The 72089-nt window shown below is 36.0% G+C and overlaps 4 protein-coding genes across 11 annotated transcripts in view; all 4 read left to right on the top strand.

The window, feature by feature from the left end:
- Positions 1-23542: 23542 nt before the first annotated feature.
- Positions 23543-32204, top strand: LOC111894036 (uncharacterized). Of its 8 annotated transcripts, none has more exons than XM_042896852.2 (3): positions 23543-25358; positions 31909-31970; positions 32073-32204. In XM_042896852.2, exon 1 carries the CDS (start codon positions 23767-23769, stop codon positions 25228-25230), a length of 1464 nt encoding a protein of 487 aa, XP_042752786.1. In that variant the 5' UTR covers positions 23543-23766; the 3' UTR covers positions 25231-25358; positions 31909-31970; positions 32073-32204. The 8 variants fall into 8 exon arrangements, with proteins under 8 accessions (XP_042752786.1, XP_042752782.1, XP_042752785.1 ...); XM_042896848.2 differs by lacking the exons at positions 31909-31970; positions 32073-32204 and adding exons at positions 25534-30137; positions 30234-30555; XM_042896851.2 differs by lacking the exons at positions 31909-31970; positions 32073-32204 and adding exons at positions 25460-30137; positions 30234-30555.
- Positions 32205-45390: 13186 nt separating this feature from the next.
- On the top strand, positions 45391-46607 carry LOC128127350 (xyloglucan endotransglucosylase protein 1-like). Its single transcript, XM_052765818.1, has 3 exons — positions 45391-45663; positions 45790-45983; positions 46075-46607. Exons 1-3 carry the CDS (start codon positions 45391-45393, stop codon positions 46469-46471), a joined length of 864 nt encoding a protein of 287 aa, XP_052621778.1. The 3' UTR covers positions 46472-46607.
- A 7710-nt stretch (positions 46608-54317) lies between these two features.
- On the top strand, positions 54318-55545 carry LOC128127463 (xyloglucan endotransglucosylase protein 1-like). Its single transcript, XM_052765939.1, has 3 exons — positions 54318-54596; positions 54723-54916; positions 55008-55545. The coding sequence occupies exons 1-3, from the start codon at positions 54324-54326 to the stop codon at positions 55402-55404; spliced, it is 864 nt and encodes a 287-aa protein (XP_052621899.1). The 5' UTR covers positions 54318-54323; the 3' UTR covers positions 55405-55545.
- A 15252-nt stretch (positions 55546-70797) lies between these two features.
- The window catches only part of LOC128127462 (xyloglucan endotransglucosylase protein 1-like), a 1302-nt gene continuing 10 nt past the window's right edge, over positions 70798-72089 (top strand). Inside the window, exons 1-3 of the mRNA XM_052765938.1 lie at positions 70798-71076; positions 71273-71466; positions 71558-72089. The exon at positions 71558-72089 is cut by the window's right edge and continues 10 nt beyond it. Coding sequence (XP_052621898.1) covers positions 70804-71076; positions 71273-71466; positions 71558-71954 — 864 coding nt within the window. The 5' untranslated portion in view covers positions 70798-70803 and the 3' untranslated portion in view covers positions 71955-72089. The remainder of the gene's footprint in view (positions 71077-71272; positions 71467-71557) is intronic.

Genomic DNA, 72089 nt, shown 5'->3' with positions numbered 1-72089 from the left:
TAAATAGAAGCTACCGTTTCCAAGTTTCCAACTACGCAACACCCATCTGTCAGTTATGGTCTAGTTGTCTATATGTCAAACAACTCTATAGGACATATGACATTGGTATAAATTTGACCAATTTCATAAAGGAATGGGCATTGGGCAAGGAAGGGACAAGTACCACCATTCATCTCTCGTGTATGTGTCAAAACGTACGTTTAACCGTTATTTTTAAAAGTTAATTTGGATCGTTTCTGGGTTTGTTTTTTCTCGTATACTTAGTCCCTCCAGACATAAAAAAAAACTATTTTGCACTTATTTATTTATTTATTTATTTATCAGTTTTTAGATTTAAAAAAGAAAAAATTAATATCCCGCCCCTCCCCCTTCCCCAACTTCCTTCTTTGTCTCCCTCGTTCACTTTCATTGTTGGGAACCACCTAACAACACTTCTCATACTTTCTCCGATGCTCCACCTTTTTTCGGTGAGACCAAAGTCAAACCCTCTTCAAGTTGTTGAAATCAGATCCACCGACTCTAAAGTCTAAACCCTCTTCAAGACGTTAAACAAAGAAATCAATACATCTCCCTCGAAATCTCCGGCTACAATTGCTTCTCACGATCGATTCTTCCATCTCAAACCAACAAACATTTTCGATCTACTCTCCGATTGACGTCCATGGTCTTTGAAACTCGTTGACCACTCGACGTTCTCCAAACCTGAGTCCATATCCGACAAAGAGGTTGAATAACGACGACCACCACCACCACAATCAATATAATTCTGATTTCAACTTCAACTTCTTGAACCATTTTTTATTTTGATTTTTGGAACCAATTTTGCTTTCTTTTTTATATTGGTTTGGTTTGGTGCGTAACACACTTTTTCGAGGAACCTCATGTCGAGGAGGAACCTCAGATCAATTTCCTATGTTGATCTTTTTTTGGTGCAAGAGAGATGGAGAAACCATCGTTGCTGGAACTGCAATAGAAGGTTATAGATCAACACTCCTTCAAGAAACCCTAGCCATAAATCATCTTCCATCAAGGAACCTCAAATCGGTGGTGGTCACTGATAGAGAAAGGAGAAACATAGTAGATAGTCGGGGGTGAAGTAGTGACATTTGCTTAAGAGTTGAGTCGGTGGTCACTAACGGTGGTGGTGGTGATGATGTTTTATCCTTTCAACTGATTTGAAAGGAAAAAAGGGAAAGAGGGAAGATAGTATATGACTGTAATTTTTTTAATATAAAATGAATTCTAAATAAATAAAAAACAAAATAGTAAGGGTAGTATAGTCATTTTAAATCTGATAAAAGATTAAGTGTGTAAATTTAAAACAAAGATGGATAACATGTGCAAGTTTTAAACAAACAAGAAACGGCCCAAGTTAATTTTTAAAAATAAGGACTAAACGTACTTTTTGGCATATACACGACAAACAATTGATGTGATTTACCCTAATGCTTTTATGTCATTATGTGTACATGTGTTTCCCACATATATTCGTATGCTATATGAGCGTGGATGTGAGTTCATTCAAGATAACCCTTTCTTAACCATCGAAGTTGGTAATGTATTTGTGACAACTCGATTGGGTTTTGGTTTAGTTGGGTTTTTACTAATTTTAAGAAATCATCCGAAACCAGATCCTATTAAGTTGCGGGTTAGTCGGGTTAATTTGGAAATCCATCACGTAATCTCATTTTCCTATTTTTATAATCTATTAGAGATAAATAAACATTACTTTTTTATCCAACTTGGTCGAAATTCTCATTCACATTTCGAAGTAAGTTTATTTTTTGCAGCGGTTTGTTTCTTATTCACATTTTCTATATTTTACTGAATAATTCGTTGACGATAAATCATATGTGGTCCACAGAGTTGTGGGAGACAATGAGAGCAATCAATCATTATGGCAAGAACATCTTGTGTACATAGAATAATAAATCCATGCCAGGAAGAAACTAAGTGCACGTGTTTTTTAATTAAATATTTTGGTTGTTTCGTTGAGGGAATAAGACTGACTAAGGTAATTAATTTTTCAGTTTGTTCACATGTAGGTAACTATCTTTTTTTTATACATCTACGTAACAAAGTTTTTGGGACTGTGCTGTAACAGGTTACATCCGACTATAGTAGGTCATAATGGTTACATGTTAACACTTTCAACAACTTCGTTATCTAGATTTGTACAAAAAAATAGTTACCCAAATATGAACAAAACCAAAAGTAAGAGTAAATTACACAAATGGTCCATGTGGTTTGGGGAATTTGTACTTTTGGTCCCTAACTTATTTTTTTTTAATTCGGATGGTCCCTACTATTTATTTTTGTTGCGTTTGGTCCCTGTCTTACCTAAAAAGACTATCGTGTCCTTATTAATTTAATTTAATTAATTTTCTTATTTATGTATTTTTTATATGCTTAAAAAAACTAATAGACCTCACATTTCTGTATCTCCTCACCATCCCGTCTCTCATCATCCTCAACTTTTATTTCTTTTTCATCTTTAATGACATCGACGTCTTCACCATTTATTATTTTTCGGTCCTTTAACTCCAGCGAACCAACACCACAACCCACTAAAGTGAAGAGACAATGTGTTATGGTGTTTGTTCGCCAAAGTTGAAGGACCAAAAAAAGGATGTTGAAGACTTCCATATCACTAAAGATGGAAATAAAATAGAAGTTGCAGATGATGAGATATGGGATGGTGACCGATGCGACCCAGATTAAATTTCTCAAATGTGGTTTCATGTTTACGGTGATGAGATACAGATATGCGGGGTCTATTAATTTTTTTAAACATATAAAAGCAAATACATAAATAAGAAAATTAACTAAAAAAATAAATTAATAAGGCCACAATAGTCTTTTTAGGTAAGACAAAGACTAAGCGCGCAACAAAAATAAACAGTAGAGACCATCCGACTTAAAAAAATAAGTTAGGGACCAAACACACAAATTCTCCCAAACCATAGGGACCATTCGTGTAATTTACTCTTACTTTTGGTTTTGTTCATATTTGGGTAACTATTTTTTTTGTACACATCTAGGTAACGAACTTGTTGAAAGTGTTCACATATAACCATTATGACATGCTGTAGCTGGATGTAACCTGCTACAGCAGGTCATAATGGTCATATGTGAACAGTTCCAAAACGTTTGTTACCTAGATGTGTACAAAAAAAATATAGTTACCTATATGTGAACAACCCGAAAAGTTAATTACCTTCATAAGTCATATTCCCTTTCATTGATCATATATCAATTTAAATAACAATCGAACTGAAAATATAATAAAATATTGATGCGTCGAAAGCCAACACTCTTATAAGATAAATGAGTATTATAATATGGATTGATTAGATAATTTAGATAAATCAATTAATAGTTTTTTTAACGGTAAATATACTATAAACTACTTCTAAATTATTTCATATATGTCTATAGCGAGACTTGAACCCTCAATCTAATAAATTAATAATTAATGTAACGTCCCAAAAATAGTAGTAAAACTTTTATTTTTCAAACACCCGACAGATACAATTAATTGTTCCAACCCAATTATAGTATACACATATTCTCAACATCAGAGTGAATCCAAATAACATTGTAGAATAAAATCAATGGGATGTTGTGTGATCATGTCGTGCTCTTCCCTTTGGAACTGGAAGTATATGAAAATGTTTAAACCACAAATCGTAGACACAAAGCTTAGTGAGTTCCTCAAAATACCACATAACATACAAAAGGGCACAACCCAATGTTCTAAAAGGCGCGTCATGACGCGCACTAAGGCGTGTCATGACGTGAGGCGTGGCTTCGCCGTTACAAAAAGTCTCATAACGTTGCTGTTAGGCGTGACGCGTGAAAATTTCTATATAGTAAATCCATTCAATTCAATCAAAAGTCAGACTAGTTTCTACTATCTTTTAGCATTGTTAAGGGCCTGTTTGAGTGTTCTAAGCCTAGTACATTCAAGGATTGGGTGTTAGGAGTATCTACTAGAGTTCGTTGTGTAGCATTTAAGCTGGAAAACCCCATCACTTGGAGTTTACGGCCGTAAACTACAGCTTACGGTCATAAGCTCTTGTTTGGCCGTGAACCCCACATCATAAGTATAGAATTCCTTCATTTGTTCTTCATTCCTCACATCTTCAAGTCAAAAACACTCATTTCTCTCTCAAGTATCATCAAAAACACCAAGAACACCAATAACACACACTTGTTCTTGGTGGCCGTGAACTCCCAAAAGCTTCCAAATCGTAAGAATTCTTCCATATTCTTGTTATAAACTAGAAACTCTTGAAGCCTCATGAAGCAAACACCCTTTTAGCATGAATCAAGGACCCAAAAATACAAGAACATCAAGAGTTTACGGCCGTAAACCCTAGCATGGCTGTAAACCCTTGAATGATCGTGAACACATCTTCCTTTGGCCGTAAACTCCCTTTCATACAATCACATGTGATTCTAACACTTCATTTCAAGTGTTTCCTAGTTCCTAAGATCATTTCCTTGCATATTAGTTGTCTTAAACACTAATTACATGCCTATATATGCCATTATATGTCATTTAGGACTCGTTTGTGTCTCGAGAATTCATTCGTGGAACTTCTCATCCTTACACGAATCTTCAATTGAATCACCCACATAAGGTGAGTTCATACCCCTATAATCAATCTTTTAAATGTTTTAAATGCTTTTAAAAGGAGGAATACAAGTTGTACATAATGTTAATTGTGTAAATATTTATCTGTGATAACCATCACATTAAAGGATTTTCTTATGCTCTTAATAAGTGATCAAATCATTTCAAAAACTCTTTTAAAGTTATGATACTTTGTTGTTTATAAAACTCTATTTTTAAAGTACAATCATAACTCAGTAGATAATCGAGTCTTTTCTACAAATCAGAGACAATACAAAACAAACATACTAGTAAACTATAATAAGTATAGTTTAGGGGTTCAAAACATACAATAACAAGAACAGAAAGGAACATACGATAACAAAAACAGAAAGGAACATATAATAACAAGAACAAGATAACATTTATGTGAGACTACTTCACGGCTTAGCAATATACTTGTTAGGTCGCGTTTTGTAACCAGAGTCTCTTGGAGGGAGAACGGACATTGTGTGTATAGATCTATACGGGACTGACAAGCCCGCATCCCGACTGTTCACTACAGTTTGGCCGGCAGGACAAGGGGTGACAAATGTCACATCAGTTTCGACACCAGCAGATTGTCGTGTTAAACACTTGTCGATCAGTATGGTTATAACCACATCACATCTTGACCTTAATTAACAAACTGGTTTTAAGGTAGTTAGTGCTTCAGTAGTTACGTTATACAATATTACTGAATACTTTCATTTTCCCATTACATTCATATAGTGATCTTCTCACATAAAAGGTAATGCAAACTATTTTCTAGTAAAGATAGTCTTAAACTTGGGAAAACTTACATCATCACAAAAGACAAACAAAATAGTCGACTCTTAGTACATTCAGTTAAAAGGGGGGCTATAATGCTAACTTTATGATTCCTCGGTAGATACATCAGGTATATTAATCGGGTCCGGTAGACAGTAGAATGTGTGCTTCCGCTTCATTTCTTGTTCCTTGTTTGGTTGTGGGCTTAGAGCAGATTCACCCAGTCTACTAGCTATTCGATCTTAGCTATATATATATATATATATATATATATATATATATATATATATATATATATATTCCGTATACACCAAGTAATTATAAGGAGTACCAGGTATGGGTCAGGTCATAGTATCCAAATTCAATATACCATTTTCTAGTACAAAAAATACTTTTCAGATAGAACATTTAGTAGGCTAAACTAGTAACTTATCAGTAAAAGGGTTTAATTCATTTTATTAAACCAGTATAACTTTAAGGACCTTTAGTGGTTAATTATATAATACCTTAGTTTATACATCAAGGTTATATGTAATTAATATCTGATAGGCAGTTGGATGTGCGCTTTCTGCCCTACTTCCTGTCCATACACCTACTAGTAGTGAGATACGGGCCCTCGCCCTCGCCCACACCCACATCCTTCCTATCCCGGGCCTCGCCCCTACTCAGCTAATATCGAGATATGGAAGCCCATCCATACTCAGCTAGTGATGAGATACGGGACCTCACCCACCCCCACCTCCCTACCAGACACATACAAGTATCATGTAGACACAAGTATAATCTAACATACAACATAAGAATCTTCCTCGGGATTTACCCGACATCAGACTCCCGGTCCGGAAACACACTATCATCTAACATACTTTGGGCTTGCCCCGACATCAGACCCTCGGTCCGTAACCTAACATACCGACATATGCAAGAATCACAAAGACCTCTAGCATCCTAACATTCCTCGGGCCTCGCCCGACATCAAGTCGTAACCCGGAACATATAACAATAAGTGCCTAGGGCTAACCCCTGGGTCTTCCTTCTATACATAAACATAAACATAACATAATGGCTCAGAATTGTGGTTGTAGACCCATGCACACAGTGAGGAGACTCACCTTGAACTGCTAAAGACTAGCTGAACACTTCTGACTGCTAACCGGCAACTCCTGAACTGCTGACCCTTCGACTTCCCGAACTAGCAATACCCAAAATAACATTTAGACCACAATAATCCAAAAGTCCACCCAGGTCAAACTTGGTCAAAGTCAACCTCCAGTTGCCTTGACTCGCCGAGTTGGTCTACCAACTCGTCGAGTCCATACTCCTCCAACCCAATACAACCCCGACTCTACTCGTCAAGTCTAGCAAGAACTCGACGGGTTCTACTTCAATCATACAATCGGGACCATCTTTAACCGAATCGCCGAGTTCATCCTTGAACTCGTCAAGTTCATCTCCCACACATGAATGTGTCCACTCTATGACTCGCCAAGTTGTATGAACAACTCGTCGAGTCCATCTTCATAAACTAAGGAGATTGCCTTGGACTCGCTGAGTTCCTCCTTCAACTCGTCGAGTACGATGATCTTCATGTCTACTATGGACCCAGGTTGGTTGAGTCCCTAACCAACTTAACTCATACCCTTTACAGAAGGGTTTTGGGGCTAGAAACTGGCCTGACTCGCCGAGATGTCCCACAAGTGACTCGTCGAGTCCCTCAATGTCCAATTCTATTCAGACGATTTTAGTCAAGCACAAGGCATCTAGGACCCAGATCTAACTCCTAGGGTCGGAATAACACGCAAAGCTACTACCTTTGCATCCGTGCATGGCCCTTTTTTGCTAAAAAGGACATAACAACCTCTTAAACTTTGCATGGGGAGTTCTAATGGCATAAAGCTTCCACCTTTATGCCTTAACCACTCTAAATGCTCTCAGATCTTAAAGGATCTATGCTTGGGACGTCCAAATCCCATAAGTAATAATTCTTGGTCCAAAAACTTCATAAAAAGGGCTATAAAGAGACCAAAAAAACTAGAAGCCAAGATGAAGACTTGATTACCAATAAGTGCAACAAATGGGGGTATCTTCTGGATCTACTCCTTCCTTCTTGAACCCCAACCTTCTTCTTGTTCTTCCAAGCTTCAAGAATGCTCAAAATCTCACAAAATGGCTGAAAAACTCAAGGGAGGCTCTAAGGTTTTGTTCTGGTATTGAGAGAGCATTCAAGAGGCTGAGGAAATAGGAATGAGATGCTTAAATAGGGCACCATGTATCGAAATTAGGTTTTCCCAACCCATACCAGAATCACCGAGTCAGACCGCCGACTCGCAGAGTCGGCCACTTAATTCGCGACATGAAACTCGCTTCCACTCGTCAACTTCTTCCTTGGACTCGACGAGTTGACTCCTTGACTTAGGGTTTCCCTTCCTTTCTTGGTCTTCTGAATTCGGGGTGTTACAAATCTCCCCCACTTAAACTGGACTTCGTCCTTGAAGTCCGCCAAAGTCAACTACCTTACAACCCGCTTACAACCTTACCACTAGTTACGCACTTCGCCCATTCGGTCCAAACCTTGAAAATATCATATTTAGAATAACCCGATCATTACTATCCTCAAGTACAACACTCTTACTCAACCGGTAACCCTACCGGTACCTCCCGAGCACTTCCACTTGACATACAAGGGGTTCACCCTTTTTCCCTGTGCTGACACTGGCCTTCCCAAGGTGACTAGCCATAAGGAACAAACCTTTCCAAACTTCATCAAGGAAAAATCCTCTATGGAAGTTGCAATCCCGGCCACTTCTAATGCTGGTCACTTCAGTGATATCCACTGGATGCTTCCTCCTACTATATCTTAGTGCTGAGCACCCAACCCAATGACTGGACCAGATAATCCTTCGAGTAAAAGATTAATCTCTGCAATGGTTAGACTCATACGAGAGCTGCGCAACAGGGTTCAACCCTTCCCTCTGAGATTATTTAACCCTGCTGTGCGAGGCGTAACACTTCTCGGTCAACTAGCTGCCCCACACCAAACTTCCCTTATCATTACTACCCCCGACTGATGATTCTGCTGTCTCTTATCCACCTTCCGGAAAAACCGAGACCACCTTGGTCCCAACTAATCTGCCATTAACTTGGTGATCGAACTCCCACCGGCTACTGAACCCAAGCTCAATCGCTCAGTCGCTCCCAATGACTCCCAAGGAAACTTCGGCTATCTAAAACTATTCTATCTACCTTGCCACTCTAACTCTATATGCTCTGGGATCCTCGATCCCCTTACCTGACCCTAAGGTCTCTACCTGGTCCCACCTGCACTGCTATAATCACACGGCCCTCGCCCACGGGTCTCACCCAAACTATATCTTAGAGTGGCCTCTCCTACAGGTCTCACCTCTCTTGGGTAATACAGGCCTAAGTCCATCTTGAAACTCAACGAATTACTCTCTCTTGATCTCTATCATGCTAATTAGGAGGTACGGGCCTTCGCCCACACTTCTCTAACTGGCTACTAACAAATGTCGCAGCTATCCCGCAGTCTTACCACACTCTCCATGTTGTCTCTAGCGCTGACTACTACTCCGAAAGCATCCCATGCCGGACGTTCACGTAATCTTCATCCTGACTCACTCGAGTCCTGCTGACGATCCTCCAACTTGGTTTCCCAAACCAGACATGTCACAACTAGGAATTCTAATGCTTTTGTAAACATTAACAATGATAACATTTGTAACTAAAACTTGAAAGTATGCATGATGTTTATTCAATAACACCAAAGTTCCATCAAACACCCTATGCAAACACTTCAAATAGTCAACAAAAGATTGGAAACCCTAAAAAGCCCGGTTTAAGTCCATTATAGACTAGGATTTCCTTATTGGGCCTAATGGACCAATAAGTTTCCAATTTGACTAGTTTGGACTTAGAACCCTTAATTGGGCTCTAATTCAACCCACCTTCATGAGATTTGACATTTCAAACCATATTGGGCCTAAAATTGAATAAACTACTCCAATAAGCCTTATTGGGCCATAACTAGCCTAATTAACCTTGTTGGGCCATAACTAATCTAATTAGCCCTAATGGGCCACAAACCTAATCTTTTATGCTAATTGGGCCGTGAACCACCCTAAGGGCCCAATGGGCCGAAATTTTTTGCCTATAAAACTCATAATCTCGAACCAAGGATTGAAGTGGGCCAAACTAATTCATTCCTTCTTCCTTTGGCCCATTTCGGCCCAAGTTAAAAAAGGGGTTTATGGAGGATTAAGGGAAGTGACACCTCATTGTTGTTTAAGGGATAATGAGGCTTTTATACAACATGTATCCATACACTCTCATACTTCCATGCAAGGTCACTTCTCTCTTCCCCTCCCTATTTTTCTTCCTCTCGGCCGAGGATCACACACACACACACACCTCACTTGAATTTTCTCTCAAACACTCACCACAACAACCACTCATTTCCTCTAAAAAATTTCAAGATCTAGGGCATTTCAAGATCTAGGGCATTTCAAGAAGGTTTTTCCATAAAAATCATCATCCTTGGTAAGTTGTTACTTAGATCCATGGCTTAGTTTCTCTATTACATCAAAAATCTCCTCCTAACTCATGCAAAATTCGTGATCTACTCCTTAGAATCCATCTAAACCATAGTCCTCTCAAGAAGCTTACTAGGGCCGAAAATCACATCAACCTCTTCCATTTCTTCTTCAAAAACTGTGAGCAACTAAGCAAGGTGAGTCCATACCCCCATGTTTTCGGTTTTTACTTGTTTTTGGAGGGAGAATACAAGAGTTATGTGTTGATCTATGTGTGTTTGCATGTTATATGTGATTTCTTTGGTTTTGTTGCGATAATGTGTTAATACTTAAGATATTTCAAGATTTATAGCTAAAATGTGAAAGATTTATGAACAAATAACATAATAAACAACTTACTTCAAAGATCTAAGGGTCTTTAGGCTCAAGAAGTGGAAACAAAGTCAAACTCCTTATAAGTGTCATTTTTGCAAAAATAACAAAGATTTGGGTAAAATATGACATTTTCGGTTCTATAAGGATAAAATGGTATTATTCACATAAAAATCTGACTTTTATGAAAATAAAATTTTTCTAGGGGTCAAAAACTTAAATTTTAGCTTATTGGGCTTTAATTTGGGCCTCACAAGTTTTTGGGCCCAAAGTTGCGAAAAAATGAAGTTTTGAGGGACTGAAATGGAAAACTTAACAAACTGTGAGTCTAATACGTGAATAAACTATTTACGGGCTGAAAATGACTTTGATGCAAAAATTGGACTAGAAATGCAAAGTTTTTGATTTTGGGGTCAAAATTGTAAAATTTACGGAATTTGAGCCAAAAGTGTAAAATTTTTACAACTAAGGGCTGGAAATGAGAAATACAATAGTTTTGGGCTGAAATTATTATTTAAATAAATTTGGGTCGAAAATGTCAAGAAAAATGGTTTAAGGACTAAAAATGTCAATTTTCATAAAAATGGACTAAAAGTGTCATTTTTATAGATAAATGGTTGAAATGGTCAAACTAAATGTTTTTGGGCGAATAGACAAATATAAATTTTTGGGTTAAAAATATAAAGTTATAACACATGGTTTTTTTAATATATATATATATATATATATATATATATATATATATATATATATATATATATATATATATGTATGTATGTATGTATAACCAAATTTTCGTTATAAATCAAACGCCAAAGCATTTTAACACTTCGAATAAACATATAGTTGACAACAAATACCTACATTATGAACTTAAGATCGATAATTTATAATTGATTCAATGGTTGAGCTTAAATATCTTCTATTCGTGCTATTGGGCCTTTGTGGCCCAATATCATGATTATTGGGCCCAATATATTCACACATGTTTATTGGGCTTCCGGTGACCCAATTACGTAACCAATGGGCCTTTATCAGTTATAACATGCTATTGGGCCTTAATGGTCAATTCACATTGCTAATAAGACCCTAAACATCCATAATATGCTTAATGGGCTATAACGTGCTTGTAGCATACTCGAAAGCCTGTAATAACATACAAAGTTAGTGGGCCTCCGTTGCCCTCTTCTCTTCGTCTGTTAGGCTTACCTTTTATTAAAGTAAACATAAATCAGGTTGTTTAACAAGGTTATTTCAATTTTAGTGGGATTTAGTGAGAAATAACAGGTGACACCAATAAGTGTCGGTCGTAGACTGTAGTTATAAACAGAGTCTCCTGGAGGGAGAGCGAGAGTTTGTGTATAGATCTATATGGGGGTGACTCCCCCACACCTGAGTTGTTCGCTACAGTTAGACTCGACCAGTCTAGGGTAACAAAATCTTGATCAAAACCGACATCCGATAAAATGCCAAGACAGACGAATTAGTCATTATTATGCATGGTTATAACGACTCACATAGAGATCCATTACCAGCTAAGTAATCATGGGAAATCACATTCATTTGTTGAGATGATACAATAATACAAAACTATCATATTATTTATATCGGAAAACATCGGGTTTTCTGGGGGAACAACATTATTCACTCCTACATACAATAACTATAATACAAGAATCAATTTTGTAACACCTGAAATCAGAAAGGTCAAGAAAGTTAAGGAAAAACCCTAAGTTAAAGAGGGTTGACTCGTCGAGTCTAGGGAGGAACTCGGCGAGTCGGAGCGAGATCCGGGTGTAAAGTAAGTGACCGACTCGGCGTGTCGGCAAGTGGACTCGGCGAGTCTGGTCTGGGTTGGGAAACCCTATTTCCGACACTTGGTACCCTATTTAAGCATCTTATTCTCTTCCCTAGGGCTCATTTGCGGCCCCTATAGTCCAGAACCCGAAACCCTAAGCCTCCATTGTTGCTCATTCAAGATTTCTTGCCATTTTGGGTGATTTGAAGGAAGAAGGAAGAAGGCAACCATTGGGGATTCAAGGATTGGCAGTAGATCCAGGGTTTGTGGGATTTTCCAGAGCATTTGAAGGTAATGAGTCGCTACCTTCACTCTTTTGCATATAGATCAACCTTTATCATGAGATTTGGGGCTTTTAGGGCAAGTTTAAGAACCATTTCGAGTTAGAAGCCCAGATCTGAAGTTGCTACTTCAGATCTAAGTGTATCTTGGCCTAGAGAATCATAAAGCATCAGTCTATGGGTTGATTGTTAAGCCCCTTTTGTCTTAAACCCTAGTTTATAGTGTTTTGAGCCTAGATCTCCTTAGCTACACGTAAAGTTTGCCACTTTACGTAAGGAATAGACTTTAGAAGAGTGGATCTACAATTTGGAGTCCATGCATGACTCAAAAGCCTCTGAATATATGAAGGATTGAATAGACCCGATGAGTCCTTCGAGTGGACTCGACGAGTTGGATGAACAACTCGGCGAGTCTGTTGAAGATTTCCTTGGACTCGGCGAGTCAAGTCGCGAAACCCCAAACCCTTCGAGTTAAGACTCGGATCAGTGAGTTGAGTGGGGACTCAATGAGTTGGTCAGGTCAGGACTCGAAAATCGATAGACTCGGCGAGTCAAGGGGCTGACTCGGCGAGTCGAGTCGTGAATGAAAGGATTCTAAGCGTATGAACTCGGCAAGTCAGTAGGCAGACTCGACGAGTAGGGTTGACCTGGAAGGTTGACTTTGACCAGGACTTTGACTTTGAGCAGAGTGGACTTAGTTAACTTTCGGAGGACAGTTAGACTAAGTGTTATATTTGGTATTAGTAGATCGGGGAGTTTTTGGAGCAGCAGTTCGAGAGTGTCTGATAGCAGTCAGAAGGGTATCAGCAAAAACTCCAGCAGTGCAGGTGAGTTTCCTTCCAGTAGGAACGGGTCTAAGGCCACAATGTCGGCCCGTTTAGTAGTAGTAGTTTTCGGACTTCGATCCGATGTAGTATTTAGTATGTTTGATGCCTTTGTGGCTCCGACATGATTTATGTGTTATGTGTTTCGGGCTACGACCCGATGCAGTATGCAGTATATGTGTTCATGCTAGTTGATGTGTTTATGCCATGCTATGTTCAATCAGTTCCGGACTTCGGTCCGATGCAGTTAGTTCCAGACTTCGGTCCGATGCAGGGGACAAGGTCCTAGACAAATCCAGACTTCGGTCCGATGCAGTAGTTCCGGAATTTGGTCCGATGCACGGGACAAGGTCCTAGTCAGTTCCGGACTTCGGTCCGATGTAGAGGGCAAGGCCCTGGTCAGTTCCGGACTCCGGTCCGATGCAGTGGGCAAGGCCCAGTATGTGCTTTATATGTTTGCATGGTATGTGGTAGTTTGGGGGAGATCACTAAGCTTCGTGCTTACGGTTTCAGTTTTTGGTTTCAAGTACTCAATTTTCAAAGGAGGAGCTCGGAGAGGTTGCAGTGCACATACCATAGTCAGTTAGCCTGGGATGTTTTACTCTGATAATAAGTTATGTTCGAAATTAATACTATGAAATTATGTTATGACTTATGATACAGTTTTTATAAATGTGGTTTAGTAATGTTTTAAAAGAAAATTTTTTAGTCTTGAAAATTGGGTCGTTACAAATTTTGAACAACAATCACTTTTACATGTTTCGAAATCACATACATTTGCACTTATGGGATCATCACATCTTTTTTCGCAAAGAGTTTTTGTACAGAAAATATCGGATTTTTTTGGGTTTTACAATCAATACAAACTAGTTTATATCAAACATGCTTATGAACTCACCAACATTATATATGTTGACGTTTTCAAAATAACTTGTATTCTCAGGAAATCGTTAGACTGAAGAACCTCCAAGTGTGTTTCAGGAAATTTCTTTTGTGTAATGTTAAACATCAGACGATTCATGTTTTGGAACTATGTCATGTAAACAATGTACTTGATGTGAACAAGGTCAGTTGTAATGTATTAATGCATGGTGATGTTTATGTTATGTTTCATGAATATTCATTGTGATGATATTTCAATTTAAGTCACACAAACCCTCAGACGTTTCCGCCGTCTGGTTCGGGGGTGTGACAAGACATCTTCAATTGCGAAAACGCGAATTCAACGTTGCGAAGTTTCCTAAACTCCCAACTTACGCACTCCTTAACTCACACATCCACTTGGGCTGTCTTTCTTCCTGATGAGAATGCAACTCATCCTAAATCCACGCACCCTTCTGCTCCTGAATTCTGGGAAACTCTCTCCCCCACTTTGGTTCAACTAACACTTTACAGTTCACTTGCTTGGAAAGGAGTCCCAATCGTTCCTATCATCCCATGACCAATCTGCTAGTAATCCAATGCTTACTACTACTAGTGATCCAAAACTCACTGGTATTAAATCCGAACCGCTCTTGAAGATTATAGAACACTTCCTGAGTTCTAATCATCCTTGCTACAACAACTGCGTCCTGAGAACCCGCTCTAATAGAAACATCTTCGAACTAATACTCTATCATCCAAGGTATGCAGATGACATATGACTTAATCGAAAGTAGGTAATACAATACTCCAATGTATACTTACTAACATTGATGCAATACCATAACAATATAATCATGAATAAAAGTTGACAGGAAAGAAAAAGATATGCACCTACAACATACGGTGCTGCTCGCGGCTCCACTATAGATAACTGAAAAGCCCTGCTCCTCACCGCAGGCGCCTCCGCTCGGCCCTGACGGCCATCAGTGATCCTCAAGGTCGTAGGGGCCGGTGCCATCACCCGTCCTACTAGAAGCAAACTCGGACACTGGGCCTTCTTGTGGCCCCTCTGACTGCAATGGAAACATATCAGGTCTGATCCCTGGGTGGTGGTATCAGTACAATCCCTGCTGAAATGACCAGTCCGGCCGCACTTGAAGCAGCCAGAATCACCACCAGTACCACTCCTGCACGCACCCTCGTGCGTCCTGCCACACTTGCCATAACGACTGCATCCCTGATAATCCCTCGATCTCAAATCTGACCCCTTGGGCCTCTTGCCCGAAACCCCCCATCGTCTGCTCAGTCTCAGCCTTCCTCTTCCCAATATGCTCCAAGTCGATCTCCCTCTCCCTGGCTCGAGCAATGATATCCTACAGCGTCTTGCAGCTGGACCTGCTCACAAACTGCCTTATTTCATTCCTCAGCATCTCGTGATATCGGGCCTTCTTCATTTCCTCGTCCGCCACATACTGCAGAACAAGAAGAGCCCTCTCCCTGAACTTGGCGATGATCTCCGCCACAGTCTCGGTCGTCTGGCGTAAATCCTGAAACTCTCGTGCTAGTTGATGCACCTCAATCACTGGTGCAAACTCGGCCCTGAAACTGGTTGAGAAATCACTCCATGTCATCACGTCCAACGTGGCATCATCCCCAATGGCATGGCCAACCTCCTCCCACCAATTCCGTGATCTGTCCTTCAGAAGGCAGGAGGCCAATCGGACCTTGTCCCCCTTAGGACATCGGCTCAAACGGAAAGCGTTGACAACATCGGCCAACCACATGCTGCTAGCGATGGGGTCCCGAGCCCCATGGTAATCGGGAGCCCCACAAGCCCTGAACTCTCGGAATGTCAAGGTACGCACTCCCACCAAATCCATCACCTCAGCGCGGAAGACTCCTAGCCTCTCATCCAAAATCTCCTGTATCCCCTCCTTGACCGTACCGAAGATCACAGGATTCTGGTCTAGACATTGCGCGCAATCTCAGCTGATATAAACTCCCTCATCCGCTCCTCGAGCTGGTCGACTCCCGAACCCGAGCCTGATCCCTCTCTGTCGCCTGATCCGCCCACTGGTCTCTCACACAACGTCACCATGCTGAAAATATATCATAACCACCATCCGAATACTCATCACCAACGAGGGGTCACACACGCACTACAAGTTCCATGGTTTTATCTTAGCCCCTCTTGAATCGAGTACGGATCCTCTGCTTCTAGTAGTACATGCCCATACTACCTTCCACATCTATCCGTACTTTCCTCAAGAGCTGCCTCGACTCCACCAAGTCCCTTCTACTGCTACTGCTCTCTGCTACTCTCATCCTAGGCTTACCCTAGGGTAATCACCATCCCACTCTCCGCCATCAGCTGCATAAGAAGTACCTGCTTTCTTCCCCTAACTAGCTCGTGAATACTATTACATATTACTCAGACCAGATAATTCTTCGAATGAGAGATCCTGCCCTACAACAGTTGGACTCAGATGAGAGCTGTGAAAACAGAGCTAGACCTAACCTTCTGAAATTATTTAGTCCTTGCAATATGTAACTTAACATATTCGTTTACTAGTTAGTGAAAGAAAACTAGAACTCCTAAAAGCACCAAGCAAGCAACATTCGCATGTCGAGTACACATAATCAAGCATATACTACGCAGGCTATCATCCTGACTAATCTGTACTAGCATGCAGTTCTCATAAAGCTGAAACACATATAGCAGGCACATAAGGCATCCTCCCTAGATCCTTAATCTTAATCTAGCATGCAAATATCATAAGCATATCATAACATATCATATCAAACTTGTATGGGTACTTTGGGGTACTTACTTGAGCTCGGCTAATTACATGTACCACACCCTTTTCTCTTTCTGAAAGTTCTTTTGTCTTTTCAAATTCTTTTCTCTTTTCCAAGTCATTTTCTCTTTTTCAAAATTCTTTTCCCTTTTTCAAAGTTCTTTTATAAAAATGATTTCCTTTTGAAAACTTTCATACCACGTCCTCAGTTTGAGTTCAGACACACCCGAGAGTGTATCTGAATCCCTCAAACCAAGGATCTGATACCAACTTGTAACATCCCAAAAATCATGACCAAAAATTTCTTTTTAAAACATTAATAAAATCCATAATTATAAAACATTTCATTTATAAGCAAAACTGTTATATCCAATCAAAGTATAATCACAAAACATATTCTTTTTATACCAGAGTAAAACATCCCAGGCTAAACAAATAATGGTGTGTGCCATGTGATCACCTTGAGCTCCTCCCTCCGCTACCGAAAGTACCTGAAACTAAAACTGAAAACTGTAAGCACGAAGCTTAGTGATTTCCCCAACCTACCACATACCACATACACATAACTACATACATATAACCACGTACTAGGCCCCGCCCAGCATCAAGCCCCGCCTGACATCAAGTCCCACCTGGCATCGAGCCCCGCTCGGTATACAGATCTGTCTCCTTTAGGCCCCTCTTGTCTCCGGGCCTCGCCCGCTACATGCATACATACAATCAAATAACATACATAGACATACTTTAACTGTACTCTGATCTAAGGCCTTGCCTAACTTTTCATGGGGAGTTATAATGGCATAAAGCTTCCACCTTTATGCCTTAACCACTCTAAATGCTCTCAGATCTGAAAGGATCTATGCTTGGGACGTCCAAATCCCACAAGTAATCATTCTTGGTCCAAAAACTTCATAAAAAGGGCTATAAAGAGATCAAACAAACTAGAAGTCAAGATGAAGACTTGATTACCATTAAGTGCAGCAAATGGGGTGTATCTTCTGGATCTACTCCTTCCTTCTTGAACCTCCAACCTTCTTCTTGTTCTTCCAAGCTTCAAGAATGCTCAAAATCTCACAAAATGACTCACAAACTCAAGGGAGGCTCTAGGGTTTCGTTCTGGTCTTGAGAGAGCATTCAGGAGGCTGAGGAAATGGGAATGAGATGCTTAAATAGGGCACCAAGTCCCGAAATTAGGGTTTCCCAACCAGACTAGACTCGCCGAGTCAGTCCCCCGACTCGTCGAGTTGGCCACTTAATTCGCGACACGGAACTCGCTCCCACTCGTCGACTTCTTCCTTGGACTCGATGAGTAGACTACTTGACTTAGGGTTTTCCCTTCCTTTCTTGGTTTTCTGAATTCGGGGTGTTACAAAGAACCAAAAATTTCGTGCCTCTAATGGTTCACACCCAAACCCTAGCGACCAAGGAGCTTGAAGAGAGAGAGGAGAGAGGTAGAATTTTGGCCCTAGCTTCTCTAAGAATTCTTGGACGAAAATATGAGGCTTAAGGGTCTTTATATAATTTACCGAAAAACCCTAGATAACTCCCAAAACAATAAAATAACATTATCTTACTTTTGGTATTTATCTGGTTTCGTAATTATCCTCTAAGGATAATTTTGGATATTCTAGATCCTCTAGAACCATAGAAATCCATCCAAGGCTACCCACTCATTATATATGCATCATAGGTAGCGATGTTTAGACTGCTGAAGACTTAAATAGGATACTGCATGATTGAATAAAGGACCTGCAATATTGTTCAGGACCATTGGGTCTTTACGCTGTAACATATGTAATGTATCGATTTATGACATCCTTAGGATTTTATTTGAGACAATAATTGTACTGAAAAAAGTTTTTAAAATACTGAGATTTCCCATAAATAAATTATTATGATTTTTAAAGCGTAAAAAGAGTTCTTTTTGGTTCTGAAAATTAGAGGATGTAACATTATGTTTTTATAAAAAAACAAACATTTAATATTAAATAAAAAGGTTACAATAGAATAAAAATTAAAAGATGACTTCATAAATTAAAACACAATTTAATACCTAAAAACACGACTTAATACCTAAAAACATGACTTAATATCTAAAAAGCATGACTTAATACCTAAAAATTAAAACACGACTCAATACTAAAACATAATTTAAATTTAGATTAAAGACATAAATCATACTACTTATCCCAATTATATTATTTTGCAATCTCCGCCTTTACATTTGCAACAATCCAATGATCCTTTTCAGACAATTTTTCTTCATTTTTGAAAAAAAGCTTTAGCACACAGTGGCTTTCTCTTTTCTTTCCCAGTTCAAAATATTTTTCGAGCTTACTGTGTAACACCCAAAATTCAAACTAATTTAAACTTTTAAAAACATTTCAAACCATTAAAAATCATTACAACTTTGTTTTCAAAATGTATAATATCAGAGTTTTTCCCAGAAACATAGACAAAACATGAGGAGCTGTACGATCATGCCTTCGCCTTACCGCGATCCCCTGATGTACCTGAAACAATAAACTTGAAACTGTAATCCCGAGAGCTTAGTGAGTCCTCCCAAAATACCCATACCCACATCCATACACATATAATCATAAACAATATACTATGGGTCCGGTCAACCATCAGGTTGGAATAACCTAGGCCCTCAACCATCCGATTGGAATGCCAACGCACTATGGGTCCAATCATCCTCGGGATGGAATACCACAAGCCCATAACCAACAGGTTGGAATACGCACACACTATGAGTCCAATCATCCTCGGGATGGAATGCTCACGGCCCACGACCTACAGGTTGGAATGCCCAGGTCTATTGGCCTTCGCACAGAGCAGATAAGCCTCAACCGCTAAACACACACGTGCACATATAACAGGTAATCACATACAGTCTATAGACAATACTTGATCTAACAGATCATACCACACATCATACAATATTATCCTACCCTCTAGGATACCAATCTAACAAATCATACTAGCATAACATAACCATATAACAATCAAAGGGTCGGCCTTGGTACCTTAGACCCTTGAGTATAGTGAGGAAAACTCACCTCGCTAATGACGTCTGAAACTAGAAAGCTCAACTTCCAGATTGCCAACACGAACTCCACCACCTATAGTTACCATAAAACCCTTTTTCATAAATCTCCAAATTACCAGAATACCCTCATAAGTCAACTGGTCAACTCTTGGTCAAAGTCAAAGTCCACAGTTAAAGTCAACAGTCCATGTTGACTCGACTCGTCGAGTGTAGTTCACCGACTCGTCGAGTCCTTCCTAAACTCGAGAAGTCGTGAAATCCTTGATTGGCTCGTCGAGTTCCCCTTTAACTCGCCGAGTTCATACGTGTCCAAGAATTTGGGAGAAAACCTAGCCGACTCGCCGAGTCTTCGAACGACTCGACGAGTTCAAGGCAATATTCAACGGACTCGTCGAGTTTGTTCATCAACTCGGCGAGTTCATGACCATCGTCATATGACTCGCCGAGTTGACTATGTAACTCGCTGAGTCCTTTGCAGACCTTCATCCATGCAGACACTTTTTAAGCCATGCCAAGGTTCCAGATTACAGATCCAAGCTTCTAAGGCATGTTTATCACGTAAAGTTGCAAAATTTACGCACATGCAAGGCCCTAAAGGCTCTAAATGACCAATCTAAGCTTCTAATGGAGCTTTACACCTTGGGAGAGTCTCATCCTTGCAAGAGCTGGAAACTTTATGGACTTAGGACTCAAAAGAGGTTCAGATCTGAAGTTTCAACTTCAGATCTAGCTCCTATACCAAAAATCCCTTCATGAATAACTAAAGAAACCCCTAGATTCCACATATGAATGATTCTAGAAGAAAAGAGGTTAAGGTAACAGCTGGTTACCTCCAAAATGCGCCCACACTGAAGTAGAATCTGGATCAACATAGAAGTCTTGATGCTAGCCTCTTGATCTACAAATTTCCTTCCCAAAAGTCACTTCTCAAAGCCCCAAGACACTCTCCATGCTCTCACTCATGGAAATTAGGGTTTATGGGTCTCAAGGGGTGATGGAGGGCAGTGGGAGGCGCTAATGGTCCAATATATATGGTGCAAAAACCCTGAAAATTAGGTTTTCCACTGCCAGCTCCTACTCGTCGAGTCCCCCATGCCGACTCGGTGAGTCACTCATTAATTAACGTGTCCCGTCCCACTGTTACTCGACGAGTCACAGCGTCAACTTGTCGAGTAGACTTTAGAACATAAAATTTAAATGGAGTGATAATGATACATGACGGTTGGGATGTTACATACTGTCCAACCCATGGATCTCGTTGCTCATCTCCTCCACTTCATTCGATGAATTTTGAGCACCTTTTAACTTCCTTTTGGATTTATCTCGTCCCATAGGACGAGTTGGCACTTCATATGGATCGTCGTTGTTGAGGTCAATCTCAATATGTGTATCAGAAGATTGACTATGGGTTGACTCGGAAGTTTTGATTTGTTTGGACATACCCATAAAATCATCAACACTTTTTAGAGCAAACGATTTGGTTTGTTCTTCACAACTTCCCAAAAATCCTCATTTGCAAAAGCTATACCAACTTTAACCTAATAAATGTGACGAGATTTTGCTATGACATCACCTCATTTGCACCGCTTTGCAAGTTGCGAGTCGCGTTCATGTAGATGACACTGAACTCCATTGAATTTCTATTCGGGGTTCTCTATTTCGAGTATATTTTGACTAGTGGAGCGGTCCTCCTTATTCATTTGGGTACAAAACCCTTTCCAAACTCTAAATTTAAAAGTTGGGCCACTTTGGTAGTCTCCCGTCGCGGGATCCTCCCTTACATCTAGTCATGCTTGTGCCAATGCCTTCTTTTCTTTATCTGTCTATCCTTGGCATTTTGTCCTTGTTTTTATTTATTTATTTATTTATTTTTCCTTTGGGTCAACTTCGGTTTCTTGAACATGTTGAAAATCTCCTCCATCGAGACAATCCATCGAGACAATCGGTAGACTCATCGACTAGGCGGTGGGGTTCAGATTGGAAATTTGTGTGGGGTAAGGGTTGGGAAACGAATTGGGTTTTTTTTTTTGTACCGAATCAAACATATCAAGTTCTAGATTTGGATCGGGTAAGGGTTGGGATTGAAAATTTGTTTGGGGCTGGGATTGGAAAAATGGTATGGGTTGAGATTGGAATCGAGAAGAGTATGAATGGAATGGATACAACCGTGAAGCGATAATCGAATAATAATAACTAGCGGGTAGTGGATGGTTTGATTGAGTGAATGTTGATAACAAGTCGGTGATGAAAAATTTGGTGAAGATGTGTTGTTAGGGTTGATTATTTATTTATTGTTTCTCCTTGGCGTTTTGGTTTGGCTAGGTCAAGACATTGATTTTGGTAAATTGAGAAGTTTTTTTGACAGAAAAGAATGGTATTGTGTGTGGTGAAATGTTGAGGTTTAAGTGTCCATTTATAGTGGTTGGAAGAGATGCTCAAAATTTGAAATTTTGAAAAAACAACGGCTCTTTTTTTTTTTTCTAATACAAAATTGTTGATTATTATTATTATTATTATTATTATTATTATTATTATTAATAATAATAAAGTTGGTCAAAATTGTGTTTATTCCTAGTCAAATGCCAACCACCAAACAAAAGCTCTCTCTCTCTCTCTCTCTCTCTCTCTCGGCCTGACGAGTTCATTCCGATGAGCTCCCTTGCACAAGCCAAGCCAGAGGGCGGTGTTTAGTTCCTCTAGTGTGCCTTGGCGATCTGGGTAGCGCGAGCCACTCCCCAAAGCTTGACAATCCACCTCCGCAATCAACATGTTGAAAATGTCATAATCGACTAAAATGAAAAAATTAACTGATTTCTTGAGTTTTTATATTAATAAAAAAGTAAAACTTAAACATTAACTTTTATTAAATTGAGTAAATTACTGAAATGGTCCCTATGGTTTGGTCAAAATTACACGTTTGGTCCCTAACTTTTTTTTGCACTCGGATCGTCTCTGTGGTTTGGTTTTGTTGCGTTTTTCGTCCCTTACATACATAAAGTTAGGGACCAAAACGTGCAATTTTGACCAAACCATAAGGACGAAAAACGCAACAAAATCAAACCACAGGGACGATCCGAGTGCAAAAAAAAAGTTAGGGACCAAACGTGTAATTTTGACCAAACCATAGGGACCATTTCAGTAATTTAGTCTATTAAATTTAAGTACTTTTATGAAAATTTCATAATATAATAATTGCAACCAATTTCTTAAATGAAATATCATATATCATATCTACCATAATAAATGAAAATGACTTTGCCACATGTCATTCTCTCATAAAATTAGCCACATATCATTTTGTCATAATTTGAGATATATTTATTTTCCACTTGTCATTACTTTAATTTTCATTTTCAATATATCATTAATTTAGTTTCCATAAATTAAACCTACCATAATGACTATTAATTTCAAATTTTAAATTTCAAATTCAATTTCAAATAAATTTACAGTTTAAACCTTTAAGTTTAACATTTTTTTATAATTAACCCGTTTAGTACACACTAAACACATAATTTTAATTTATTTATTTTTTACATGTTTTTTTTTCTGATAATTTTCACTTATTTCAATTTCAAATTCAAATAAATTTTTTATTTAATCGTTCGTACTTAACATTTTGTTTTAATCAAACCATCACATCTTCTTCTATAAAAAGATCTCTATAAAAAGATGCTACCCCCACCCATTTGAGGCCACCCTTTACAACTTTTGTCTTACCCCCCACCAACGGCCTAAATGAGCACTTTCAGAGTGTGGTTTGATTTTTAGATAGACAAGCACTTTGATCCGGGTAGAAACTATGGATCCCCATATCTTCATAGCACGGGCGGAGGCGCAACGGTGGCTCGGTATCGCCGAGAAACTGCTTATGAGCCACGACCTAGTCGGCTCCAAGACATTTGCGATCCGAGCACGAGAGTCTGACCCCAGACTTGAAGCTGCTGATCAGATCCTAGCAGTTGTTGATACGCTCATCGCTGCCGAGAAACAGGTCGTCGGAAATAATGGCGTGCAGCAGCCGGATTTTTACGGGATCCTTCAACTGGTCCGGTTTGTTCAGGACACGGACCACATCGCCTCCCAGTACCAACGGCTCGCCTTCATCCTCAACCCTCATCAAAATCGGTTCCCTTTCTCCGATCAAGCGTTTCAGATTGTTAACGAAGCTTGGTCCGTGTTGTCGAACCCTATGAGGAAATCTATGTATGATTCGGAGCTTGATTTTCCGCCGCAACTGCAGATGAACACTATAGGGTTTAACCTCGAGGAACAGCAGCAGCAGCAGCAAGAACAACACAATTTTTTTTCGATTGACTATATGGGGTCGGATCATCAGCAGAAATCGCCGGAGCAAGAGCAGACGTTTCAAACTAGGGTACAACGCACTCATCAACAGCAGGAATCGCAGCAGCATAATTTTCTGTCACGAAATCAATCTGCACCTGTTCACGAGGAGGATGAGCAATTGTTTCAGCATCATGAGCAGGAGCAATTGTTTCAGCCACAGGTTGAACCTTTAGAAGTCATGTCTACACCGTATCAACAAAATCCACCACAATCTCCTCAGCCGCAGCCATCTATGCAATCCATAACTCCGCCTCCTGCAGCACCACCACAACCTCCGTTATCTTGGCCACAAGCACCATCTCTGTCACAGCCACAGCAGCCACACCAGAAACAGCAACCTCCATTGCAGCCCCAACAACAAGAAGCATGGGTAGAACAAAATGCTGGTCCTGTTCACTCTCCTAATCAGGTTAATAGTGACAATGGTGTAAAGAAGAAGGAAACAGAAACAGAAGCTGTGAATATGGATGAGTCGCCTACATTTTGGACTGCATGTCCTTACTGTTTCTACATGTATGAGTATCAAAGGATCTATGCAGAGTGCACCATCCGTTGTGACAACTGTAAAAGGGCATTTCAGGCTGTAGGTATTTCCTCCCCACCATTAATGGCAGAAGGCCAGGAAGACTATTTCTATTGTTGGGGATACTACCCTTTAGGGGTTTCAATCTCACATCTGCCAAAAACAGCTAGAACGAACTCAAAGTGGACACCTTTTTCACCTCTCCATGACGCCTCAAGTAATGTTCAGAACCATTTTAATAGTAGGGAAGCCCCAAAGAAGAATACTTTTGTGAAGAAGGATTTGGGGCCACGAATCTACATAGATGATATTACTGATGATATCTTTACAGGAATCTCTGAACCTAGTGATGATTCTGATGTTGAATGGAATATGACCAGGGACAAAAGTTGAATATGATGTTGTATTTGAAAAAAAAAGTTGTGCAATGGAGAAGTCCTCTTATTTTGTCTACAAGAATGGGCCAGAAAGATCATATTTTGACCATCTTTTGCTGCATGTGCATCTGCTCAGAAAAAAAGGTATGCATCAGTAGTTTGTGCCTTATTCTTCTATTATTATGATTTAGCATCGGGCTTTTGTTTGTTATGATCATTTATGTGATAACCTTTGCTAGATTCAGGTGAAATACTATGAAGCTTTCAATTCTATAACTCACATTTCAATGTTTGATAATCAAAATACTACATGTGCAAGGTTTCTTTCAAGAATCATCACACTAGCTTCTCTAATGTACCACTCAGTAAAAGGTTTGAGCATCACTTCAGGAAATTTTGGGAAATCAGAATTCAACTCAACCATGTTGAAGTAACCCCGTACTACTTTTAGGACACTACTTCCACCATTATCATCATATCCATCTGTAGTTGTAACTTGTAAGCTGTTCAACTCCTTTTTCCTGCTCTAATATCTGAATGATTGAAGATTTCTCGATCAATGCTTGCAAGAATTTTAGAACCCCATACACATTCCATGCCTGAGTGCATTATAATTATGATAGTCATATCTAGCATGAATGATAATAAATAGAGCAAATTGCAATTATATGAAAGCATAAGAAAGATTACAACTTGTTGATATGGACTTGCTTACACTCGGTCAATCTCAAAGTAATGGAATAGTAGAATGAACACAAAAGGCAGCTTAAAGATTAATCATTTCAATCCTTTGGATACTCAACTTTTATGCCAACTCAGCAGACCATACCAAAAAGTGTGTTTCCTGCTACACACCTAAAAATGGGAGGAGCACAACCGTAAGGGTTTTTACCAATCACACACGACAAACCAAGTTATTCATAGGGGCAATCTGGTCCAATCAGCAAAAAGAGAGATGGGCTCGGAAATAATTACTTTGTTGGGTCTTTCTTGGGCCTTCCAAACTTCCTCTTGTAGACATGAATAACGGGGGGTTTATCATTACCGGCGACCCAAACTTTCACCTTTTCCTCAAGGTGAAAAGTCGGGAATTGCAATTTCATTCTTTCCATCAGCTTCTGTTAGTCCTTGCCAACGCATCGATACTTCTTTTTCACCGAAGTTGCTCCCATTCTTTGGTCTTACTCCTTGTAGAGCCGTTCGTTGGACAAGTAATTCAAGGTCTATATTTAGTTGAGGAGGAAGATACGTGGGTTTACTGGGACCTATATGCGGTTTGCAATTGTGACACGTGAAATGTAGGGTGGATGAGAGTTGTCGGGGGTAATTCAAGGGTGTAAGCTACCTTTCCAACCCTCTTGCTAATCCTATAGGGGCCGTAGTAACGGGCGGCTAATTTCTCATATTTTCTTCGTCCCAAGCTTTGTTGTCGATACGGTTTCAATTTCACCTAAACAAAGTCCCTTTCTTGATACTCTACTTCCCTTGTCTTCTTTTAAGCTTGGTTTTGCATTTTTTGTTGGGTCCACAACAAATGCACAACTCAATCCAAAATAGCATCCATGTCTTATAGCAATTGATCAATTGCGTCCACCGAGGATATTGCCCTTCGTAAAGGATGATGGGGGTGAATCCTACCGTAAAAGGCTCAAAGCGGGGTGCATTTGGTGGCCGTATGTAAGGATGAATTATACCAAAATTCTGCCCAAAAAAGTCAGCGAGCCCATTTTTTGGTTTCTTCATAAAAAATACGTCGGTTCACCACTTCTAACCATCTGTTTGTGTGTGATAGGTCGTGCTTCTTTTGAGATGCACTCTATGTGATTTAAACAGCTCCACTTAAAAGTGACAAAAAATTACGATCTCAATCATTGATTATATATAGAGGAAAACCGTAGAGGCGGGCGATTTCCTTGATGAAGCTGTTGGCAACTCCAGACTAAAATGAGTATACTTACCAAGTTGGTCAACCACAACCCAAATGGTATCCTATCCATCGAACTTGAGTAACCCCTTGATAAAGTCCATGGTTATTTTGTCTAGGGGTGTTGATCGGGTAATTTTTTCGGGTTTCGGGTAATTTGGGTCGGGTAATTCAGGTTTTTCATGTTAAAAAATACTCGTAACCTGACCCAAATTAAATTCGGGTATTATCCGAAATATATAATGTTTTTTTTTGAATTTCACCTGAAAATAAATTTAATGAAATAAATATGTCGTGCTTTACTAGTCTTGTTTATATAAATAAACGAGCCATAAATGAAGTTACTCAAGCTTTGAATATTGAGATTTTTTAGTCAATATTACCTGAGATATCAAGTAATTTTTTAACAACTTAATCTAATCTAATAAAATGTTAAAAAACAAATACTTAAAGATTTTAATTTAAAAGTTTAAAATGTTTAAAATAATTGTAGCCATAATTTTTGCCATGTTCTGAAGTTTCGTCAAGATAATGAGTTTGTTAGTTGCAATAAAAAACTATAATCTAGAAAATTGTTAAGTTTTAAAGAACATGATTATATGTAAACAATTACTTTTAATATTGCTAGTGTCATATTGTCATAATAAAAGAGATTCATGTTTTACAATAATGATAGTTAGTTTAAGCGTGATTAAATACCTGCTACAGAGTACAAGCTCTATGAAAAAAAAGAAATTTTAAAATAATTCGGGTATACCCGAAACCCAACAAACGTACCCTTTACCTGACTTGAAAAAATCGGGTTACTCGATTATCCGAAAAAATCAAGCGGGTAATTCGAGTATCGAGTATTTTCGACAGGGCTAATTTTGTCCAATGTTTGGGCCGAAAGAGGTATTGCTTAAAGTAACCCGATTGGAGTCGATGCGAGGGTTTTGTTTCTCTGACACGTTTCTGATATATTCGATGATGTCGACTTGCATTCTTGGCCAAGAAACCCATACCGCTGTTATTTGGTAAGTCTTTTTCTTGCCCGTATGATCAGAGAATTGTGGATTATTTGGATAAAACCGAATTTTCCAATTTGATAATTTGGATTAGACTCTTTGGTTCGGATATTCAGATTTTTTGATTGAGTTTCAACAAAACCGAATTATTATTTTGGATTTCAGATTGATTTTGGTTTATAAAATAAGAACCGAATACTCCAAAAAAACCAAATAAAAATTTGTTATTTATTTATTTTGAATATATATCTATAATTATTTATTATTTTTTTTACTTTTTTTTCAAGAAATTTCACTTAATAAAAAATCTTAATATGTATTTTCTAAAAATAGTTTTTATTTATAAAATATTAAGCTTTAATATATTTTTAGTAGTTGTTCGTAACTTTAAACCACAAATAAGATATTTGTTTTTTTTTTCTTTTATAAAGTTGGGTAGTATTCTAATTATATGTGCTTTTAAAAAAATTATTCCAAATTTTGAAAACCGAATTATAAAAATCGATCCAATCGAATTGTAATTCGATTGGATCAGATTGAATTTGAATTTAGTTTGGACTATTTGGATCTATGTTTTAAAAACCGAAATTAATTTGGATTCACTTGATTGAATCGGATTGAACCGATCCATGCAAACGAACACCCCTAGTAGCTCCGGATCAATATTAAATTTCAAAAGTAAACCCTATTAGCTTCAACACACCCATTTTTGATAATTGTGACCTATAACACGTGTACTTGAGACTAAGTTGATCCGTTCGAACGATGAATCTTCTTCCCATTATGTAATGCCTCCACTTCAATACGGCTTTAACAATGGCTATAAACTCTTTTTCATAAATAGGTTTTGATCGGCCTATGGTTCCCAAAGTGCAACTATAATAAGCTATTGACCTATTATATTGGATTAGAACCGCCCCAAGTTCGTACCTCGACGTGTCGGTTTCAACCACGAAGGGTTTCTCCGTCTCCGACATTGCTAAAAACAACATGATTGTCATGTTGTCTTCGGTTGCTGAAGACTTTTTCGACAACCTTGTTCCATCCAAATTTGTATTTTTTTAAGTTGCTCCGTGAGAGGTGTGGCTATGCTAGCATAACATCTGATGGTACCCCGTTAGTCCCAAAAAAACCTCATAAGCTCTTGATGTTTCGTGGTACGGGCCAATCTAACACGGCTTGAATCTTGATGGTCTCCGTCGAGACCCCATTATTTGAAATCTCATGACGAAGGTATGATAGACATGATTGTCCAAATTCACACTTCTTTAATTTGAGATAGGGTTGATTTTATGGTAACCATTCTTACGCCATTGTGAGATGTCTTTGATGCATTTCTTTACTAGCATCATAGACCAATATGTCATCAAAGAAAACAAGGACGAGCTCCCGCAAATATGGCCGAAATATTTCATTGAATAAGGCTTGGAAAGTAGCAGGGGCGTTGGTAGGGCCAAAGGGAATCACCTTGAACTCGTAATATCAAAAAGTCGTATTGGGTATGTCTTCCGCCTTAACCCATATTTGATGTAATTCTCTCTCCAAGTTTTTTTAAGGATACCAGGGACTTGCCCAAAGTCGGGTCTCCTTTCAAAACGAGTCTCCTTTCAATTTGACTCGCCTTCCTCCAATGTCGAACTCCATTGTCTGATCCTTCCAATTGGTTTGAGTGGTACCTAAGGTCCCGTTCGTCCCTGATTATGTTGGATCTTCCGAATCGGAGGGGTAAGAACTCTTCGATAATGTCGATTTGTTTTATTTACAATAACACCCCCTTACATACTCCCCTCCTTGCTTTATTGTCCCCATTACCCATTCGAACCCCATACCAAACTTCTAGCAATAAAATTATGGGTGGCCTCGAGATCAATCATGGCCACCACTAGTTGATTCACGATGTTTTCTTGCAGTTTCATCGTTTGTAGGGACGGGAGCCCTGCTACAGAGTTTAGAGATACCTCAATTGGGTGGTCAATTTCTAAAGTTTCCAATGTAACTCCTTCATTGGGTGTAAAGTCTTGCTTCTGCTCCTCACAAAGTTTCATCTCCTCTTTATTAACAAAAATCACATTGACTTGTGTTTTACAGTGATGACCTGGTTGCCATTTTCATAACATTTGAAGCAAAGACCTCGAGTTTTCTTTTCTGCTATTTGTGCTTCAGTCAATCAACGATCAACGCTCGTCTTTCGCTGGAAGGCGAGATTCGATTTCATTGGAAATGGCATAACATCAGAAGTAGGCAACGAATTACCCCCATGATGATTTTGAATTGGTGCTCCAGTTCGGAACCCTAGCCAATATCTATTTGTACGTATTTATAGATTTGAGACATGCATAACTATTAAATGTCGGTTTGACACTAAATATCATGTTGTTTTTTCAGACTAATCTAATATTTTGTTACGATAGTTTCAATCTCCCCTATAGATATCCATTACACTCACATGGTAGATACATATTCATCCCGTTCAAGATACCATTTTTTTTCTTGGTATCTTTTAACAAATCCGTTAAATTTAAGAAAAAAAAAAAAACTATAACGGATATATAAATATTTCAATTATCCCTATAAAATTCCTTTTGGGATTGTAACATATTTGCAAACTCAAAAAGACTGATGATAACAGTAAATTTCTTAGTTACCCTCTTTAAGGAGCGTCTTCGTCCTCAAACGTCATCTTCAATTTCACACCTACAGTAAATTGTATTCACAACATCTATGTACTTGTTCAAGCCTATGATGAATTTACTTGCCCTGCCAAATTTCAAGAACTCAATCAAGATCCCAACTTTTTCTTTATATGACAACTTTTAATTAACGTTAAGAATGTGATTGTTAAGAAATATAATTGTACATAATATAATACTGGATAGAGTAATGAACCAAGAATAAATAATCTCGAAAAATAGATTATAGGTCTTCTTCCCATATTTCTTTCTTCAATGTACATAGAGTTGAGTTTGATCCATTTCTTATAAATCTCCTATTCCGTACAAGTGATGCTTTCATTTAAAGGGGAAACCATGGAGGGAGAGGGAAACCAAAAATTTAGATAAAATGGACGAATTTGGTAATGAAACTAAATGAAAAGGAAGATGTTTGGGGTATTTGCATTTAGTTTTATCATCAATATAACACCAAAATGGGTAAAAAGTTGTTAATTTAGCGAGATTTCATATATGTTTGTTGACGAGATTGTTAGTTGAGGAGTCTTTCCTTTTGACCTCATTGTCGCTATAGAGACAAAGCATGAGCTCCTTGTTGCAGAGTGGCTACAAGGAAAGACTTCACGATAACTTCAGGTGTAAGTTGTACTAAAAATATAAAAAAGTACTATTTATGTTAAAATTAAAGTTTGGAATTTTAAGTTTGTTACGGAAGATGCAAGCAAAAATGAAAACATAAACAAAATATAATAATTGCATATTGGGCTCAAATACACTTCAACATATAAGTGTTAACACCGAAATAGGTAAGAAGTTGCTAATTTAGCAAGATTTCATACATGTTTGTTAATGATCTGTATTAAATCGTTAATCAATTGGTAGGCCATTGTTGATGGTTCCCTTTACCGATGGATACGTAGTCTATATATATATATATATATATATATATATATATATATATATATATATATATATATATATATATATATATATATATATATATATATATATATATATATATATATCAAACTTAACATTTTTATATATAATTTCTGGTTAGTTTGGTCTATTTTTATATTGATGTTATTGTGCAGGGGTTGTGTAAATTTCTTATTGCAAATGTGGGTTCATCGATCGAGTCATTTTCATGACCCGGGTATATATGCTTGTTGGTCTTCGTCTCAATCATTAGATACATTTTGTAGATTGCTCTCTCTTTTCTCTCTAACTCTTGATTAGGGTTTTCTGTATTATCTAGGGTTTGTTCTGCCGTTTCCCTTTATAGTAAAATCATTTTGTGTATACATTAGAGTGTGAGTGTTATGTAGCGAGGATTTCTTTTGTAAGTATTGATGTACAAACGAACTAAATAAACTATTCATGTTGGGAAGTTCTTGAGTTTTTACTTTTCTTAGATGGTATTAGATTAATTGTTGCTCCGATTAAAGTCTACAACGACCTACGAAGAGTTTCGTTTCAAGTTTGTGTTCGTGTTCTTGTCTTGTTTTCGCTTCTTATTTATCCATTCCTTATAGATTTGACACTTGTAGTGTCAGATCTTGGGTTTCGCTGTTGATCTCTGTTGATCATCCTTTTGTGTCGATCGGTTTTCACGAGATCACTTCTTGTTAAGTTTGGTTTCGTTTCCAGTTCTTTGGTACTATGATTTTTTTGTGTTTTGATTTGCAGATCGGTGCAGATCCTTCACATCCTAGTGTTCTCGTCGTATCTTCTTTATATCCAAAAATCGCTCAATCTCTTATTAGATGTTGATTAATCCTCTAAGAGAACGGATCTAGGTTTTGATTAACTCATTGTTGAGAACATATCGACCTTGTATATGAAATAACTCTATTGGGATGAAACCTTAGGAGAGGCGATTTGTCATCTCTGCACATCAAAAGTAACTTCTGGACCTCTATGAGGTTTTCTTGTTCTCTTTTATTCTTTTTCTGAGTTTGGTTGTAGGAGTTTATGGTTGTCTTGAATACACCAATTAATTGCAATCTCTTCTTGTTATATGTTTGCCTTCTTGCTATCGTTTGTTCTTGTTTTGATTGTGACAACTATCTTGGGCCCTAACATACCGTGGTGACCTTCTGGACTTTGGTTGTCATAGTTGTATGTGTTTGTTGTTTGTGTCTTATCTATTTCTATGGATGACCCTACTTATACTCATGGAGGAAATGGAAAGGATATTTCAACTAATTTTGATAATCCTCTCTACATTCATCCTTCAGATAATATTGTCATAACTATTGTTACATTAAAGTTGACTAATATTGTCACAACTATTGTTACAATAAAGTTGACTGGAAATGAGAACTTTAGGTTGTGGAGAAGGTCTATGTCTAGAGCTCTTAAGGCTAGGAATAAGTTAGGATTTGTTGATGAAACTCTTAAAAAAGGTAACGTTGAACAACCTAGACAATTAAAATGGGAAAGGGCTAATGTTGTTGTATGTTCTTGGCTTCTTTCCCCCATTTATGATTCCGTCTATGCTAGTCATGTTTATTCAGAAGTGGCTGAGGACATTTGGAAAAACCTTTTTGAAACTTATAATAAATCTAATGGGTCTGTTGTTTTCAACATTCATCAGCAAATTAATTCACTCAAACTTATAATAAATCTAATGGCTGAGGACATTTGGAAAAACCTTTTTGAAACTTATAATAAATCTAAGTGGTCTTGATGAGTCTTATAGTTAAGTTAAGAGTCATATTCTTCTTATGGATCCTTTACCCAATGTGAAAACCGCCTTATCTATAGTATCTAGGGAAAAGTCTCTTCAAAAGAATGGTTCTTTATCTACTCCTCAATCTTCTTAGTCTTTGTGTAAATCTCAATCTTCTTCTTTTACTAGCAGATTTAATAATAAGTTTAATTCCACTAATTCTAATAAGAGTAAGAATCAAGTTGGTCAATGTAAAAATTGTGGTCTTAAAGGACATCCAATTGAAAATTGGTATAAAATAATTGTATATCCTAAGGATTTTAAACCAAGACATGAATCTAATAACAATTCAAATAGAAATTATTCTGTGAATTCTTCTACTACCTCTTTTGAATGTCTGGTTCTTCTAGTTTGCCTGTGTCTCTAGAGATTTTGAATATCATCATCTCACTAAGGATTAGTATGTTAGATTTTTGCAACTTATTAATGATAAACAAACTAATGAGGAAGCATATGCTAGTGCTAATATAATACTTGCTTAGTTAAGGCTTTTAATTCCTCTGAATCTCTTCTTCATGATACTGTGGATGTATCTAAACTAGATCTTCTTGTTAGTCATCCTAATAGAACTTCTACTAAAATTGAAAAAATTGGATATTTGAAAGTATCTAATTCCTTGACCTTATTTAATGTCTTCGATGTTCCTGATTTTAATGTCAACTTGTTATATGTCCATAATGAACATACATGTAAAATTTAGGATTTACAGTCCAAGGATATGGTAGGGACTGGTAGATAGTCTGGAGGTCCCTATTATATGGATAATGTACCTCTAGGTAACAATTCTAAAGTGTCCAATTTTTCTGTTTGTTGTGTCTCTAAACTTACCTGACATAATAGGCTTGGTCATCCCTGTGATCAAGCTTTAATTTCTTCAATAAACAAACTTAAGTTTGGGAATGATGTTCTTCATCGTGACATATGTCACAAAGCCAAACAAACTAGGGAGTCATTTCCCACCAGTCAACATGTCACTACTAAACTTGGTTAGTTAATCCACCGTGATGTATGGAGTCCTTATAGAGTTACTATGTGAGAAGGATTTAGATATTTTTTTTGCCTATTGTGGATGACTTAACAAGGGCTACTTGGGTTTATGTGTTAAAGTCTAAGGATGAAATTTATGATTGTATTTGTGTCTTCTTTAATATTCTTTTTAATCAATTTGAAGTAAAAATTAAAACGGTAAGATCTGATAATAGGACATAATTTTTAAATAATAAAATGAGATCTTTGTTTGAAACTAAAGAAATTCTTCATCAAACATCCTGTGTTCACACTTCACAATGGAATGGTGTTGTGGATAGAAAACATAGGCATATTTTAAATGTTGCTAGATTGTAACACCGTAAATTTTCAAACAAAATTTTCATTTCAAATTATAGTATTTTCATTCAAAACAAGGCATAAACATTTCAAGTGTCATGTCAAAATACAAATCATCTAAATCCCAAGATCACAAAACATCTTTCAGTGTGTACAGATCACGCCGGCGCCTTCCCACGGTCCTCGCTAGTACCTGAAACACATACATAACAACTGTAAGCATAAATGCTTAGTGAGTTCCCCAATATACAACTTACGCACATACGCCTTTCCAGGCCCTGACCTTCCGGTCCATGTGTCTCAGGGGACTTCCGTCCCTGCTGGGTAAACCTTCCGGTCCTACCCACGCCGACCTTCCGGTCCACAACACAACGCCTTCCGGCCCATAACATAATCGCCTTCCGGCCCATAACATAATGCCTTCCGGCCCACATAACATACATAGCACGTATAACAATTAACTTATCACATATAGCACATATATCTCATATCATATCCGGCCTTCCGGTCACACAGTCAAACCCTTCCGGGTACAGTATAGTGAGAAGACTCACCTCGTGAATGTCGAAAGCTAGCAAATCCCGAAGTCACTCGTACTCGATCCACCGAGCTATAATCTCCCTATAACATCATACATCTCTTATTAACACTTTTATCTTCTAAGTTTGACTATCCCTAAGAGGTCAAACATAGGTAAACTCTGGTCAATGGTCAACGGTCAACTTGACCTGACTCGGCGAGTGCTAGGGCGACTCGGCGAGTCTAGACGTCCTCACCAATTCTCTAAGATTCCCTTTCTACTCGTCGAGTATCCTCCTTGACTCGACGAGTTTCTCCTGGAAGAATCGCGGGGCCACCCCGACTCAACTCGCCGAGTCTGAAGAACAACTCGACGAGTCCCAGTTAATCTTCAAGCTACTCGCCGAGTCTGTTCATCGGACTCGGCGAGTCCATGCCATGCAACCGCTCAAACTGCTTTCTAAGGTCAGAACTGCTCCGACCATTCATAGGTCTGGCCTTCCTAGACTGATTCATCACGTAAGGTCCTCATTTCGGTGCTCATAATACACCCCATGACTCATAATTTACATTTTGACCTAAGGCATAAGGATTCCAATCCAAAACCTCCATTGATTCACGAAATGCTCAGGCATGGGACATTCTGGACTTCCAAAGATCCCAATACAGGGTTCCAATCGTTTGGGGGACTAAGGTAACATTCAATCTAGCCACAAAAGGGTTCAATAAACCCTAAATCCATATACACATCAACATAGAAGAATGCAACTCGAAATATTACCTGAATAACGTGCTCTCTGTGTCCCCAATCCTCAGAACGTGGCTTCCCTTGTTGTTCCCTTAACCAAGCCTCCTCTTCCTTGCAAAACAACACTTCCAAAATCAACAATGGTCTTCTACCTTGCTCCAGATGCTCACAATCGAATTAGGGTTTCTCTCAGAGGACTAGGGTGAACAATGACGGCCATAAGGTCCCTCATATACGTCCCAAACCTGAACGGTTAGGGTTTTCGCTAAACAGCGCAGACTCGCCGAGTCCATATCCGGACTCGTCGAGTCCAGTCGCGAACCTGCGACCAGATCCGCGATCCTACTCGGCGAGTCTGGGCTCCAACTCGCCGAGTCCCCTCTTAAAACACCCAAAATCACAAATATAACAATACCTGAAATTCCGGGCTGTTACATAGATCCTTGATCTTTCAATCTAGTTTACCTCTTAAATTTTGGGGGAGAAGCTATCTTATCTTTGTTACCTTTTATAGGTTACAAAAAAAAAAAAGATGTGGCAGAAAAAACTTAGCCCTAAGTTCACAAGTAACCTAATTGATCTATGTTTTCACTATTGATTTGCAACAAACAATTGAACATCAAGAACCCTAGGAGTGATCTACTCTTTTCAAAATTCATAAAGAGTTTTAGGGTTTACATACCTAAGAAATAATCAACAATTCCTTCTTTAACAAACTTCAGAAAACCAGCCCCAGAAATATTGTGCCTCAAATGGTATGTACCCAAACCAATAGAAGACTTTAGAGGAGAAAGGAGAGGGGCATCAATTTTGGCTCTAAGGCTCTTAGAGATGGAGTGCCGAAAATATGAATCCCATGAGGGGTTTATATGTGCGAGTAAGGAGTCAGAATAAGACAGATTTCCTTGGATAACCCTTATCCTTTTTTTGCTCGCTAAGGCTTCCTAAGGCTTCCAAGAAGCCCAAGGAACCTCCTCCAAAACCATCCCCTCTTTGGGAAGGTTCTGGAATTATTCAATGCACAACTTTTGAATATTGTCACATTTAATCCCTATACTTTTAATTAATCAAATTAATCCCAAAATTAATTCCAATTAATTTTTGATTAATTATTAATTAAATAATACTATTTATAATTAATATAGTAACCTCATAATACATTAATAAATTATTTATTTCAAGCGTGGATGAGAGTTGTCGGGGGTAATTCAAGGGTGTAAGCTACCTTTCCAACCCTCTTGCTAATCCTATAGGGGCCATAGTAACGGGCGACTAATTTCTCATATTTTCTTCGTCCCAAGCTTTGTTGTCGATACGGTTTCAATTTCACCTAAACCAAGTCCCTTTCTTGATACTCCACTTACCTTGTCTTCTTTTAAGCTTGGTTTTGCATTTTTTTGTTGGGTCCACAACAAATGCACAACTCAATCCAAAATAGCATCCATGTCTTATAGCAATTGATCAATTGCGTCCACCGAGGATATTGCCCTTCGTAACGGATGATGGGGGTGAATCCTACCGTAAAAGGCTCAAAGCGGGGTGCATTTGGTGGCCGTATGTAAGGATGAATTATACCAAAATTCTGCCCAAAAAAGTCAGCGAGCCCATTTTTTTGGTTTCTTCATAAAAAATACGTCGGTTCACCACTTCTAACCATCTGTTTGTGTGTGATAGGTCGTGCTTCTTTTGAGATGCACTCTATGTGATTTAAACAGCTCCACTTAACAGTGACAAAAAATTACGATCTCAATCATTGATTATATATAGAGGAAAACCGTAGAGGTGGGCGATTTCCTTGATGAAGCTTTTGGCAACTGTGGATGCTGAGAAAGGATGCTTGAGGGGAATAAAATGAGTATACTTACCAAGTCGGTCAACCACAACCCAAATGGTATCATATCCATCGAACTTGAGTAACCCCTGGATAAAGTCCATGGTTATTTTGTCTAGGGGTGTTGATCGGGTAATTTTTTCGGGCTTCGGGTAATTTGGGTCGGGTAATTCAGGTTTTTCATGTTAAAAAAAATACCCGTTACCCGACCCAAATTAAATTCAGGTATCGGGTCGGGTTTGCATGTCGTAAATGTGCGTCGTAAGGTTACGACACATAAATGCGTGTCGTCTTCCTTCATGATAGGCCCTTCATTGACACGCATTTGCGTGTCATATGTATCCTTCTATGACATGCAATTCTTGTCATTAAAGGATATTTTTCTGTTAGTGTATTTATCTAAAAATTAAGGTCTGGAATTTTAACTTTGTTACAAAAGATGCAAGCACAAATGAAAACTTAATAAAAATACAATAATTGCATATTAGGCTCAAATAGACTGCAACATATAAGTTTTAACACCAAAATGGATAAAAATGTGCTAAATCAAGAAGATTTCATATATATTTGTCGATGATTTGTATTAAATCCTTAATGAACCGGAAGCCAACGTTGAATAGCTAATATATGCTTGTATGTATTTATACATTTGAGACATGCATAACTATTAGATGTCAGTTTGAAACAAAATATCATGTTGTTTTTAGACTAATCTAATGTTTTGTTACCATAGTTTCAATCTCTCTAGTAAATATCCATTATGTTCACATGGTAGATACATGTTCATCCCATTCATGATACCATTTTTTTTTCTTGGTTTCTTTCAATAAATCCGTTAAATAAGAAAAAAACTATAACAAATATAAATATTCAGTTATCACCATTAAATGGTAATTTTTTATGTGGCCTCTTTGAAGAGGTTCCTCGTCCTCAAACAACATCTTCAATTTCACACCTACAGTAAATTGCAGTCACAACATCAATCCTATGAGGAATTTACTTTCCCTTCCAAATTTCAAGAGCTCAATCAAGATCCCAACATTTTCTTTTTATGATAACCTTTAATTAACATTAAGAATGTGATTGCTAAAAATATAATTGTACATAATATAATAATGGATAAAGTATAATGAATTTAGAATAAATAATCTCGAAAAACAAATTGTAGGTTTCCTTCCTATATTTCTTTCTTCAATACAAGTAGAGTTGCGTTTGATCCATTTCTTATAAATCTCTTATTCGTACAAGTGATGCTTTCATTTAAAGGGAAAACCGAGGAAGGAGAGGGAAATCACAATTTTAGATTAATTGGTTGAATTTAGTAATGAAACTTAATGAAAAAGAAGATGTTTGGGGAAATTTGCATATGGTTTTATCATCATTAAGTGTTACCACCGAAATAGGTAAAAAAGTTGGAAATTTACTGAGATTTCATATGTGTTTGTCGATGAGATTGTTACTTGAGGTGTCTGGTGTTCCTTTCGACTTCATGGTCGCTATAGAGACAAAGCATGGACTCGTGTTGCGGAGTGGCTACAAGGAAAAACTTCACACTAACTTTAGGTGTAAGTTGTACTAAAAAGCTAAACAAGTACTATTTGTGTTAAAACTATAGTCTAGAATTTTAACTTTGTTACAGAAGATGCGAGCAAATATGAACACTAAAACAAAATACAATAATTGCATATTGGGCTCAAATAGACATCAACATATAAGTGTTAACACCTAAACAGGTACAAATTTGCTATATTAGCGAGATTTTATATATCTTTGTTTACGATCTTTACTAAATCGTTGATCAATTAGGAGTCTATCATTATTGGTTCCCTTCACCGATGGATATATAGGTATATATTTATAGATACCAGACATATGTAACTACTAGATGTCGGTTTGACACTAAATATCATGCTGTTTTCAGACTAATGTAATGTTTTGTTACGATAATTTCAATCCTCGTGTAGATATCCATTATGTTCGCATGGTAGATAAATGTTCATCCCATTCATGATACCATTTTTTTCTTGATTTCTTTCAATGAATCCATTAAATTTAAGAAAAAAAAATCAATAAAATATATAAATATTCAATTATCAACATTACAAGGTTATGACTAAGACAAATTGTTTTAACTGCTCTTATTTCCCTGTAAACATGTATTTTAGATTGCAACACATTTGAGAACTCAAAAAAACAAATAATGGTAAATTTCTTAGTTACCCTCTTTAAGAAGTGTGGTCGACCTCAAATGTCATCTTCGGTTTCACACCTACAGTAAATTATAACATCTATGTACCTGTTCAAGCTTATCACGAATTTACTTTCCTTCTAAAAATTGAAGAAGTCAACCAAGATCTCAACCTTTCTAAAGAAATCAATATATGACGACTTTTAATAAAGTTTAAGAATGTGATACTTAAGAAATATAATTGTACATAATATAATAATAGAGAGTGTTGCATGCCCTAAAATTAATGTCACAAAAAAAATTGAGGGTACCTATCAAGAAAATCATGTCGTATAAGCATGTCATTTTGTAAGTTTTCATGAGGAATGACACACGTTTCCAATCCTTTAATAACTTGCGGGGTGAGGGGGGGGGGGGGGGGGATGAAATCCCCAAAATATTAAAAAACCTCGGCGCCTTGTTCTCTAATCATCTCCCATTCGTCATTTGGATGTCTATGATGCGTCTCCTCCTTCTTCTATAAAATCATCTACTGAAGAAAACCTAATGGCATTTCGCAGTTGTGCATCTCCCTTTCATCTTTTTGCAGCTCTGCAGCCATGGTATCCACTCCAACCTTCCTATTAACACAATACATATTCGTGCTTAGGTTTCTAGGGTTCATTAAATCTCGTCGTTTACACACATCATTTCTTATTCTCTCTTTCTTATTCATTAACACTCGTTCTCTCATGACTCCTCTGACTTAATTGGCCGCCTAAAATCTTCCCTCCATTGTGCAGTTGTCTTTGCCGGAGTACATGTCGTTACTGGAGACTAGAGTGAGCATTGATGTCGCCTGAGCGAGTCTACAATGTACCTGATCTCTCTCTCTCTAACATGGTAATAACTTATTCGCTTTATAATTATATTATTTTTTTAAATACTTTTTAGGTTTGAAATATTGATTATGATTGGAAATTGTTTTCATTTGTTACAAAATCCGATTGTTACTTTTTAATTAGTTTGACGAGGTTTTTTTTTTTTTTTTTTTTTTTTTTTTTTTTTTTTTTGATGTTTTAGTGGTAACGTTCTTAATTTTCCATTAGGTTTGTGCTTTCTAATACGAAAAAGACTATAGACAGTTTATTTTCATGGAATGTTTACTTTTGCTTGCTAAATTTTCTATAGGGGAGTTTGTAAATGTATGGTATTACTATGCATTTAGCAAATCGATTCTCCATTTTATTACCATCTTGAAATAGAAGATAAAACTATGTAGGTTGTTATACATGTTATTTGTATTAATAACAGTTGTGATAACTTAGAAGATGAATCCATGAAATCTAAAATGGTGACTTTTATGTAACCCATTAAAGAAATAAGAAACCTTTTTTTTAATAATCTTGTTTTACTTAATTTGCAACCATTTGGATTCTTGGTAAATTAAATGAAAGTGGAAAAGAATCTTGGAGCAATGAAGGAGAAACAAACGTGACTGTCATTGATGGAATCTCTAGTCGAATCAAACATTTAGTCATTTAATATTATATCACTTGCTATTAGTTTTTTAGTATTGTTTTTATAGAGACGAGGCACCTGGGGTAACTGGATGTCTTGCAATAGGTGTAGCATACTTTGGTGTCATAGAATCGACCAAAAAATGGATTGAAGAAACACATCTGAATCTTAGAGGTCATTGGGCTAATATGGAAAGATAAAGGACCAAAGGGACTATATAAAGGATCGGTTGGGTCTCATGTTTCAATTGTTGCATTTGTGGTAGGTAAATTGGTCTGAATACATGTCTTAATTGGAGATGGTGTATTCTTAGGGGAGTTGATAAGATATGATGAAATAGTTTTTGTATTACATTATTTAAGCATTGGAATGATTATTATTATTTGACATACTATATATTTTTAAATGGATTGTCTTTTTTTTTTAATGATATGCTATTTTATGTTATGAGACATTAGGTGTCATCTAATTTGAAAATTATTAAATCCATTCAAAAGAATATTTTTTTAAAACCTTTAAAATTATCTTTCTTTATGACAGGGGCTTTAATGATACACATTGCATGTCGTAAATGCACGTCGTATGGTTACGACACATAAATGCGTGTCGTCTTCCTTTATGATAGGCCCTTCATTGACACGCGTTTGCGTGTCATATGTATCCTTCTATGACATGCAATTCTTGTCATTAATGATACACATTGCATGTCGTAAATGCGTGTCGTATGGTTAGGGCACATAAATGCGTGTCGTCTTCCTTTATGATAGGCCCTTCATTTACACGCATTTGCGTGTCATATGTATCCTTCTATGACATGCAATTCTTGTCATTAAAGGATATTTTTCTATTAGTGTATTTATCTAAAAATTAAGGTCCGAAATTTTAACTTTGTTACAAAAGATGCAAGCACAAATGAAAACTTAATAAAAATACAATAATTGCATATTAGGCTCAAATAGACTGCAACATATAAGTTTTAACACCAAAATGGGTAAAAATGTGCTAAATCAAGAAGATTTCATATATATTTGTCGATGATTTGTATTAAATCCTTAATGAACTGGAAGCCAACGTTGAATAGCTAATATATGCTTGTATGTATTTATACATTTGAGACATGCATAACTATTAGATGTCAGTTTGAAACTAAATATCATGTTGTTTTCAGACTAATCTAATGTTTTGTTACTATAGTTTCAATCTCTCCAGTAAATATCCATTATGTTCACATGGTAGATACATGTTCATCCAATTCATGATACCATTCTTTTTCTTGGTTTCTTTCAATAAATCCGTTAAATAAGAAAAAAACTATAACAAATATAAATATTTAGTTATCACCATTAAATGGTAATTTTTTTATGTAGCCTCTTTAAAGAGGTTCCTCGTCCTCAAACAACATCTTCAATTTCACACCTACAGTAAGTTGCAGTCACAACATCAATCCTATGAGGAATTTACTTTCCCTTCCAAATTTCAAGAGCTCAATCAAGATCCCAACCTTTTCTTTTTATGATAACCTTTAATTAACATTAAGAATGTGATTGCTAAAAATATAATTGTCCATAATATAATAATGGATAAAGTATAATGAATTAAGAATAAATAATCTCCAAAAACAAATTGTAGGTTTCCTTCCTATATTTCTTTCTTCAATACAAGTAGAGTTGCGTTTGATCCATTTCTTATAAATCTCTTATTCGTACAAGTGATGCTTTCATTTAAAGGGAAAACCGAGGAAGGAGAGGGAAATCACAATTTTAGATTAATTGGTTCAATTTAGTAATGAAACTTAATGAAAAAGAAGATGTTTGGGGAAATTTGCATCCGGTTTTACCATCATTAAGTGTTACCACCGAAATAGGTAAAAAAGTTGGAAATTTACATAGATTTCATATGTGTTTGTCGATGAGATTGTTACTTGAGGTGTCTGGTGTTCATTTCGACTTCATGGTCGTTATAGAGACAAAGTATGGACTCCTGTTGCGGAGTGGCTACAAGGAAAAACTTCACAATAACTTTAGGTGTAAGTTGTACTAAAATGCTAAACAAGTACTATTTGTGTTAAAACTTTAGTCCAGAATTTTAACTTTGTTACAGAAGATGCGAGCAAATATGAAAACTAAAACAAAATACAATAATTGCATATTGGGCTCAAATAGACATCAACATATAAGTGTTAACACCTAAACAGGTACAAATTTGCTATATTAGTGAGATTTTATATATCTTTGTTTACGATCTTTACTAAATCGTTGATCAATTAGAAGTCTATCATTATTGGTTCCCTTCACCGATGGATATATAGGTATATATTTATAGATACCAGACATATGTAATTACTAGATGTCGGTTTGACACTAAATATCATGTTGTTTTCAGACTAATGTAATGTTTTGTTACGATAATTTCAATCCTCGTGTAGATATCCATTATGTTCGCATGGTAGATAAATGTTCATCCCATTCATGATACCTTTTTTTTTTCTTGATTTCTTTCAATGAATCCATGAAATTTAAGAAAAAAAAATCTATAAAATATATAAATATTCAATTATCAACATTACAAGGTTATGACTAAGACAAATTTTTTTAACTGCTATTATTTCCCTATAAACATGCATTTTAGATTGCAACACATTTGAGAACTCAAAAAAACCAATAATTGTAAATTTCTAAGTTTCCCTCTTTAAGGAGTGTGGTCGACCTCAAATGTCATCTTCGGTTTCACACCTACAGTAAATTATAACATCTATGTACTTGTTCAAGCTTATCACGAATTTACATTCCTTCTAAAAATTGAAGAACTCAACCAAGATCTCAACCTTTCTAAAGAAATCAATATATGACGACATTTAATAAAGTTTAAGAATGTGATACTTAAGAAATATAATTGTACATAATATAATAATAGAGAGTGTTGAATGGACTAAGAATAAATTAATAATCTCAAAGAACATATTGTAGCTTTCCTTACCATGTTTCTTTTTTCAATGTAAATGAAGTTGAGTTTGACCAATTTCTTATAAATCTCCCATTCCGTACAAGTGATGCTTTCATTTAAAGGGGAAGCCGAGGAGGGAGAAGGAAACCGAAATTTTGGATAAAATGGACGAATTTTGTAATAAAACTAAATGAAAAGGAAAATTTTTGGGGAATTTGCGTACGGATTTATCATCAATAAGTGTTAACACCGAAATGGATAAAATGTTGATAATTTAGCAAGATTTCATATGTGTTTGTCGACGAAATGTATTAAATGGTTAATCAATTGGTAGTCCGTTGCTGCGGATGGTTCCCTTTACCGACATATATATAATTAGTTTTTTTTAATAGTGTTAAATGCGATTGATAAATGTTTTAAATGCGTTTTTAAAGATTTGATTTTCCCAGCTTACAAATTATTAAAACAATTTTATTTTACGTATGATGTCAACCACCGGTCCAAATATGACAAATTTGCATATTTTGAGTTGCCAGGCGTATAGAAAAAAAAACCCACCGCTCCTGCCCATGTCCAGAAGAATAATGTGAGTTGGCACGCGTTAATAGATGTTGATGCATCCATTAGCCACCATGACATCCTTCAGTAAGAAGGATGGTTCCTGTTGAAAATTGTCAACGTAGCCACACCTACATATATAAACGATATCAGTACTACTTCTCACAAACATAACATCTCTCTCTCTCTCTCTCTCTCTCTCTCTCTCTCTCTCTCCTTACAAACAATAATGGCAAAGTCGAACTCTAATCTTTGTGCAGTTGTTCTTTTAATATCAATTCTAATAGTAGCAGCATCAGCAGGGAGTTTTTACGATGACATGGACATCAGTTTTGGGGGTGAACGTGCTAAAATTCTGAATGGAGGTCAGGATCTTTCACTTTCACTCGACCAATACTCTGGATCGGGTTTCCAGTCGAAGCACGAGTACCTGTTTGGAAGGTTCGACATGCAACTCAAACTAGTACCAGGCAATTCTGCTGGCACCGTCACCACATTCTACGTGAGTACCATCGATCGGTTCCAATCTTGAATTTCATATCTGAATTATATATATATTGTGATCACTCATTTGTATTAATCTTTTAAAGGCTGATAATAACCATGTCTTTGTATTAAATCACATTAGTTGTCATCACAAGGTGCGGGTCACGATGAGATCGACTTCGAGTTCTTGGGCAACTCCACGGGAAACCCTTACACAATTCACACCAATGTGTATTCACAAGGGAAAGGAAACAAAGAACAGCAGTTCCACCTTTGGTTTGACCCTACTGCAGCCTTCCACACCTATACCATCGTATGGAACAGTCTAAGAATTATGTAAGTCACGCATCCAACATAAACATTAATTGGTTCTCTTCCTTTCTCATGTTTTTCTGCTGTTCCTATATAAAGCTCTTTGTCTCTGCAGTTTCTTGATAGATAACATACCAGTAAGGGTGTTCAATAACAATGATGCTGCTGGAGTCCCATTTCCCAAGAGCCAACCCATGAGGGTGTATGCCAGCCTATGGAACGCGGATGACTGGGCAACCCAAGGTGGGAGTGTGAAGACCGACTGGACTAATGCGCCTTTCACCGCGTCATACAGGAAATTCAATGCCAATGCCAAAAAAGTTGGTCCCAATTCAGTATCTACAAGCTCCATAAATGATAACCAGTCATGGAGTACCCAAGGACTTGATGCAGCCGGCCGAAACAGGATCCGATGGGTGCAAACCAAGCACATGATCTACAACTACTGCAACGACCGCAAACGGTTTCTCAATGGTATTTCAGCGGAATGCAAGACCTCTAGATTCCTTTAAGCCTGCTTTCTAACTTGATATCCATATTTTTTATTTTTTATTGATCAATTTCTGATCTTGATGATTATTTATTCTTTGATTCATTGTAAACATTCAAATTGAAATTACAAATAAATACACAAGTATAAGATTCCAATTTCACTTTAAAAAATACATTCTATAACACACACTACAATAATTGAAATGTCATTTTTGTTCATTTCTAATTATATAGTTTAGTTGCTCAAAATTAGAAGTCATTAATAAAAACATTATAATTTCTAAAACCCTTTTTCCTTCGACACTGCATACAAATTTCGTTACGTGTAGAATTAACAACAAAAAATGATGCTCGTGGTCTATCATTGTTTTCGATTGGAAACGTTGTATATGGTTGAAATTTGTGCAATGGTGGAAATGTGTTTATTGAAGAAACACAGACATTTACTTTTTGACACAAAGACATAGGCATGTGAGTGAGTGATAGATGAAGATGTTAACTTTGAAATGAAGAATTCCGAATTTGAAAAGTGTGATTTTTGACATTTGTAATAAATGTATTCTTGGAAAGCAATAGAAAGTTGCATTTGTGAAGACGGGTAGAAACAAGCAAGAGATGGCTAAATTCACATATGCCGCAGTTAATTGTAACTTCATCTATGATATGTTATGCACTAGACCTTATATTGTAATGTAGTGGGAGGCATTAGCAGTTTTATGTCAAATAAAAGAAAAAAAATTGGGAAGGGATGAAATGGTCGTTATGCTATTTGAAAAGCACTTATGTGGTTTCCTTTTGCTTTTAGAAGAAAGAAACTAGTCTTAAAAGGCTTCAGTGATGTAGATAAGGGAGGTTCTAGATATTTAGGGAAAACCATAATAGGGTTTTTGTATACCATTGTGGGTATAACCATCAGTTGGATATCCATACTTTGGAAAGAGTATTCATCTATTAACTAAAGAAGCATAATGAATGGAAATTGAAAAAATTGTCCTTAGAACTTATTGGTTGAAGTTTTTCATATTAGATTTGGACAAAAAAAAAGGACTATGTCCTACTTTATTAGAACCATAGTGTATTTCACATTTCAAAGAATCTAATCATTCATGAAAGAACAAAATATGTGTAGATGAACTACCACTTTATCAAACAATCAATAAGCCATTGGACTCAGAACCTGAAGAAGATCCTTGGTACTAAGAATCTAGTAGACATGTTTTCCAAGGCAATCATGTTACAAAAGTTGAATCTATGTAAAGCTTCAATTGGCTACTAGATAGTTGGAAAGATAATTGGAAAGAAGGAAGGCCTATAGAGAGATGTGGTTAACAAAGATTAAGTTTAGGTGGCGGAAGATTGGTTGATCATTTCCTAACTAGGATATTGTGAGTTGAGGAGCCTGATCTTTCTTTCAACGACATTGTCGCTATGAAGATAAAGGAAAGGGCTCTAGTTACGGAGTTGCTACAAGGAAAGACTTCCCGATAACTTTTGGTGTAAGTTGTATAAAAAGATAAGAAAGTACTATCGCTGCTAGAAAACAGTCCTTTAATTGCATGCAAACCATGACACACACTGATTTATGATATGTAAAATTGTATGCCCTAAAAATAATGTCAGCTCTCCCAAAACTTGAAGCATTTAGGACACGCATTTTTGCGTGCTGTAATATTAGTGTAACAAAAAAAAAAAAATACATGGAGGGTACCTATCAAAACAAGCATGCCATATAAGCATGTCATTTTATAATTTTTCATGTAGAAAAACACACGTTTCCCATCCTTAAATAACTAAGGGGGGTGGGGGGGATGAAATCCCCAAAAAATTAAAAACCCCATAGCCTTATTCTCTAATCATCTTCCATTCGTCATTTTTATGTCTATGATGCGTCTCCTCCTTCTTCTGTAAAATCATCTACCAAAGAAACCTAATGGCATTTCGTGGTTGTGGATCTCCCTTTCATCTTATTGCAGCTCTGCAACCATGGTATCAACTCCAACCTTCCTATGAACACAATACATATTCGTGTTTAGGTTTTTAGGGTTCATTAAATCTCGTTGTTTACATACATCATATCTTATTCTCTCTTTCTTCTTCATTAACCCTCGTTCCCTCATGACTCCTCTGACCTGGCCGCCTAAAATCTTCCCTCCACTGTGCAATTGTCTTTTCCGAAGTAAAGGTTGTTACTAGAGACCAGAGTGAGCATTGATGTCGCATAAGCCTGAGTGAGCCTCAATAACTTGGTAATAACTAATTCGCTTGTTAATTATATTATATATTTTTTTTAACTTTTTAGGTTTGAAATATTGATTATGATTGGAAATTAGAAATTGGCAATTGGAAATTGTTTTCTTTTGTTACAAAATCCGATTGTTACTTTTTAATTAGTTTGATGTTTTTTTTTGGTGTTTTAGTGTTAACGTTCTTAATTTTCCATTAGGTTTGTGCTTTTTATTACGAAAAAGACTATAGATAGTTTATTTTCATGTAGTAGCTTTTGCTTGCTAAATTTGCTGTAGGGGAGTTTGTAAATGTATGGTATTACTATCCATTTAGCAAATCGATTCTCCATTTTATTACCATCCTGAAATAGAAGATAAAACCTTGTAGGTTGTTATACATGTTATTTGTATTAAAAACAGTTGTGATAATTTGGAAGATGAATCCATGAAAGCTAAAATTGTGACTTCTATTTAACCCATTAAAGAAATAAGAAAGCTTTTTTTAATAATCTTGTTTTATTTAATTTGCAACGATTTGGATTTTAGGTAAATCAAATGAAAGCGGAAAATAATCTAGGAGCAACATTTATTCATTTAATATTATATCACTTGCTATTAGTTTTTGAGTATTGTTTTTTATAAAGAGGTGACACCTAGGGTAACTGGATCTCTTGCAATAGGTGTAACATACTTTGGTGTCATAGAGTCAACCAAAAAATGGATTGAAGAAACACATCTGAATCTTGGAGGTCACTTGGCCAATATGGAATGATAAAGGACCAAACGGACTATATGAAGTATCGGTTGGGTCTCATGTTTCAATTGTTGCATTTTTAGTAGGTAAATTGGTCTGAATACATGTCTTAATTGGAGATGGTGTATTGTTAGGGGAATTCATAAGATATATATTGAAATAGTTTTTGTATTACATTTATTTAAGCATTGGAATAATTATTGTTATTTGACATACTATACATTTTTAAATGGATTGTCTTTTTTTATATGATATGCTATTTTATATTTTGAGACATTAACTGTAATCCAATTTGAAAATTATTAAATATGTATAGCAAAATATATATTTTTTAAATATTTAAAATTATGACAAATAAAAATGTGTGTCGTCTTTCTTTATGACAGGGGCTTTAATGATACGCATTGCGTGTCGTAAAATGTGCGTCGTATGGTTACGAAACATAAATGTGTGTCGTTTTCCTTGATGACAGGGCCTTCTTTGACACACATCTGCGTGTCATCTGTACCCTTTTATGACACACAATGCGTGTCATTAAATGATATTTTTCTACTAGGTATTTATCTAAAAATTAAGGTCTGCAATTTTAACTTTGTTACAGAAGATGCACGCACAAATGAAAACTTAATAAAAATACAATAATTGCATATTGGGCTCAAATAGACTTCAACATATAAGTTTTAACACCAAAATGGATAAAGATATGCTAAATTAGGAAGATTTCACATCTGTTTGTCGATGATCTGTACTAAATCCTTAATCAACTAGAAGTCCAAGGTTGATGGTTCCCTTTACGGATGGATACATAGCCAATATATGATTGTACATATTTATACATTTGAGACATACGTAACCATTAGATGTCAGTTCGACATTGAATATCATGTTGTTTTTAGACTAATCTTATGTTTTGTTACGATAGTTTCAATCTCTCTTGTAGATATCCATTATGTTCACATGGTAGACACATGTTCATCCCATTCAAGATACCATTTTTTCTTGGTTTCTTACAATGAATCCGTTAAACTTAAGGAAAAACTATAACAGTTCAGTTATCACTATTAAAAGGAAATATAGGATTTTTGTAGGAAGTATTCAAACATTTTCATCAAACAATTGCAAACTTTTTCATAAAACAAATGCGAACTTTTGACACTAAAATACTTATGAACTCACCAACTTAAATGTTGATTCTCTGTTTCAAAATAACCTGTATTCTCAAGTCACAAGTAGACAGGTACACTAGACAAGGTTTTGAGAAGACGGAGCATGTTCAAGACTCGTCTTTTATTTTGATATATTTTTGGTGTCTTACAACTATACACAGAACACACATGTATAAACTATATTATTAATGCATTAGATGTTGTTGCTTGTTTTACTATTATGCATTGTTATGATACTGTACATGACGTCCTCCACCCCCGAACGTTTCTGCCGTTCTCGGTTTGGGGGTTTGACATGAAACATGTGAACCAAAAACATATAAAGAGGTTGTTTCTGAGCTAAATTGGGTCAAAGCAATGAATGAAGAAATGGAGGCTTCGTATAGAAATCTTACATGGGAAATAATTGATCTTCCTAAACATAGAAAGCCAATTGGATGTAGGTGGATATATAAAATTAAATATAAATCAAATAGAGAAATTAAGAGATACAAAGCTAGGCTTGTTGCAAAAGGGTATAGTCAACGAGAGGGTATAGACTATGATGAGACATTTTCTCAAGTTGAAAAGACTGTTACTGTTAGGATTGTTATTAATTTAGTTGTTAATAAATCTTTGCGTCTTTATCAACTTGACATTGATAATGCTTTTCTTTATGGTGATTTAATTGAAGATGTTTATATGAGTTTGCCTAATGGATATCACTCAATTAATGATAATAAATTTTGCAAACTTGTCAAACCTTTATATAGGCTTAAACATGCACCTAGAAAATGGAATGAGATGTGTTCTTCTCTTTCAAGTTTTAGTTTTATTCAAAGCATAAATGATTACTCTTTGTTTGTTTGGTCAAAAGGTGATACTTTTGTTATATTACTTGTATATGTGGATAATATCATTTTAACAAGCAATTGTATTTGTGAAATCAATTGTGTGAAGGATTTTCTTAAGTCTCAGGTTTTAATTAAAGACTTTGGAGAATTAAAATATTTTCTAGGCATAGAGGTCATGTCTGTTAATGGTGGTATCTGTTTAAATCAAGAAAAATCTAGTTATTCCAAAGCATTGTGATATATAGTTCTCACAGTTTTGTTAATATTTCTGAATTTCAGAAACTTATAATAGGTAAGCTCATTTATTTAACTGTTGCTAGACTAAATATTGCTTATGATGTTCAAATTCTTAGTCAACATATGCATAAACCTCATAAGTCCCATTTGAACAATGCTTTCGGTTGTCGAGGTATTTAAAGTCTAATCCAAGAAAAAAATGTTTTTATTCATAAATATAATGTTTTGATCTTGTTGGATATTTTGATGTTGACTGGGCCAAGTGCGTACCGCTAGAAGACTAATAATAGGGTACTTAGTTTATCGGAGAGTTTCTCTTATTTCCTAGAAAAGTAAGAAACAAAGTATGGTGTCCAGATCTTCCACTGAATCTAAATACCATGCTTTGGGGTCTGCTATTTGTGAAATTTTGTGGGTATTAAAATTTTTATTTGATCTTGGTTTTAAAAATTTAACTCTAGTTAATTTTTTTTGTGATAATGAGTCTACAATCCAATTAGCTGTTAAACTAGTTTTTCATGAAAAATTGAAGCATTTTGAAGTAGATGTTCATTTTGTTAGGAAAAAGAACTGATAATGGTATTGTTGAAGTTGTTAAGGTTGACTCTTATGATTACAATGCTCACATTCTTACAAAATCTTTAGTTTCGTTTCAACATGAATATTTTCAAAAAGATTGGGTCTTATTGACATTTTTATGATAAATGATTAAAATGTTAAGTTTGAGAAGGGGTTATGTTATATATATATATATATATATATATATATATATATATATATATATTTATTTATTTAAGCACAACATTTTGTAATTTCGGGATAGTTTGGTCAATTTTTGTATTGACGTTATTATGCATGGGTTGTTGTGTAAGTTTCTTATTGCAAATGCGAGTTTGTCGATCCACCAGGTCACTTTTCATGATCCGGGTATATATGCTTGTTGGTCAGCTGGCTCGTCTCAATCATATGATGCATTCTGTAGATTGCTATATCTTTTCTCTCTAACTCTCGATTAGGGTTTTCTGTATTATCAAGGGTTTGTATTTCCGATTACAGTAAAATCATTTTGTGTATACGTTAGAGTGTGAGCTATGTAGTGATGATTTCCTTTGTAAGTATTGTTGTACAAACGAACTGGTTTATGGTGAATAAATTGTCCATGTCGGGAAGTTCTTGAGTTTTTACTTTTCTAAGAATATATTTGTACGTATTTATAGAGTTGAGATAAAAGAACTGGTCTTCTGTGAATATCCATTATGTTCACATGGTAGATACATGTTCATCACATGCAAGATACCATTTTTTTCTTGGTTTCTTTCAATGAATCTGTTAAATTTAAAGAAGAAAACTACAACATATATAAATATTCAACTATCACCATCAAAAAGTTATGACTAAGGCAAAAAAATTTAGCTGCTATTATTTTCCCTATAAAATTGCTGTTTAGATTACAACACATTTAAAAACTCAAAAAGACAAATAACGGTAAATTTCTTAGTTACCCTCTTCAAGGAGTGTCCTCGTCCTCAAACATCATCTTCAATTTCACACCTACAGTAAATATTGCAGTCACAACATCTATGTACTTGTTAAAGCCTATGACGAATTTACTTTCATTGCCAAATTTCAAGAACTCAATCAAGATCCTAACATTTCCAAAGAAATCAATATATGATGACTTTTAATTAGTTTTAAGAATGTGACAATTAAGAAATATAATTGTGCATAATATAATAATAGATAGAGTTCCGAATGAACCAAGAATAAATCATCACAAAGAACAGATTGTAGGTTTCCTTCCCATATTTCTTTATTCAATGTACATAGAGTTGAGTTTGATCCAATTCTTATAAATCTTTTATTCCTTACAAGTGGTGCTTTCATTTAATGTGGAAACCGAGGGAAACCAAAATTTTAGATAAAATGGAGGAATTTGGTAACCAACTTAAATGAAAAGGTAGATGTTTGGGGAATTTGCCTACGGTTTTATCATCAATAAGATGGTTCCTTTTACAGAGGGATTTATAATTAGTTTTTTAATAGTGTGAAATGTGATTGTAAATGTTGTAAATGCGTTTTTAAAGATTTGATTTTCCCAACTTATTAACAATTAAAACAAGTGTATTTTACCTATGATGTCAACCACCGGTCCAAATATGACAAATTTGCAAAATTTGAGTTGGCAGACGTTTAGAAAAAAATAAAGAAAAAACCCCACCGCTCCTGCCCATGTCCAGAACCAGAAGAATAATGTGAGTTGTCACGCGTCAATAGATATTGGTGCATCCATTAGCCATCATGACATCCTTCAGTAACAAGGATGGTTCCTGTTGAAAATCGTCAACGTAGCCACACCTATATATATATATATATATATATATATATATATATATATATATATATATATATATATATATATATATATATATATATATATATATATATATATATATATATATATATATATATATATATATATATATATATATATATATATATATATATATATATATATATATATATATATATATATATATATATATATATATATATATATATATATATATATATAAACGATGTCAGTACTACTTCCCACAAACATAACATCTCTCTCTCTCTCTCTCTCTCTCTCTCTCTCTCTCTCCATACAAACAATAATGGCAAAGTCGAACTCTAATCTTTGTGCAGTTGTTCTTTTAATATCAATTCTAATAGTAGCAGCATCAGCAGGGAGTTTTTACGATGACATGGACATCAGTTTTGGGGGTGAACGTGCTAAAATTCTGAATGGAGGTCAGGATCTTTCACTTTCACTCGACCAATACTCTGGATCGGGTTTCCAGTCGAAGCACGAGTACCTGTTTGGAAGGTTCGACATGCAACTCAAACTAGTACCAGGCAATTCTGCTGGCACCGTCACCACATTCTACGTGAGTACCATCGATCGGTTCCAATCTTGAATTTCATATCTGAATTATATATATATTGTGATCACTCATTTGTATTAATCTTTTAAAGGCTGATAATAACCATGTCTTTGTATTAAATCACATTAGTTGTCATCACAAGGTGCGGGTCACGATGAGATCGACTTCGAGTTCTTGGGCAACTCCACGGGAAACCCTTACACAATTCACACCAATGTGTATTCACAAGGGAAAGGAAACAAAGAACAGCAGTTCCACCTTTGGTTTGACCCTACCGCAGCCTTCCACACCTATACCATCGTATGGAACAGTCTAAGAATTATGTAAGTCACGCATCCAACATAAACATTAATTGGTTCTCTTCCTTTCTCATGTTTTTCTGCTGTTCCTATATAAAGCTCTTTGTCTCTTCAGTTTCTTGATAGATAACATACCAGTAAGGGTGTTCAATAACAATGATGCTGCTGGAGTCCCATTTCCCAAGAGCCAACCCATGAGGGTTTATGCCAGCCTGTGGAACGCGGATGACTGGGCAACCCAAGGTGGGCGTGTGAAGACCGACTGGACTAATGCGCCTTTCACCGCGTTATACAGGAAATTCAATGCCAATGCCAAAAAAGTTGGTCCCAATTCAGTATCTACAAGCTCAATAAATGATAACCAGTCATGGAGTACCCAAGGACTTGATGCAGCTGGCCGAAATAGGATCCGATGGGTGCAAACCAAGCACATGATCTACAACTACTGCAACGACCACAAACGGTTTCCCAATGGTATTTCAGCGGAATGCAAGACCTCTAGATTCCTTTAAGCCTGTTTACTAACTTGATATCCATATTTTTTATTCTTTATTGATCGATTTCTGATCTTCATGATTATTTATTCTTTGATTCATTGTAAACATTCAAATTGAAATTACAAATAAATACACAAGTATAAGATTCCATTTACACTTTAAAAACGCATTGTCTAACAGCACACTACAATAATTGAAATATCTTTTTCGTTCATATCTAATTATATAGTTTAGTTGGTCAAAATCAAAAGTCATTAGTAAAAACATTATAATTTCTAAAACATTGTAGAATTGAAAACAAAAAATTTCGTTATGTGTAGAATTAACAACAAAAAATGATCCTCGTGGTCTATCATTGTTTTCGATAGGAAACAGTGTATATGGTTGATATTTGTGCAACAGGGGAAATGTGTTTATTAAAGAAACACATACATTTACTTTATGGTACAAAGACATGGGCATACGACTGAGTGATAGATGAAGATGTTAACTTTGAATCGAAGTATTCCGAATTTGAAAAGTGTGATTATTGACTTTTGAAATAAATGAATTCTTGGAAAGCAATAGAAAGTTATCTTTGTGAAGACATGTAGAAACAAGGAAGAAATGGCTAAAGTCCCTTATGCCTCAGTTAATTGTAACTTTATGTATGGTACGCTATGCACTAGACCATTAATTGTAATGTAGTGTCAAATACAAGAAAAGTAATTAGGAAGGGATGAAGCGTCTGTTATGCTACTTGAAAAGCACTTATGTGGTTACCTTACCTTTAGAAGAAAGAAACTTATGTGGTTACCTTACCATAATAGTGTTTTTGTATACCATTGTGGGTATAACCATCAGTTGGATATCCAAACTTTGGAAAGAGTATCCATCTATTAACCATAGAAGCTTACTGAATGGAAATTGAAAAAATTGTACTTAGAACTTATCTGGTTGAAAATTTTCATCTTAGATTTGGGCACAAAAAAGACTGTGTCCTACTTTATTAAAACCATAGTGCATTTCACCTTTCAAAGAATCTAATCATTCATGATAGAACAAAATATGTGTAGATGAAGTAACGGTTTATCAAACAATCAATAAGCCATTGGACTTGGAACCCGAAGAAGATCCTTGGTACTAAGAATCTAGTAGACATGTTTTCCAAGGCAATCATGCTACAGAAGTTGAATCCATGTAAAGCTTCAATTGGTTTCTAGATACTTGGAAAGAAGGAAGGCCTATAGAGAGATGTGGTTAACAAAGATTAAGTTTAGGTGGCAGAAGATTGGGCTATTATTTTCCACCTGGGATATTGAGAGTTGAGGAGCCTGATCTTTCTTTCAACCACATTGTCGCTATGAAGACAAAGGAAAGGGCTCCTATTACGGAGTTGCTATAATGAAAGACTTCTCGGTAACTTTAGGTGTAAGTTGTACTAAAAGATAAAAAAGTAATACCACTACTAGAAAACAACCCTTTAATGACATGCGAACCATGACACGCACTTATTTATGACACTACAAGAAAAAAGTGATTTTGCTAGGAAGGTCCCTATGGAATGTATTTTCGTTGTTAATCTGCAATGGATCGTGATGTGAAATGTCGTTCCATAGCAATGTTGCTACCTCATTGTCTACAAATTTCATTTCTGGTAGCGAGAATGGGACTTGCTAGGGAAAATGCTACTGACTCCATATACGTTGGTATTATGCTACCGAGAGTTCTATGGAAGAAAAATTCGTAGCAACTTTCCAACGACATTTGTTACCAAATCACTTTCCGTTGTATTGCTGCTATGGAATTCATTATCGTGGTTACTATGCAATGAAGTTTGTGACGGAAACCAATTTCATAGTTGAATTGCTATGGAAGTACCATCCGTAGGTATTTGCTAGGGAATTCTGCTATGGAATATGATTTCGTTTGCTTGTTTTGGCATCGAACAAAACACGTAGCTAATTTGTGACGGCATTTGTTTGGATGTTGTATGCCTAATTAATCTTCTTATACTATGGATGAATTATTATTATGATCAATGGAATTTGTAAGATATGGTTTGAATGAAATGTTTTTGAATTGTTAATATGTGTCATAAACTAATGGCTAAAAAATGTAAAAATGAATTATAAAGTAGATATTGTTGGCAAGCGGACTCGAACATATGCTTATGCTAGAAAAGGGCGCGGTTAAGCCAGTTGTGCTAATCAAGTTGTGTATAATTTCATGAAAACATAGTATATAAAAAATAATTAACAACGAATTCATTTCAAACTTATTTTTAATTACATTAACTGGACATGATAAAGTATATAATCTATGTAGATTATTTTCTTTAATAACAAATTCATTACAAACTTATTTTTAATTACATTAACTATACTTCATCACAAAAAATAACATGGGTTTTACGTATACTTCATCCTACTCAAACAACATAGCAATCAAAAATGACTAAAATGCCCTTTTAAAAAAATGATGTAAACACAAAACAAAAATAAAATTATAGCCACTTTCATACTCTTCGGCTTTACAGTCAATAGTTTTACATTTTGACATAAAAAACACAAAAAACATCCCGGGGCAAATCCTGGGCTTTCTTCCTAGTTTTCATTTATGTAATGATATTAAACCAAATGACAAATTAACTTCATTTGAAAAAAAAACATTAAACACGAAAGCATCTTGTCATTATCTTCTTCCTCCTCTTCTTCTTCCTCCTCTTGTTCTTCATTGCTCGATGTACTATACTCACAACTACCTACGCTGTCAGAAATACCATCATTGTCGTCCTCATGAATTTCACCTTCTTCATCAATATTATTTTCATTATCTAAACCGTTGCTTGACATTTCGTGATCATCATAATTGTTTATATTGGCTACACTTGGTATGATGATTTCATTTGATTCAACTTCATCTTCTTGGAATGCAACGTCTTTCTGATGATGATTTTCATCGGTCTAACCACGAGGTTTAACTTTAAATACATCCCACCAGTCCGAGTTGTTTGTTTTCAAAATTGGGTAAGGAATGTAACACCCTTGAGTGGCTTGCATGGCTAAAACAAATAGTTCGAACTTGTTGTATTTTCTTTTGACATTTATCTCGACCAAGTTATATTGTTTGTGAACCTTAACTCCTATGTTAGGTGTTGGATCGTACCAATGACATTTAAACAAAACTGCGGTTTTAATTGGGTAACCAGGGTACTCGACTTCTAAAATTTCCTCTACCTTACCATAATAATCACCTCCTTAGCTACTAACACACAATCCGCTATTGGTTGTTGATTTGTTCAGACTATGAGTTTCTGTGTGAAACTTGTAACCATTGGCAAAGTATACACTATATAATTTCACTTTTTTGAATGGCATTTTGGAAAGGTCAGATATATACTTGTTGTTTATCGGGATCTTACGTGCCTATATGAAAAATGGTAAAACACTTAATTAGAGTTAATTATAACCATAACAAAAAATAATGATTTTTTTAAAAAATACAAGAATAAAACCCACATAGTTTTGAAACCATACTGCAAAGTTCTTCTCAACTTCAGCTGCAAGGACCTATTCCTTTATATCCCTTATAAGTTCATTCAAATTTTCTTCAAATATTTTGTATCACAATTTGAATAACATTTTGAAGTTACTATGAATGTAATAAACAAAATCATGCGTGTTAATGTTATTAATTCATAGAAATTACACAACAAATGATTATTATAATTAAAATTGATGCAAATGTTACGTACCTAATGTAATGCTTGATTTTATCTTCGTTAAGGTGTATGTAAGTTTGGGCAGCATGTACTTCCTCATCAGACATCATTCTATTCGTGAATCTTCCATAATGACGCCCATGATATGAAAATATATCTAACTTGTCGTGGTTAGCATCCGCTTTCTCATCTCCTCCTCCATTATCATTTCGAGGCAACTTTCTATTACATGTGGGGACACCAGTATTGAAATAATGAGAGCAAAATATTGATGCTTCACGTAGCAAGTATGCGTTAACAACGGACCATTCCACTCGAGCTTTATTTTTCACATCATTTTTCAATTGATTTAGATACCTATGGTGAAGATTATTTAAATCAGCGTACAAAATAGCAACATACATTATGATGTACGATACAAACCTTTCAAATGGATACATCCACCGATATTAGACATGACCGACTATCTTTGCTTCGTATGGAAAATGTACTGGTAAATGTTTCATGGAGTAAAAAATACCAGGGACAAAGATGGTCTCTAATTTACATAGTATTATTGGGATCTCGGTTTCAATCATTTCCATGTCTTTTGCTGTGATTGTTGTTGCTGTTAATGTTTTGAAGAAAATACTCAACTCTGTTAATGCTTCCCACACTTGTTTTGGCAACATCTCACGGAATGCAATTGGCATCAATCTTTGCATAAAAACATGACAATCGTGGCTTTTCATTCGGAATAGTCTACACCCTGTTAAAGCAACACACCTCCCCAAATTAGAAACATAACCATCGGGGAAACACAATTTCTCCACCCATTGGCATATGGCCTTCTTTTGATTTTGCTCCAGAGTGTAGTATGCTCTTTCATTATCTTCGACTCCTTTTCTCTTCCTACAATAGAGCTTCAGATCTCTTCTGGCTGCTACATTGTTCTTCATCTTCCCTTTGACATCCATTATAGTGTAAAAAAAGTTTCAAATAAAATTTTCACAATATGCGTAACATCAAAATTATGTCTAATGAGATTTTTTTCCAATATGGTAAATCCCAAAATATGCTTTTCTTTTTCCAACCATGAGCGCCACATATTATGTTTACATCATCAACATTTAGTTCAGCCACTTTTACCAAACATAATTGTTCAATCTTCCTTAAATTTTGTTCACCATTCTTACTTGGAGGAGGACCTTCTATCATTTCACGATTCTTCTTGAACTTATTTTTATCCTTTCTATATGGGTGATTCGCCTGTAGAAATCTTCTATGGCAGTCAAACCATGACATCTTATTACCATTCTCTAGTCTGAATGCTTGTGTATGTTTCCCACAATGAGGACATGCTAGCTTACCTACTGTAGCCATCCGGACAACATTGCATATGCTAGAAAATCACTTATTTTCCATATCAAAGCTGCTCTTAGATGGAAATTTTGTTTTAAGGATATATCATATGTTACTACGCCTTCTTCCCATAATTGCTCCAACTCTGCAACAATTGGTTGCAAAAATACATCTATTTTATGCTTAGGGTTTGACGGTCCTGTCACAAGGGCAGTCAAAAACATGTAAGGCTCTTTCATGCATATAGAAGTTGGCAAGTTATAAGGTGTTATAATAATATGCTAAGATGAATATTGCTTTCCAAATGCTCCTTGTGGTGCAAACCCATCTGTACTTAGGCTTGATCTTACATTACGTACTTCTGCTGCAAATGAAGGATGACTTTTGTCAAAGTGCTTCTAAGCTTTTGAACCGGATGGATGACACATTACTCCAGCATCATGTCCATGATTCTCAGAGTGCCATCGCATGGAAGTGGCTGTGGCTTCTGAAGCATACAGTCTCTTCAACCTTGGAGTCAAAGGAAAGTAATGGATTTTCTTGAAGGATACGCGAGAACATCTGGCCAAATTTTTTGACCGTTTGTACCTATCTGCATTGCAGAATTTGCACCGACAAAGATCTTGTCTTGACTCCAATATATCATACATCCAGACCTGCATCAGTCAATCATCTCCATGAGCAAACCTAGTGCTTGTATTAACTTTTTGCTCTCGTATAAACTACCTACCATATTATTCTCCTCTGGTAACACATCATTTATCAACTGGAAGATAGTGTCATAACTATGCTCAGGTATGAGATACTCTGATTTTAAATTCAATAGTCTAGCTACAATAGATAGTTGTGTCACTTTTTTTTACATCCAGGCCATAATTCTTTATCGGCTGCATCTAGCATATTAAAGAATTTTTTTTATCTAGTGCATTTGGCTCCTCTTCAGGATCAATATTATTTAAATCAGGAGCCATTGTATCTATGACCATTTCTCTATAAGAACATGCACCTTCTCTAAAATTTGTGTTTGAATCATCAACCCCTAAAAACGTATTGTCATCATCAATTGATGTTTCGCCATGTTTATCCCAAAACCAATATTCGTCAACAAAACCAAACTTGTACAAATGATGTTTAACAATATCAACTTATGTATATGGTATGTTACGACATTTTATGCATGGGCATTTGATTTATCTTCATCCATGAACCTATGTTGAGTGGTAGCAAAATCTATAAATATTTTCACTCCTTGTATGAAAACAAGCGATATACAACTACTATTATCTTTTCTTTCATACATCCATTTTCTACTTGAATTGTTCTTTGTCTTAAATTTGTAAAGTATAAATTTCAATAACACAATATTAATTTTATGTTCATTAATGTTGATTTGAATTCATATATGACATTTGAAGTAAATATATAGTTACCATACAAACATCGCAAAGGTACCTTAACAACGACTTGTTTCACAAAGCTAATGACCAAATGCTGAACAAATCCTCAAAGTTTTCTAATTTGAATGGTTGAATAACTTTTATTATTGGATAAAGTCTTAGAAAATTAGTAGAATGGTTTAATTGAGATCGACACTTGCAGAACACATATTCAAACAAAGTGTGTATCGATTAAAGAACCTTCGACAACCCTTGATTTCAATGTGTTGGATGGATACTAGGTCATATTAGTGGGTCGATATTATTCAGTACCTGGTTAAAACCCATGTAGTATACGGGTAATTATAAATTTAAATAACATTCATAATAAATATAGATATAGATCTACTTATAATATAAATTCTATATATACAATATTTTCCTTTTAATAACGACTTGATTAAATTTTTTTTTATTTCCATAGCAAAAATGGCCCCTTCACTTTAGAGATTGCAAATAGACCAAAGTGCCCTTGAAATCTATATCAAAACTAGGTCACAATGAACTTTTAGTTAGTAAAATGAAAAAGACAAAAATAACATACATATAAAAACTAACATATATATATATATATATATATATATATATATATATATATATATATATATATATATATATTTATATTAACATTTAATAAAGTTAAAAATATGTATTCCCATTACACCAAAATAAACATAAAATATGCATCACTAATTGTGTGAATCAAACAACAATCATATATGTAACTACTCCAAACTAATGTCAAACATCCTAGCAAACTTAACAAAACATCCATCCCACAAACAACCAACTGCATTGATACATAAAAGCTGAATCATAACTGCTCACATAAGGATGCTTTGCACAGCTTCTATGTAAGCCATGGAATTTTATCTGCTTTGATCTCCTTGCCAAGTGGTTTTGAACCTTGTTACAGGTATGCCTTAGATTCCAACTTCTTCTAGTATTAACGTAGGCATTATTTAACACGATCAGAGCTTCTTGCTTCCTTTCAATACCTTCGGCCATCAACATCATTCCCAGAATGAAGATAGCATCCAACTGCCCATGATCAACTGCATCTTGAAGCAACTGTTTCCCTGCTAGTTCTTCCCCTAACATAAAATACTTCGCCTGACATACAATAATTAATCATACAATTATAAAAATACAAATATAAAAAACTAATTGAATTCTTAATTATCCGATTGCTTAAAAGAAGAGTACCATTCCATCGTTGAAGAGTATGTGTGGGTTGTTCAACTTTTTGCATTTGCTTATGACTTCATATTGTTGAATACTTAATGGACGAAACCTTAATCGATTTGTGTCTATGATTTTATATATTGCGTCTGATGTTATAGAATCCCTAAAGAGTTTGCAACTATAATTCACAAATCAACAAAATTAATCTATTAAACACTAAATTAAATATGTATATAAGTATAATATAAGTAATGCACATCATACTTACACTAACTGGCACTTAAAAGCATCGATTGGTGAATTTCCTCCAACCGTAGTTACTATTTTTTCGATCAAGTACGACAACAAAGTAGTAATTCTTTTTCATTGTTGTCTTGTTTGCATTCTTTCTGATGAACATCTCGCTGCCATTATGTTGAAATGCGTCTAGTGTAATTCAAATTATATAACAACAACGATTTTAGGGTTTATTGATCAACGTGCCAGAATTTTGATTGTTGGGAATGGAATGTAGATGATCAATTGCCGATAAACTTAAATGACGGGATAAGTCTGACTAAAAATTATGGTGCCTAAGTGTTTAGACTATGAATTGACATAATTGCCCTTTAACATACAAAGGTTACTACGTAAATGGTTAGGGTATTTTTGTCAATACCTACTGGCATTTTTGTAAATAAATTGACATTTTAAATTTAAAAAGATGAAGCTAAATAAAATTATTGATTAAATTTAGAGGGACGAATTTAAATAAAATTACTGACATAAGTAGGATTTGAACCTGCTACTTCAGGTAGGAAGTAAGACGTGTGTGCGAGCTAAACTAAATTAACTTCTGTTTCTTCTAATTAAAAAACCATAATATTATGCTCATTAATATTGCAACCCATATGTTATCCATGGACACCATAAGCCACTACTATGTTGACCAATGACCCATATGTCATCCATGGACACCATAAGCCACTACTATGTTGACCAATGAACCAAATGTCATCCATACGTCATCCATGGACACCATAAGCCACTACCATGTTGACCAATGGCCCATATGTCATACATGGACACCATACGCCACTACCATGTTGACCAATGGCCCATCTGTCATCCATATACACCACAAGCTACTACCATGGTGACTAATGACCCATATGTCATCCATATACACCATAAGCCACTACCATGTTGACCAATGTCCCAAATGTCATCCATATGTCATCCATGGACACCATAAGCCACTGCCATGTTGATCAATGGACCATATGTCATCCATATACACCATAAGCCGCTACCATGTTGACCAATGACCGATATGTCATCCATATACACCATAAGCCACTACCATGTTGACCAATGACCCAAATGTCATCCATGGACACCATAAGCCACTACCATGTTGACCAATGGCCCATATGTCATCCATATACACCATAAGACACTAACATGTTGACCAATAACCTAAATGTCATCCATGGACACCATAAGCCACTGCCATGTTGACTAATGGCCCATATGTTATCCATATATATCATAAGCCAATACCATGTTCACCAATGACCCATATGTCATCCATATACACCATAAGCCACTACCATGTTGACCAATGACCCATATGTCATCCATATACACCATTAGCCACTACAATGTTGACCAATGGCCCATATGTCATCGATGGACACCATAAGCCACTACCATGTTGACCAATGGCCCATATGTCATACATATACACCATAAGCCACTACCACGGTGACCAATGACCCATATGTCATCCATATACACCATAAGCCACTACTATGTTGACCAATGACCCAAGTGTCATCCATGAACACCATAAGCCACTACCATGTTCACCAATGGCCCATCTATCATCCATGGACACCATAAGCCACTACCATGTTGACCAATGACCCATATATCATCCATATACACCACAAGCCACTACTATGTTGACCAATGATCTATATGTCATTCATATACACCATAAGGCACTACCATGTTGACCAATGGCTCATATGTCATCCATATGTCATCCATGGACACCATAAGCCACTACCATGTTGACCAATGGCCCATATGTCATCCATATACACCATAAGCTACTACTATGATGACCAATGACCAATGACCAATATGTCATCCATATACACCATAAGCCACTACCATGTTGACCAATGACCCATATGTCATCCATATACACCATAAGCCACTACCATGTTGACCAATATCCCATATGTCATCCATGGACACCATAAAGCCACTACCATGTTGACCAATGGCCCATATGTCATCCATATACACGATAAGCCTCTACCATGTTGACTAATGTCCCATATGTCATCCATATACACCATAAGCCACTACCATGTTGACCAATGACCCATATGTCAGCCATAGACACCATAAGACACTACCATGTTGACCAATGACCCATATGTCATCCATGGACACCATAAGCCACTTCCATGTTTACCGGTTGACCAATGGCCCATATGTCATCCATGGACACCATAAGCCACTTCTACGTTGACTACAGTTTTTTGTTAATTTTTAAGCAAGAAAGATGTTGAACTCGAAAGCAAAAGGAGCATCCGGTGTGAAGCCAACTAAATTCATTGCACCACAGGTTATGAAACACAACAGGATATCAGCTGCAAAATCTGTAAACAGACAATTACAAGATGAAGAAATCGACTTCCCAATACCAACAACCACATCCAAAGCACCTATAACATCTACCATCAAAAGCCCTAAACCTATATCATTAACATAAACAATGACTACCACTTACTCGACATCACTTACAACTTCCACTTCGCCCTTAGAAAATACATCTAAAACTTTAGTAACTGGAACAATACAATCCTTAATACTTACATCAATAACCAAAACTTCAACACCTATATCATCTAAGCCGTCATCAACACCGACACCCCCTACCACATCATCAACACCTATATCTACTACCACAACCTCAAAACCTGCATCTACACTACCATCCTCTCTACAACTACAGTAACTACCACACCCTACTTAAGTAAAGGAACTACCACAGCCTCAACATATACATCTATCCCAACACCTACCCGAAAATATACCCCATCAACAACACCTATCCCAGAATCTACCCCATCACCAACACAACCAACCATGAATGAATATGTAGTGGAAAGTGTAGAAGGTGAAACAATTCTTCTGAAGATTGTGGACCAGATAGATGTTTAACAGTTCATGTTTGGAAAAAAATGTGAGTTACCAATCAAATCTTAATTACAATTTTTTCTATGTATAACCTTTTGGTTTACATGGACATATCAATTCATAACTAAACACATCCCATGATTACTTGCAGGCTAATGCCACCGGGTGCTTGTGCACACTTTATGAGTCTGTCATTTAAACAAAGGGTAAAGCCAAAACGGTACGTTTGGGGACAAGTAAGCAAAGAAATGCGCAAATTATATTGGGAGGAGTTTCATGTAATTAGCTATATGTGATAAAATTTTGTTTGGTAAACATTTACACTTAAGTTATGTTTGTATTGTTAATGTGTAGAAAAAATGTTGTTGGGATGAAACAATAGACTCGCTAGTGACGCATGCTTGGGCAAGGAAAGAGGCACAAAGTTATGGCCAATATCTCTTCAGCATGCGGAGCCCAAAAAGAAACAAACATGGCTTTAAACCTACTCATATTCCATAGGAATTTTGGAACTCCTGGCAATTAAAATGGAATACAAAAGAATATAAGCTAAAATATGAGCAGAACAAGAAAAATAGGCGTAAAGGTGTGGCTGATGGAGTAGCAAAACCAGCACATAACGTTGGATCCGCAAGTCATTTAAAGATAGCTTCTGATTTTGGTAATTTTTTTTAATGGTACATCGTATCAATGTTTATATATGTTTATTTGTATATTTGATATTTTATATGGTATTTATGCAGAAGAGGAAATTAGTACATAATCCACCCCATAGTGAATTGTTCCTGTATACACACACGAAGAATCACGATGGAGTCACTTTCACAAATGAAAAACATAGACAAATTCATGTAATATTCATTTCAGTGTTAAACTTTTATATTGTAGCTACTCCATAATATCATTCATAAATTTGATATCTTTTAACTTATAATATTTTTATTTTGTAGATGGCCTATACAGAAAAACGGGAAGAGTTGGAAGCTGAAGGTGTTGAATTTGAGGAAAGCTATTTTATGCTGTTGTTGGTGGTCATGATAAAAAAAGAAAGACTTGATGGATTAGGCTCTTTTGCAAAGGCGGTTCCCAATAGGAACGGTAAAACAGATGTATGTTACATTCCGGAAAAAATGATAAAATAGAAGAAACGTGGGAGCTTGTTGCTAAACAAAAACAGGAAAATGAAGAGCTAAAAGAAATGATGAACGCCCAACAAGAGGAAAGCAAAGCAAGGGTCGGGCATCTTGAAAAACAACTTCAAACGACATTGGATCTTATTAATGTCTTTACACAACAACAACAATAGTAGGTTGATATATGTTTATTTGCAGTTTATGTATTTTAGAGTAACAACTTTCTTAATTTTTTCCATGTAATAAATAATTATTGTATTATTTTATGACATAATGGTTTTGATTTTTTTGTTTTTCATATATTACTACAAAATAATTTGGATATAATTTATAAATCAGTTATCTATCGGTCCATATGGAATATGGTATATAATATACACCACAAAAATTGCTAGGGATTCATGACCACAGAATTTGCTAGGAAGTCATCAAACGGAATTTACTAGGGATTCATGACCACGAAATTTGCTAGGGATTCAGCACGACGAAATTTGCTACGGAATCACCACCATAGAATTTACTAGGGAATGGCCACCATGGATTTTTCTAGGGAATGACCACCACGAAATTACTAGGGAATCACCACCACCGAATTTGCTAGGGATTCATCACCACATAATTTGCTAGGGAATCACCACCACGGAATTTGCTAGGGAGTCACCACCACAGAATTTGCTAGGGAATCGCCACCACAGAATTTGTGATGGAATAACTACCACGGATTGTGCGATGGAATCCTACTATGGAATAAACGACGGAATACCACCTACCACGAACTTCATTATGTTGTCACATTTGTGACGGAATTATCTTTTCTGTTGCAAACCCTCGCTACGACGTTTTTAGGGACGAAAATAGGTCATTGCAAATTCCGTCGCTATTCGTCTTTTGCAACGGAATTGCAACTTTTCACGACGGATTCCTTCCGTAGCAAAAATGTGTTTTTCTTGTATTGTGATACGTAAAAGTGTTTCCCCTAAAAATAATGTCAACTCTCCCAAAATATGAAGGATTTAGGACACACATTTTTGCATGCCCTAAAATTAGTGTCACAAAAAGAAAAACACGGAGGGCACGTAATCAAAAAAGCATGTCGTACAAGCCTGTCATTTTATAATTTTTCACGAAAGAAAGAAGTGCGTTTTCCATCCTTTAATAACTAGCACGGGGGGGGGGGGGGGGGGGGGGGATGAAATCCCCAAAAATTAAAAACCCCGTCGCCTTTTAATTAACATTAAGAACCCTTGCCAAATTCAAAAACTCAATCAAGATCCCAACCTTTTCTTTTTATGACAACTTTTAATTAACATTAAGAATGTGATTGTTAAAAATATAATTTTAAATAATATAATAATGAATAGAGTATAATGAATTAAGAATAAATAATCTCGAAAAAACAGATTGTACGTTTCCTTCCTATATTTCTTTCTTCAATGCACGTATTTGACCATTTCTTGTAAATCTCTTATTTATACAAGTGATGCTTTCATTTAAAGGGAAAACTGAGGAAGGAGAGGGAAATCACAATTTTAGATTAATTGGTCGAATTTGGTAATGAAACTTAATGAAAAGGAAGATGTTTGGGGAATTTGCATCCGGTTTTATCATCATTAAGTGTTAACACCGAAATAGTAAAAAAAGTTGCAAATTTAGTGAGATTTCATATGTGTTTGTCGATGAGATTGTTAGTTGAGGAGTCTGGTCTTCGTTTTGACCTCATGGCTGATCGCTATAGAGACAAAGCGTGGGCTCATGTTGCAGAGTGTCTACAAGGAAAGAATTCACATTAACTTTAGGTGTAACTTGTACTAAAAAGATAAACAAGTACTATTTGTGTTAAAACTATAGTCTAGAACTTTAACTTTGTTATAGAAGATGCGAGCAAATCTGAAAACTAAAACAAAATACAATAATTGCATATTAGGCTCAAATAGACATCAACATATAAGTGTTAACACCTAAACTTATAAGTGCTAACACCTAAACAGGTACAAATTTGCTATGATAGCAAGATTTTATATATCTTTGTTTATGATCTTTACTAAATCGTTGATCAGTTAGAAGTCTATCATTATTGGTTCCCTTCACCAATGGATATATAGGTATATATTTATAGATTTGAGACATATATATATGTAACTACTAGATGTCGGTTTGACACTAAATATCATGTTGTTTTCAAACTAATGTAATCAACTTTAACAATGTGATAGTTAAGAAATATAATTGTACACAATATAATAATAGAGTTCTGAATGAACCAAGAATAAATAATCTCAAAGAACATATTGTAGCTATCCTTCCCATATTTCTCTATTCAATGTACATAGAGTTGAGTATGATCCATTTCATATAAATCTCTCATTCCGTACAAGTGATGCTTTCATTTAAAGGGGAAGCTGAATAGGAAGAGGGAAACAAATATTTTGGATAAATTGGACGAATTTGGTAATAAAACTAAATGAAAAGGAAGATGTTAGGGGAATTTGCGTACAATTGTATCATCAATAAGTGTTAACACCGAAATGAGCAAAACGTTGAGAATTTAGCGAGATTTCATATGTTTATCGACGATATGTATATGTATTAAATCGTTAATTAGTTGGTAATCTGTAGGTGCTGATGGTTCCCTTTACCAACATATATATAACTAGGTGTGAGACCCGTGTAGTACACGGGTTGATTTAAAAAAAACATAAACATTATATTAAAATGTAAATAGAAAATATTTTTTAATGTACAACTTTAAACTAAGAAAGGAATAAACATATTTATTGCAATTTAATATCATATATATATATATATATATATATATATATATATATATATATATATATATATATGATATTTAATACTTTACATATATAAGTATATTACTTTAATTTTAAAAAATAAAACAAACCAAAAATTGACTATTGAATAATATTTATTTTAAAAATACCACAAAATGACAAGTGCCAAAACTTATGAGAGATTGACATGTGGCAAAAAAAAACCTTTATTTATTAAGGAGGATTAGTTTTAATAGTGTTAAATGCGATTGATAAATGTTTTAAATGCGTTTTTAAAGATTTGATTTTCCCAACTTATTAACAATAGAAACAATTTTATTTTACGTATGATGTCAACCACCCGTCCAAATATGACAAATTTGCAAATTTTGAGTTGCCAGGCGTATAGAAAAAAAAAACCCACCGCTCCTGCCCATGTCCAGAAGAATAATGTGAGTTGGCACGCGTTAATAGATGTTGATGCATCCATTAGCCACCATGACATCCTTCAGTAAGAAGGATGGTTCCTGTTGAAAATTGTCAACGTAGCCACACCTACATATATAAACGATATCAGTACTACTTCCCACAAACATAACATCTCTCTCTCTCTCTCTCTCTCTCTCTCTCTCTCCATACAAACAATAATGGCAAAGTCGAACTCTAATCTTTGTGCAGTTGTTCTTTTAATATCAATTCTAATAGTAGCAGCATCAGCAGGGAGTTTTTACGATGACATGGACATCAGTTTTGGGGGTGAACGTGCTAAAATTCTGAATGGAGGTCAGGATCTTTCACTTTCACTCGACCAATACTCTGGATCGGGTTTCCAGTCGAAGCACGAGTACCTGTTTGGAAGGTTCGACATGCAACTCAAACTAGTACCAGGCAATTCTGCTGGCACCGTCACCACATTCTACGTGAGTACCATCGATCGGTTCCAATCTTGAATTTCATATCTGAATTATATATATATATATATATATATATATATATATATATATATATATATATATATATATATATATATATATATATATATATATTGTGATCACTCATTTGTATTAATCTTTTAAAGGCTGATAATAACCATGTCTTTGTATTAAATCACATTAGTTGTCATCACAAGGTGCGGGTCACGATGAGATCGACTTCGAGTTCTTGGGCAACTCCACGGGAAACCCTTACACAATTCACACCAATGTGTATTCACAAGGGAAAGGAAACAAAGAACAGCAGTTCCACCTTTGGTTTGACCCTACCGCAGCCTTCCACACCTATACCATCGTATGGAACAGTCTAAGAATTATGTAAGTCACGCATCCAACATAAACATTAATTGGTTCTCTTCCTTTCTCATGTTTTTCTGCTGTTCCTATATAAAGCTCTTTGTCTCTGCAGTTTCTTAATAGATAACATACCAGTAAGGGTGTTCAATAACAATGATGCTGCTGGAGTCCCATTTCCCAAGAGCCAACCCATGAGGGTTTATGCCAGCCTGTGGAACACGGATGACTGGGCAACCCAAGGTGGGCGTGTGAAGACCGACTGGACTAATGCGCCTTTCACCGCGTTATACAGGAAATTCAATGCCAATGCCAAAAAAGTTGGTCCCAATTCAGTATCTACAAGCTCAATAAATGATAACCAGTCATGGAGTACCCAAGGACTTGATGCAGCTGGCCGAAATAGGATCCGATGGGTGCAAACCAAGCACATGATCTACAACTACTGCAACGACCGCAAACGGTTTCCCAATGGTATTTCAGCGGAATGCAAGACCTCTAGATTCCTTTAAGCCTGCTTACTAACTTGACATCCATATTTTTTATTCTTTATTGATCGATTTCTGATCTTCATGATTATTTATTCTTTGATTCATTGTAAACATTCAAATTGAAAATACAAATAAATACACAAGTATAAGATTCCA

The sequence above is a fragment of the Lactuca sativa genome, chromosome 7 (assembly GCF_002870075.4).
Source record: "Lactuca sativa cultivar Salinas chromosome 7, Lsat_Salinas_v11, whole genome shotgun sequence".
In the NCBI taxonomy this organism is placed as follows: domain Eukaryota; kingdom Viridiplantae; phylum Streptophyta; class Magnoliopsida; order Asterales; family Asteraceae; genus Lactuca; species Lactuca sativa.
This window is presented reverse-complemented; position numbering and strand designations above follow the sequence as displayed.

Excerpts from the sequence above, each read along its gene's own strand:
- LOC111894036 (XM_042896852.2), top strand. The coding sequence starts at position 23,767 with ATGGATCCCCATATCTTCATAGCACGGGCGGAGGCGCAACGGTGGCTC.
- LOC128127350 (XM_052765818.1), top strand. The coding sequence starts at position 45,391 with ATGGCAAAGTCGAACTCTAATCTTTGTGCAGTTGTTCTTTTAATATCA. Across the intron at positions 45,664-45,789 it reads GCACCGTCACCACATTCTAC|TTGTCATCACAAGGTGCGGG; the intron begins GTGAGTACCATC and ends AAATCACATTAG. Across the intron at positions 45,984-46,074 it reads TGGAACAGTCTAAGAATTAT|TTTCTTGATAGATAACATAC; the intron begins GTAAGTCACGCA and ends TTGTCTCTGCAG.
- LOC128127463 (XM_052765939.1), top strand. The coding sequence starts at position 54,324 with ATGGCAAAGTCGAACTCTAATCTTTGTGCAGTTGTTCTTTTAATATCA. Across the intron at positions 54,597-54,722 it reads GCACCGTCACCACATTCTAC|TTGTCATCACAAGGTGCGGG; the intron begins GTGAGTACCATC and ends AAATCACATTAG. Across the intron at positions 54,917-55,007 it reads TGGAACAGTCTAAGAATTAT|TTTCTTGATAGATAACATAC; the intron begins GTAAGTCACGCA and ends TTGTCTCTTCAG.